Here is a 52,129-nt window from a genome sequence, read left to right as displayed (position 1 = left end):
GTCACTGTGTCTGTCTGTGTGTGACCTGCAGACTTGTTATTGGCTGTCAGACGTTTGGAGTTTCCAGTCTCACCACAACAAATATGCCCACAAAGCCAGCTGTAGCATGAAAAACATTTTACTTCACAAAACGTCACGTTCACTGTTGATGAAAAATAAAATGTTGTAGTTGAGCTCAGTTATGGATAAAGCCTCAGTTAAATACAAACTTTTTAGTTTTAAAACAAATGAATCATTGTCTTAATAACGTGAACAATCAAAGATTTTTATGCATTTTTTTCTAACAAATTCTTAAAAGTGAAGTGACAGAGCAAATGCAGTTTCAATGGCGCTTTGGATGCATTTCTTTGAGTAGAGCTCCCTCTGGTGTTTTTAAGGGAAACTGCTTGGCTGACGTTCACTCTGTCTCAGCTACATCTGGAATTGTGGAATTGACTGTTAATCATATACAGCTAGAGAAAATGTACTGACCATTAGCAAGGGGCACAGAAATTAAGAGGTCATCCTGATAGATCTCTAAGATGTAGCATCTTATAACCTCAACACTATGTGAATAAAAATTGTCAGTGCCAAAGACTTCCATTGTTTCCTGTAAGATCCTAAAGTCTTAAACATTGTTGGAGGTAATGCGTTGCTACAATCATATCACACTTGCTACCATGTGCGGTCACTTAATCCATATGTTCTCCATTGATCTGTACAACAGGAACAAAAACCCAATAAAATCTTTTCAGCAACAATCATTTGAAGCACATTACTTGAAATTCATTGTGTGTATCTGTTCTTTTAATGAGCGCAGGGATTAGTGCTGATATTTGAATATAAGGAAGTTCTAACTTTAATGTGAAGTAAAATTCATGTAAAGAACAACAAAAAGGTTTCAGCATATATTAGTTGTTCTTCAGTTTTGTTTTGAGCTGACTTGGCAGCTAAAAAATAATGGCAATAATTAAACAGGGTACAAGTACTTGAAAACACTGCTCCAGTATAATAAGCATACTATATGGTTACTTTCTTAGCCTATTTAAACTCCAGATGGTTCAGGTTTGATTTGCATGTTTTGTGCATTTGCGTGTGAGCTATGCATCGATACAGTTTGAGCTTCATAAGACATATGTGTGAACAATTCTTGAGTTCATAGTTCATTCAGTCGGTGTGGCAAACACAAAACTGGAATAAAAATCTTCCTGAATGGATTCTTGATGCAATTAACCAAAAAGGCTCTACATGGTCAAGATGTCTAGTTCATTGGCTCGAACTGCTAAAGTTTGTTATTGAGAACAGTTTTCTGCACCGGGCTGTAAACATACAGCATATTTTACAGTAGAGTTTCACATTTTTATATGGAAGTCTTGTATGGGAGGGTGTAGTTGGTTTCTTTTAATATATCAAAGCTTCTTTGAAAGCAAATTCCTAAAAAAACAGTGTGTCTCTTAATGCTGTGGGAGGTCTCATGACAGAGTCAACTTATAACAACGACTTGATTAACCTCAATCCTGAATTTTATCAAAAGGTTACAAAAAGGGGTTAAGCTTTAAATATTGCTGTCACCACTGAGCTGTAGCTCAGGAGGTAGCGCAGGGCACCTACTGATCGGAAGGTCGGTGGTTCGATCCCTGGCTCCTCCAGTCTGCATTTCAAGTATCCTTGGGCAAGATACTAACCCCAACTTGTTCTCCATCGGAGTATGAATGTGTATGAATGTCGTTAGAAAGCACTAAGTGTAGATTAAGTGCTTGTGAGAATGGGTGTGATTGGGTGAATGAGGCATGTTGTATAGAGCGCTTTGAGTACTCCGTGAGAGTAGAAAAGCGCTATATAAGAATCAGTCCATTTACTATTACCATAAATACTTGAAATGTAATGACAATAAAACTAATTGGAAAATACGAATCTATAACAGCTCTGCTGAAACCTCCCGTTGCTATTCTGTATGCAAAGAAGAATTCTGCATGTATCATGTGAATGCATTCAAGCTAAATTAATTAATGACAACAATAACAGCAAGTTCAGAGATGAGACTAATGAGAAAAGACAAAACCCACGAGCACAGTTTAGAACTGACCATTTATTTAAACTGAATAGCATATGCGTACAAAGTCTCTACAAAGCTAGAAAATATCTAACATACCTTTAGCCATGAGGGGGGAGAAAGTTACAAAGCAAAGATCAGACCCTGTGCAGTACCAATAGACACACATCACTAGCTTTTGGATTTCTCCTAAATGTACTCTCTTCACAAAATAGGATAAACATTAGAATATCAAAGATATACACAACATCTGTAATAAACGTTATTGTCACTTTTATACAAAGCACCTTATCAAAAACCCCTCGGTGCACGACACACGCGTGCTGCACCGGAGCGAAAAAGATTCAAGGCCATTTTGGAATTGATTACAGACAGGATTTCTGCGCCTCACGTGATCCGTAATAGAAGATAATATCCAACTTGCACATACAAGACGACATTAACAACACAGACGACGATGACTGAAAAACTCAGTGCTTCACTGGACTTTGTGACCTTTTGAACGACCTTTTAGACTTCACTGCTTTAGTGTTATTTCATTGTCACCACATATTCTCCAGCTGATTACAGCAAATGGACAGTTAACAGTTAAGCTGTGCAGCTGAGTCCTTGTAATGTTTAACGGACAGTTAGAGCATTTTAATGAGTCACAGTTTAAAGAAGCCTTTTCCTGACAGCCAAGATGGTAAGGGGCGTCCATTTTTGATTTTGTTTTTTTATGTTCATTAAGCGAGCTTTAATAAATCACTTTCCTCTTTACTTTGTGTCACATGACTGTCTTTGGTAAGCAGGTGCTAGATACTGTTTGGACAGAGGGTCATAGCTGCAGCTTTTGTTGGGCTATCACTTGCACGTTACGTGTCCATCCTCCTGCAGAAGGCCTAGTGTTCGGTCTACAAACAACAAATACTGGAGTGTGAGCCACAAGTCTGGGAAAGTCAAGAGCAGGGGAATTTCCTAGCGGGATGATTCACGAGTGTGAGGGGGGAAAGCGTGGTTTGTAATCCCGACAGACACCCACAGGGGTCTTTAGTTTAACAGAGTCAAAACCTAGTGGTTTTGGATAAACACTAATCCATTTCAGCACAAAGGCAGGAGACGTGAATCACGTGTGAGTCATAACTTGTTGAGGCTAAATTTTGAACAGCTGGCCATTTCTGAGCAAAGATGTGTCATTTGAGGTTTGAAGTTCCTACAAGTTACTGGATCTTCTGAACACCGCAAAGCATTTTCGGCCAACATCATTGTATCAAGGTTTTCTTATTAAAACATAAAAATCTCTGGGCCTCATTTATTCACATTGCTTCATTTTTCCGACCTTCTAGTGTTTAAACAGATTCCCACATGTAAACAAAAAAAAAAAAAAGAAATCTTTAAGAGCTGCAATGAGTTACAAATCATGGATTTTAATTCCAAGAGAAAGAAGCTTATCCAGATAAATCGGTAAACCTAGTCAGTGTAGCTTATTATAGCTGCCTTTTCAGTCTAACTTGAAAGAATCAGTTTGGCACTCTAACAAATACATTTCTTGTTCGGTTTGTTGTGTGAAAGCTGCTAATGCCATGAGTTTATCACACCATGAAAACATGTGGAAACAGCAAAGCTAAAAGTGAAACTGCCTACTTCTCAAAAGTATGCTTGGACTGCTGGAACAAGTCTGAGAGCAGGCAGTCTGACTCAGTTTTAATTCATTAATCTATTACTTTTTAAAACTAGCCTTCCAAACACCGGTGGTTGGGAATACGGGCCAAACTTGCAGAAAATCTGCAAAAGCTAATTATGAGTACGCTAAGCTAAGCTAACCAGCTATAGGTATGCGAATATATAACAAGACAAGATGATTTGAGAGCTGGTTGACTTTTAGCATTTCTTCTTATTTTTTAAACTGCCTAACTTGACTATATGCTTTTTTTTTTAAAACATACCAAACAAACACAATATAATATGTGAATTTGCTAGCTTTAGAAGGGATTATGAGCACTGTTTCCACTTGCTTTCATTGCTATGCTAAGCTAAGCTAACCTGCTAGCTGTAGCTGTATCAGACAGAGATATTAAAGTTGTAAAAAGTTAATTGATGGCATCCACTACTTTTAACAGCGTCTATATAAAACAGATAATCAAAATGATTCTACAGCAGGTTTGTAAGAGCAGGTCGTCCAAACAGTGACAAGTCCAAACAATTGCATTTTATGAACGAGGCGCCAGGTAATATCTAGTGCACAAGCTCTGTCTACATGAATCCGTCATACATGTAATAAACAAATGCAAATACATGGAATAAATACTGCCAATAGATACCACATGAACAAGAATTTATCCCAAAGACATCAGAAAAAATTGAAAAATTAATCAGGACTGTCCACAAATTAAATTAAAGAACCACTTTTACATGGAATTTGGATAAACTGATCCCAGGACACAGAAAACAGGGGCATGTGGGACCAAAATGTTCCTGTACAATAAAATGTTTTTGTTTTTTTGTCCCATGCACCACCTACAACATCAAATTATCAGGACTTTTGGGAAACACAATAGAAATGTCTAATGCTGTTTCCAGCCAAAGGCACTTCATGCTGCTGGGCATGACACAGACAAACCACCAGACGACACCTGCTACAGTACACTCCATCGAGAGTTTTTGGTTTTTTAAAATTCATAAATTACTTTTTAAATATTATATAACCAGAAAAACCTGTGTTGTAGTGGTTGAGGGGAACTGTGTCATCTAGAGTTAAAATAACCCTGACACTGAGGTGAGAATGCTTCTGGTCAGGGCTGTCCCATCTAAATATGGATGTAATATTCAGGCTTGCTTGTATGGGCATGGTCATCACACTTACCTAAGATAACATTAAAGGGGACATATTATACTTTTCCTTGTTTTCCATCATATATAAAGTTAAAATGGTGGACACTTGGAATAAACTAGGCCAACATTTTAAATAATATGTCCGGGTATGTATAAGTAATCCCTGTGAACCAAAAGCTCAGGTTTCTGCTTCAGATAGCAAAAAAACAAAACAAAACAAAAAAAACCCTCTGTGTACAAAAGCCCCGCCCACCTGCTGAGCCTTCTGTTTGCAGGAAGTGGCCAATTAGAAGAAGTTGGGTTTAATAATGGGAGGCTGACTCAGACATTGAATGAACTGAAGGGCTACATCAAGGACCAAAATAAGATAAAGGAGGATTATTTTGAACTGTGACGCATGCAAAGCTACTCTAGGAGACTAAAAGAATGAAAATTTGGAAATGAACACAATAGGTCCCCTTTAAGTTGCAAAAGTAATTTACACAATAAAAACAGCAGTAAAACTTTTTTCCCTACGTGTACACCATGAATGGCAATGTATAAGGTTTAAAATTCACAGTGCTTTTCAGTAGACCAGAGTATGCTTCAGATTATAATCCTTAAGATCTGCAAACTCATATTAATAGTTGATCATAGTTTGTAATCACATTTCTATCTGTTAATCACCCCTCTGGTTGACAGCTGTCACGGTTTGGGATGAAGCCTGCAATTCCACGTTGAATCCATTTATGGAATCCAGTTTTAGCATTTCTAATGACGTCTCAGTGACGTCAGTTTCACCGTTTGCCGTTCTCCCACAGAGCTGGCATTTCCTACAGCTGCTGCTTCACAATAAAAGCCCACAAAACAGGATTCTGAAATCTTGAGGATTATAATTTCGTTAGTCTTTTAAGCAAAATAAAGAGTCACCTGTTGCACAAAAAAAGCTACCTGAATTGTTCAATTTCACTTATAGTTTCTTATTATTAACATAAGGTTTAGATAGTGATTGTGGAATTAAAATAGAATCTCTATGCTATTATCAATAAACAACTCCCCAAAGTTTAGAAGATTTTTTTCTTTTCTTTTTTTTGTAAAGAAAACATACAAAAAGGTAAAAATTTGATTTCTTTTTCTTTGGGACAAACCTCTTGTATAAGAATTCAGCTCACACAATTTGCAGTGTCCATCTGTACAAATCCACCTCTATATTCTACTATATGATAATGCAGTAGTGTTATTTCCTCCAGCTTTCTCTGCTTATTGATGATACACAGGGTCTGACCTTCAGCGCCTGTCAGTTTCCTGACAGATAACACACGGGGGGGAAATTATGAGATCTCACTCTCTCTGTTTTTTGTTGTTTTTTTGTTTTGTTTTTCTCCCCCTCTCTTTCTTTCTTCTCCCTGGGTCGACTTTCACCAAAACTCATGACAGAAACACCACTTTCATTTCCATCATCAAGATAGGAAAGAGAAAAAAAAGACAGAAAAGAGAAAAAACTGGGAGAAAGAGAAGAAGGAACCAATTAGTGGAGACGTGACATCCCCTGGTGATATCAGAGTCAGGATGTTCTTGGGGAAATGCACCAGGTCGATTCTGATGTGTTTTTATGGCTGCACTGCCACTGTGCTTTTTTTATTATCATTATAGCTAATGAGCTACCGATCACCAGGTTTGGAGTTAGTGTGGATATGCTCCTGTTGAGGAGGTTTCTGCGGTGTCACATCTGGTGTTAATTAAAAAAAATATTTTTACCCCCGTTATTTTCAGTGAAAATGCAGCCTTTTTCTTTTTTTCACGAATTTGTTTGGCTGAAACTAATTTTTAGAGACATTTTTAGCTCTGATGTCACAAAAAAGGAAAAAAAAAAAACACCAAGCAAAGGCCATACATGTGTTTCAACGTGAGTGTGTATATGTGTGTGTGTTATTCCTTGATGAGTCGATAGATGTGGTGCTGTGCTCCGTGCTCGTTGTTGGACACCTCGAACACACACGCCATACACAGCAACGTTTCCTGAGTGTCTCTGTTGCTCACCACCTGGAAACACACACACGGGAATGAAGAACACACAAGAGGTCAAGGTTAAGCACACTCGTATACATATATCATTCGAGATCAAGAACTGCACAAGTATACTTCTAAACTCTTATCCTCCTTAAGCCAACAACTAATATTTCAACATGTATTCACAGCTGTAGGATATAGAAGACAATATGCTTATACAAAGCACATGAAACAATTACAGCACCTGAACAAAAGCACTTTAAAAGGTCTACCAATGCAGAAAGGTGCCACTGAGAAATTCACATGCACAGTTTTAGTAGCACACTGAAGGTGCTGGTTTATGGAGAAAACCAGAGTTTGGTTAATCCCATTTGTTTTGGGGTTGTGTGATTTTTGCAAAAAAAGTGGATAAAGTAGCAGCGAGAGCTCTGCACAGACGCTGAAGAAGATTCTCATTATCTATTCCCAGTGAATGTAGTGTCACAGAGACCTGGCACCGGCTGGTGTTAAAGGGGACCTACGCTGCTCATTCCCAGTTTCATGTTTTTATTCTTGGACTCCACTAAGGTGGCTTTGCATTAGTTTAAAATCACTCTTGTTTATTTTGTACTGGATCTTGGTGCTGCCCCCAAGTTCATTCCATAGACTGTATATAAAAGTAGGTCAACACAGATGCTGACTAGTGAAATCCTGTTGTGAAGTCTTGAGCTAAGCTTTTTCACTGCTGTCATCTTCCCATTTTAAAGCCAGACATGATGAGGGAGGGGTTGGTCTGCCTGGGAAACTGAGACACACTGAAGCTCATGTTGTAAGAACTGCTCCATCACCTTCCCTGCCTTATCTTCCCGTGTGTTTGATGGGAAGTAGGATCTTAATATACTCCTCTTTGCAACCAGCTTGATGAATCAACCACTTTGATGTTCCATTCCTTTTCCAGACCTAGAATCTGTGTGTGGCGGGGCGTGGTCTGTGGTGCCGTTGCAGGGGAGATGGATGCACGTGCACGACATCGGCAGTCACGCGTCGTCGGCTGGAAGATCTGCACTGGGTCCTGGGTTATTGTTGTTGGTGATGCGTGCGGCTGGCAGCGGGAGAGCTGAGGCCATTCGTGTGTGTTTAACAGCAACCGAGTTAATAAAGAGATGCTGAAAAGCACAAGCCTGTGGTCGGGTCCGTCATTAATGCCATACTGTACATCTTTGATATACAGTCTTTACCTTATCCACTCTCTAAAGCAAGCGGTTTTAGCTCTTCTCCCTTTAAAATCTCCCTCTCTGTAATCCAGCTTTCTACTGATTGGCTGTCAGTGTGAGATGATCATATTAAGGATATTAATAATTAGCTTCTATGACTCTGACATCACAGAGGTCTAAGAGTTTAAAAACTCAGTTTTTAGACAGGATGAAACCGGAGCTTTTATCTCATGGGGATTACCTGTACATATGTTGACCTCATTATTTGAAGCTTCATGTTTAATATAAGCAATCGCCATGATAACAGTAACGATATAACAGAGAATGAGGAAAAGCGGAAGAGACGTCCCAGACTTGGATTAACTGCATTAGTGTAACATTTTCACCCATCGAGAGAAGGAAGGTGGTAAATATATATTTGCATAACATAAACAGTACAGCACACAGAGAGACGCACCAGCAAAATAGTGAAGTTCTCCAGCACGCTGTTCATCATGTATTTCTCCGGCAGGTGTTTGAGCTTGTGGATGAAGTTGATCATGTATTCGCACATCGGCGAACGACTGATTCTGTAGACAAAACGCCCGTTTTCAAACCTCGCGTACTCCGTCTGTGAGAGAGGGGGAAGCAAAGGAAGATGCTTTAGCCAAATAATATTACACAACGCACCAATGAAAGGCACCTCCATCAGTTTTACACATCAAAAGCAGCTTTCTAGCGAAAAGCTCAGCCTTTGAAAATGGTTGTGTAACATTATGTGCAGCTGTGGAAAACTGTCAGGCCTGACATAATCATTTTTGCTAGTGTCATAAGGGATTATTTGATGCCATCGAGGGCTTAAGGTGAAGAAAATGAAGGATGTGGTGGTTTTAAAGCCCACATAGGGAGTTACAGGACATTTTGCAAGTATCAATATTTTTTCAGTCTGAATGCAGAAATCACCTGCTGTGTGAATAAACCCCACATGTTTCTATTTAGCAGTTATCCTCAGTCCTCACCTCAACCTTCTCAACCACCTGCTTGCCAAAGGAGCAGACCTTGGTGGAGCAGGTGATTGTCATGTTCTCCGAGCTCTCGTACTGGCTGGTCACACCGTAGAAGGCTGCGGGGTCGTCCTGCACGTTATAATTCAGGTCCGCCTGGAAACCACAGAGCAAAGACGACAACGCAAACATCAGGTCACAGAAAACAAGCACGTTTAGTCCTGTTGCTTTTCTGAAGCTAAAGTTTTCCGACAGTGCCCTCTGCTGGTACTGCACCATAAAAGGTCTCCAGAGGACGAGCAGATCCATGATTATGATGCTGAAACTGACATGAAAATGCAATGTGCAACCTTATTTTTCAGTACATGAAGTAAAAGAATCATCTCCGAGACTCTTCCTCCATCCATCAGTGCAGAGTGCTGTTTTAATTGGGCACTAAAATGTTCTGAAACCTTGCATATGCATGTTTATCTCCTTAATCACCTCATAAAACAGTTAAAATGCAATTTGTTGTGTAATCTTTAGAAGAAGAAAAAATGTATTGTTGTAAAATGTGGGGATTGACCTTTATAACATCCACATTTGTTTGTTTGTTTTTTTTATTTGAACCAAACCTTTATGCAGGTGTTTTATGAGACAGGAAAGAGGCAGGTACAGGGGGGAAACAGAAGAAAGAAACATTTTCTTATACAACTTTGTGCGACTGAAGTTGAAGCAGAAAAATGTTTAATCAGAGCAGAGAGAACACGCTGCACCTGGACTGCAGGCAGGGAGGAGCGAGGAAGGGTTTGTACTGTTTGTAATGAGTCCTCTGAGGAGCACCGTGCGTCTCGGGGCTCAGAGAACACACAAACACAAACACCATATGCTTACTCGCTTACATTTACATCCATTCACGTGCACACAAACATCAAACCGTGCTCTATTAAAGCTGCAGATTATCAGAAACACACTCCATTGTGGTAGATCTGAGAGCTTTTTAATTAAATTCAAGGGAAGGCTCTCTACATGACACACACACTCTCTCTTTATTTGTTCGCATGCTGCAAGCACACCTCACCACTTCACAAGCCTGCAGGCTCCTGTCCTCTCCTGGATTATTTCTACTGTCCAACAACCTCCTCACCTCACAGTGTTTTTGTCGGTTGACCAGCCCCACCCCAGAACAGGAGTTCTCCAGTCATGGAGCTTAGCAGCTGCAACTAACAGGAAGCCTTGGATTTCTGCTCATGTTGAAGCAGTGCAAGTGTAACACATGCAAAGAGGATGGTGTCGTTTTAGAATTACATTTATGACAATGACGGAAAGAGGAAAAGGTGTCGAGAATAGATCGTCTGCTGTAACATGAGCTCATCTAGCTAGCAAATCAGTGTGACTCCTACTAAGCTAACTTGCTTACGAATTAGGGCTGTGACAACATCTGATATCCAACTCGAAATGCTTGTGGTTAAAAAGAATTACACAATATCCACTTTATTTTACTTCTCCAGGCAAGGATTTTAGCTACTCTGATTAGCGACTAACAATACAATGTAGCCACACGGTCACAGAACATCAACTCAAAGGCCACCACAATGCTACAGCATAATAACTATGACATAGCATCATCAGACTGAAGTACTGTCTGAAAACATGAAGATAAAAGCCAGTATGTTTTTCCACCGTGAGCACTGAAAGCATCCAACAGCTCAGTTTGTCAATCACCAAATCCAATTACTTTAATTGACCCATTCATCTGAGATGATTCTAAGAAAAACTACTTACTACACCTTTACACACATTTAATTCATATTGCAAATGACAATGACGTTTTTATCTATAGATCACATTTCATTACATGTAAACTCAATCCACCTGACGAAGAAGATAGAGACATAAAAACCTGTGTATGTTTGCAATGCCTTAAGGCAGTCAAAGCTGCACAACAAAACAACGCCAACGCCTATTAAGCGAAGATCTGTGTAAATAAAAAGGTTTGGGGTCTGTTGTTGAATGTATGCACACATGTAACTGAGAAGAGAGTAGCTTGTTCCAAAAAACAGCAACACAATAGCTGAAAGCGTCCGCCTATGGCGTTATTTTTGTGCCACTATTCTGAGCGCACGTAAAAAAAGTTTGCAGGTGTAAGTGTTGCATTTTGAGGAGAAATTTATTTTGAGCGAAGAAAAGCTGAATTTGAGTGAACAAAATTCATTCCTGCAACGCCTGTTACCCACCAGCTGACCGGGTGGTCACTCAGGTTAAACATAATATATGAGGCTGAACTGACAAAAAATCACCGACTACACCACCAGGTATTATAGGAAAAACAATAAAGCCTTTGAACTAAAACAAACGCTGTTGTGACAGTGACGTACACTGTCTTGTTGGTATATATGTATGATTTATTTCACCTTCATGTTTCCAAACCGATATGATGAGCAGCAGCTTTTACAGCTGTGGCTCCAGCAAACATCAGCTGATACTAGAAATTAATTTTAAATAAATTCTAACAACAGCTGATCAAGCTTGAACGTGCTGCTGTTGTTGTTTAGCGCAACATCTGCTGGTTTCCTGTTTCTGGCGCAAAGTGGGAGATAAACAAACAAGAGAGACGATCAGCTGATCATTGATCAGTTTCATGATTGAAGTAGCAACAGGAGAGAGAGGGGAGAAGATGAGAGAAGAAGAGGCAGCTCACAGCGTAAAGACAGAATAACTCCAGCTTTGTGTCTTTTTCATTGTAGCTGAAGTCCGGGACTAATCGCGTTCCTTTTCCCCTCAATACGGATGTATTGTAATTGGTCCAGCCCAGAGTTGATCATGACGAATTGGCTAATCCACCACCTTTCATTGTTTATACAGTTACAAAAACAAACAAACATAAAAATGAAAAATCATCATCGGCTCACCGGGGCCGGTTCCAGTCCAGCTATGCGGTCAGCTGGTGGGTAACAGGCATCTCCGAAAACGTTAGAGCACTTATGCAAAAATGTGATGTCTTGATGAATCGAGCAGATATTAGAAGTTTACACAGCTACATTCTCGCATGAAAATATCTTAAAAGTTTATTTTCAGACCCAGAAAGAGCAATATTTCAAACTCCGCCACTCTGTGTTCCTCCGCCACTGCCTCGATTGAGTTTTGGACGAAATGGATTCTGGGATATTGCATTTTGTCATTTCGAGCTGATTGGAGACCACAACAGCCAATCAGATTTTTTTGCATCCAAGTCTGTGATTGGCTGGTTTTGTGGCACAAATATAACGGTGTAGAGAAAGAGTTGAGCGCGCATGGGCAGAAATGTTTAGAGTGCGAGCAACACATTGCGAGCGAGTGCAAATGCAAAAACTGACCGAACTGAGGGGCCGCTATTGTGCGTTTGTATGGATAATAGCAAACACTGAAATACATTTTTTGCACGCAGCAATGAATTTTGTTCACTCAAATTCAGCTTTTCTTCACTCAAAATAAATTTCTCCTCAAAATACAACACTTGCACCTGCAAACTTTTTTTTACGTGCACTCAGAATAGTGGCACAAAAATAACGCCACAGGCGCCCACTTAGATCCAATTATTGTCATCTTACTGGGTTTTTTGTTACTGACTTTTTTTCGTAGAGGCTATAAATTATTAGTTTGAGAGTCGGATTTTTGGAAGTCCTATGGTACAGAGGAGTTCTGAGAAAGGACAGTAAAGTCAGCACACACACACACACACACACAGGTGAAAACAGCTACCTGTGAGTCTGGAGGTGAGCAGGTGTTCAAACAAAGCATCTGCGCTTTCATCAACCCACCACCTCCATATTCCAGGTGGACAGATGGAACTCACACAAGCACACACACACACACACACACACACACACACACACACACACACACACACACACAGTGCTGCGTAGAAAAATAAGGGAACTTTCCCTGGGTGGAGGCAGAGGTGCATGGAATGCGGTTCTTGCTGACCCTACTCGGTGACGTCCAAAGCATTTTCAGGAGGAAAAAACATTAACCTTAGTCCAGAAATATTTTTAAGATATTTGACAGGTACTGGAAAAAAAAACTCAAGTAAACAGGAAACTGATTAAAAGTTTGTCTGCTTACCCAGAATTTGATCAGGTAGAAGGCGTTTTGTGGGCCCTTATCAAACAGCTCCTTCAGACCTCCCTTCTTCTCGGGGAACTTGTCGTAGATTTGCCGGATGTCCACACACTCCAGCAGCGGATCGCTGTAGCTCAGGCTGCTCTGGCTGATGTGCACAAAAAGGTGCTTGTTGTACTGAGAAGAGAGAAACATTTGAATCAGACGGACGCCAGAAATGTGGAGATAAACACACTGGGTACGCCTAAAGTTACTTCAAGGATCCTGCTATAACTTTTCACTGTAATTTTGAACCTAACAGAGAAACAGAAAAATATAAAGTTAGATCAGCAATCTGGTGGATTGTTAAAAGAAAGACTGCACGTCATCACAGCACAACCAAAAGCCAACAAGACCACAGAAGTCATTGAAAGTGCAACGAGTTATCTCCATGGTTTAGAAAAACAACTTATCGACATGAAACACAGTCAAGAACACTCTAAGCATGAATTGAGACGCTCCCGTTCATCGAGGTTGTCAAGTTCTGCAACCAAGAGACAAGCTACTCTCTCCCCCCGAGGACCCAAAAAACCCTCAGAAATGTTTCTATCACTAGCTGTGATCTCAACCCAGCAGATCATGTTGTTCATTACTGAACTAATGGCAGAGAAAACACCCAAACAAGCCGCCACTGAAGGAAGCTGCAGTAAAGGTCTAGCAGAGCATCTCAAGGGAGGAAACACTCGATGGTGTCCATGGGTTCTCCACTTCAGGCAGACTGCAAATGGCTTTCATCCAAGCAGTGAAAAAATCCTCATAATACCTTTGAGCCTCTGAAAACAGGATTGTGTATAAATGGCTGTAATTCCTCAACAGTTAATGCAAATTTAGTGTTAATTCCCCTGAATTAAAGCTGAAAGCACTTCAGTCAGATCTTCGTTGTTTGATTTAAAGTCAAACGCTGCAGTCGCTGCACAGGCAAAGCTGCAAAAACTGTCTTTGTCCAAAAGATTAGGAACCTAAATGTGTGGTTATCATTTAATCGTTAAATTTAAGTCAGGTTTTATCAATTATAACAAACTGAATGCAAGCATAGCTGCTAGAAGTTATGGCTAAAACTACAAAATTAAACTGAGGGATAAACTGCTAATAATTCAACTGTAATCTCAGTATCCATGTAAGCTGCTGATTAATACGCTTATGTTGAAAGCAAACTTCAAATTTCTATTTCTGAGCTCAAATAGAGGCTTTACTGACTTACTCCCACTGACCAGTTTCAGAACAGGACCACGGCAACTTTACTGGGCTGTTCTCTGACCTGCTTTTCTTAGACAGGGTGTGAGTTTGTTTGGCTTTGCAGCACAATAAATCATACAGTTTAATGCAATATTGGCCAGCTATACAGATCACAGAGGGCAAAAAACTTAATAGAAAGATCTGCTAGTCTGGTTGGTTAAAAAAAATACATAATTTTCTGCATTTTTACCCAACTTTGTCTTTGCCTACTGATAAATCTGCATGTTAAATGTGACTTCAGTGGGATGGATCTACATTTAAGGACTCCATTTATTCCCACTAATGTAAATGATGCCGTTTGACAACAGAATCTATTTCACTGTACAACAAAGTCACTGTACAACAGTTTTTTTCCCACTAAGCAAACAAAAAGCAACAAGATGAATGCCAGCTGTCTATGAGCCCAAGGTAGAAAAATGGCAGTGAGTACGCAGCGTGGCAGGATGACAGATAGACTGAGCAGACAGAGAGATAGAGCTTTACAAAGGTTATTCATACTAGGCGACACACAAAGGGCTTTAACGCTGTTCTCTGCTGTGGGGTTATCTGTCATCTCTGTTTATGGGACAATAGGGAGTGCTTATTGTAGTCTGGTGCTGGATATGTGTGCATGTGTGCGGAGTAACTCACTGCCTCCTGGTCCCTCTGTGTCTCCAGGAAAGATGAAAACTCCACCAGTCGTAGTTTGGTGGTGCCGATGGAGCGACCCTGCCATGCCGGCTCTCGGTGCGTTTGGGCTGCACTGGGAGGTTCATAGCCTTGAACACACACACACACACACACACCATTTAATTCCACTTCACCACTGCAACATGTTCAATCGTGCTTTTTAACGGGCTTAGCAGTAATGTAAACGTGTAAAACTTTAAGCCATTACTGGAGGCCTGAGGACAAAAGCCGGCTGAGGTAAAGGCGAGGCACTAAAAAGCGGTTAACAACAGTATATGTAAAGGGGTAACAATGCAGGGGCCACAGCGAGACCCCCGGTTGCTGCCTCAAAACTCACTCGCTCCATTTTCAAAAACCTCGCCACTCTCGTCACTTAGTTTCATGCTATTGTAACTAGCACACCCCATCATCCAATCTGAAGAGAGGAAGCTCAACAGTGCCGGGTGAGCCAAGTGACGCGGCGCCTTCTTAAATTCATGAAACGTAACTTTTGTTGACCTCATCTGTGGTCAGTCATGTGGCTGGCTCAGTTCTGGCTCAGTCTTTTTCTGATTTGTCATGAGTGGATAAAAGATTAGAGATGTTTTGGGGCATTTCCAGTGGCCGTGGTTACCTAATTTTCTGACAAACTGTCAAATTTTAACTTTTTCAAGTCAAGCACGCACTAAGGAACTCGTTAGTTTGGGTGCCCTGTTCCACATTTGAGAGGACAGGCCACGCAGCTGAGGTTGTTTTCCACTCTGAAACAGCAAAGCTAACAAGGTGTGTGCAATCAACAGGTCAGCCAATAAAACTAACTTTTGTCATTTCATTAGTTTTTCATTGTTTGACAGGATCGTAATATAAAAATTAGGTAATATATTTAATAAAAATATTAAAAATGAGACCACCTCCAACTTTCTCAGTTGGTACCATCATGTAGCGATGGTGAACAGAGGCCACGCTAAACCGAAACTTGCTGAAGAAACTGGCTGTGCGCTGCTTGTCTGTCATCTTAACCTCAGTGACGTTGTTCATTCCTCGCCACATATCTCTTGTGGTCGCGTGTGGCCTCCAGCTTCACCCTTACGTGGACTCTCACTCTCCTCTGGGAGTTCACTTCTTCCCTGTCACCTTAAAGTGTTTCTTCTTTATACTAAGCAGTTTTTGTGGATGGCTGCGGCTCAGGAGGTAGAGTGGTTTGTCTACTAATTGGAAAAGTGGTTCGATCCCTGGCTCCTCTGACACCTGTATGTCAAGTATCCTCGGGCGAGATACTGAACCCCGAGTTCTCCTGATGCATCATTTTTTTCAGTTAGGCAAAGAAAAAGCACTTTTGTGAATGTGTGTGTGAATGAGGCTTGGAGTAGAAAAACACCAAGAGCTTAAATTGAATAGAAAACAAGTACAGTCCATTTACCATTTCTTTTAGGTCACTAGGTATCCCAGGCTTGGTCTCAAAGTAGCATACAGGCCTGGCTCGTATCATCACAAAATTGGATCTATTCTTTGATGCAGCCAGTCGAACTAATAATGTCGTCTGATGTAGATTCCAGACTGTAGACTCAAAGCAGCTCCTCTGGATAAAGGTTGTAACAAGAGGAACCAACTTCGGTGTGAGCAGCACTACATTATGGACACGTCACTGGGTATAGTTGTCTTTCTTGCTAACATTATCGGCAGCAAAATCATATCCGAGGGATATTTCTATCTGGATAGCTTGCCAGCTGTTTAATGGCAGATGTATAAGTTGACTTTTTGCAGTAATAGTCAATGTGTGAGCACGAGCTGCACACTAATGTCCTCAACACTGGAGTTCACTCAGCGGCAATGGAGGTCATTATTGATAATGGTTTTCTGAGGTTACACAGAGTTTTTAAGTTGACAGGACCAAATGAACGCTGCTTGCTATCCTGCTACTCCTTGTATTAAAGGGTATATGGCTCCAAGATTAAAATTACTAGCATTTTCAGGCAGTAAACAGACAGGCTCAGCAGCTGCACGCAAGCTGCAAAAGCTATGCCAAGCAATCAAAGTGCAATTTTCCCAGGAATTGCACTTTCCACCTGATATTTTCAAAGCTGCTTCTAGAAAAAGCAACACAAACTTTTAGTACAGATGACGTAAGAAAAGTCAGATCGACACCTTTTCCCTCTCACGACCTCTTCACGATACAAAAGCGGGAGTGCTGGAGACCCAGGTGTTCAGACAGATTCAAAAACCATCCTGTAGTGAGGCAGCGGTCTAAATGGCAGGAGACAGGACTGCGAGTCCGCTTTAAAAAAAAGAAGATAATTGCGCTGTGGTCCGTCTCACCTGAGATCGTGGTGGTCCCTGCTGTCTGCACAGAGTAGGCTTGCTGAGAGAAAGGCTTGATGCTGAGAGAAACAGAGACAGAAGCAGAAAGGAAGCATTGTCACTGTACTTACATTATACAGCGAGGAAGTCTGCTGTGCGTCTTGTATGAACAGTAGTAGAAGCACAGAGATCAAGAGCAGCTCCGAGTTCAGTAAAAGCTATACCAGCCCTATTTCCAACCATTATCATCATCTCACGGGCACGTAAGAGCAGCAGGTGATGAAATGAAAAGGGGGTTTGAACTTGGTGCAGCTAGCCATGTGAACAGAAACTAGGCCAAGAAACCAGCTTAACCATGTTAGAAATCAAATGTACCGTTATTTTCTAAGGAATTGGAAGATTCCACGTGTCACTCCTGCAAACTAATCAGATTTATGACTTCTGAATTGCCACCTTGTTTAAACGTCCATTCATTTATTCTGATTGCATGCATCTGGATGTGTCTGCGAGACTCTTGTTATGATTCTGTGTGCTGCAAAAAATGCATCAATAACTTTAAGCCAAATCCAGACTGACAACACTGAGAAATCTTTGTGTGTTTGAGTTCTGGCTTGTCATATTTCAAAAAGCACTTAGTAGTAAATGGGATGAACCCTCTCTGACATTTCAAAAACATAGCGAGTACTCAGTAATAATGTCTACAGTCAGAGGAGTGAAAAACTCCTGATGTGAGGGTTTACAAGTTCACTTAAATGAAACAAAGTGCATGTTTCACTGTGTTTAGTACAGTTAGTGGTTAGTATGGCCACTGTCGGTGAAAATGGAAATTACAGAGCAGTTTAAGATTTAAAAACTTACAAATTTAGAAGACATCTCATAGATTTTGGGGGGGAAAAATAGGTCTTTTTTTCTCTTGGTCAATGAACTGTATTGTGTTACTTTGCAAAGGTGTAACAACCTCTTCACACCAGTGCTGCTGCCGGTGCTTGACATGTGTTATGCCTCCAGTGGATGAACTAATCAAATTTTAGCCTTCTTGGCAATCGGATTAAGCCATAAAAAATTACCCGTGATTTTAGAATGACCTGTAACCACATTGAGCATACTATCAGAAGCATCCCGGCTTCACGGTGCTGTAAATTGGGCCTATTTAGAAGAAAACAATACGCTGATTTGGGAGAACTGACAGCTTATCAAGTTCCTTGACTTAAAAACGAAAATCTCCCAAGTGTTTGCTTGTGAATTCTTAACTTTATCGACAGATTTTACTTTCAAATCATCGCAATCTTTCCATAAAGTCGTGAATTGATCTCAAGTTATTTCTCAAATCCTATCCCACACCTGCAGACCAGTCGCTGTTATTTCATTTTACTACAAAAGGGCATAATATGCATGATAGTTTGCAGTTGTGCAAGCATGGACAAAAGAGAAAACATGTAAAGTTGGATGAGAACGTGTAAGGTGACTGCGACTCACTCTTCTGCGGTGGAGCTGGACTGTCCTCCAGGAATCATCCCCTGCCACAGCTGGAAAGACACACATGCACATTAATACACTGGACTGAGAATGCAAACCATGCATGCAATGCAATCTCTGCATGTTTTTTGTGCACTGCCACTTCAGATTGCTTTATTTCTATTCATCCCCTACTCCCTGTATTTATTCACAGAGAATAAATACAGCACATCTGTGTATGTATGCATGTATGTATGCACGTGTGTGCGCAAGTATTACCTGTGCATTAGCAGGGAAGCTGGCACGGACTATCCCAGGCAGCAGCTTGCTGTGTATGGCCGTGGCTGAGACGATCTGAGCAGAGGACATGGAGGAGATGCTCTGCAGAGCTTTCTCCTTGGCATTCTGGTCCTGCATGTAAACAAACACCACACACTCATTAACATCGTCATTCCTCTGAACATTGTCATTACCGTGCAGCTTGTGCAGATCAGCAGTGAGTCATAAAAAGCCGGAAAATTCATGAAATTGAGAAGAAGAATCTGAATTGTCTTGAATAATGGAATCTTAAATATTAAAGCTTGAGGGGAAAACACTGTCCCTGTGTGACTGGATGTGATCAGGCTGCCACTTTCCTGCTACTTTTTGATTGCACAAATTAACGTACAGCAATTTAAGTAAACTGCCCAACATGGAGCAGCTCATTTGCCAACAAAACACCGTGTAGCTCCAAGCGAACAATTACAGGAGCTTCTTTTACACCCTTATCAGGGTCAGACTACATTCTTTCGTATCTAAATCTCTTGCTTTGTAAAAAACTGTCCCTGTGACGTTTCAGAGCGATTCAGGGGACAGGGCTTTGTCTTTTTGTGCGTGTCATTTGGGTGTGGTGATGTTGCTTGTGGCCTCGAGGGAAAATCATGGCGACATGAGTGGTGAGCGGCGAGGACAAAGTGTACAGCAGAGCTGAATGTGCTTCAGACGGCGCGGTGAACATTGCTGATCAGAGCTGCTGCCTCGGGGCAAACGATAACATATAGCAGATTTATAAGCTTGATGGTGTGGGCTTATTTATAACGTGAACAAAAAGGCAGCATGAAACTCATGAAACAGCTGAAAGAAATGGAATTAGAGCCACTGCCATAGCTGGAGAATCACTAATTGGCTGCTTCACTCAAGTTAATTGGCACTGAGAGAAATCTCTCCTCCTAGGGGAGGTAATAACATTATAGGAGGCACTGAAATGGGAATCATGCTGGATTTTCATATTAAATACCAGGAGCCATATGGGTATGATAACCACCTTGACCTCATCATTGGTGATTCCTTCAAAATCACCAATGATCCTGTTCCTGTTGAATGAGGAAGTATTGTGAAATCCACACAAAGAGTCGCATACGTAGTTTGATTTTTAATAGATGATCAGAAAATGTATTAAATCTGCGAAGCAGCAAATGTTACTCGGACAGCAGACACACTATCTGATGATCTTGTATCTTGAATGGTCTCATGGTCTGGGATGTGATCTACACTGAGCTCACACTTTCCCCATTCTTCCCACTTTTCTACAATATTTCGGTTTTCTAAATGGTCAAGTGTTACACACAGAGGGTGGCAAAGAGGACAAACTCCACCGAAACTCAGAACAAAAGATCAAGCTCAGCCAGCAGTACCGGTAGCTCAGTCGATCTCAATCCCTGCCCACGTACGCTGACGCCTAAGCTGATAACCATCTTCACAACCAATTGGGAAATCTTGCATGTGTAATGATACCTGCATACAGTTGCTGCCTGCCCTACAAACTACTTTGCAACCCATTTCCTGCCATTTCTGTCCTAATCAATCTCACAGGTGGCTTCTAGGTGCTGTTAAAACCTTCAGGGGCTACAGGTCAATTCATTTTAATGGATTAGTGACGGGCTCTGTGACCTAATCATCTGATCAAGCCTTCATTTTACTCCAAAGACTGTCATACAACCTTTTGGCCATAAGAGCCATCCATATACACAGTTAATCACGTCACACGTTACAGTCACGTAAGAGATGCGTGCAGCTCTTCAAGAAAGCCACGTGGTGACGAAATTAGCACTCACACATACACGTTTGTCTGTTATAAAACGTGTACGGCCCAAGAACTCGCGAGCATCATCAGTGGCGTGATCTCATGTAAGATTGTCTACGGTTAAAGAGGTCTTTCCACCTCCTTTGTTGACAATTACCAACTTATTTGTGGGTTAAAAGGTATAATATTCAAGAACTGAAATGAATGTATAGACACATAAAGAAGTACTTGCTCTCAATCGTCACTTATACCCCACTAGAAGCTTTTTGTCATTAGATGTGTAACCAATTAGAAAATTGTTAAGGGGGGTAAAAAATAAATAAATAAATCAGAAAGCAACACTAGAGACATGCACAATTTTTCCTAAACATATAGTGTATCATCAACAAAAGGATCTATATGAATTTGAATAACCTTTATTATAAACTTCAATTAACCATCTGTTGTTTCTTTTATGAAAGCAAACAATTGTTCTCATTCCGACTGCTCTTCTCGGAAAACAAGCGCTCCCTTGTTGCTTTACATAAAGTTAATTACAACCAACTGTGAGGAAGAAAAGGAAAGAGGGGTGAAGAAGGACAAGATACTAAGGACACGAGATTAGCAGACTCAAAGAGAGAGAGAGTAAGAGGACAAGGACAAAATAATGTATGGATACAAGAGAATGACAGGAAGAGGAGGAAACATGAGAGAGTGAAAAACCTAAACAGACCTAATTATACACCTAGGAAACTGGTGTCAACGTGACAGGCGTCCTCCCAGCTATAGCGTCACATTAACAAGCAAAGAGCAAAGCAGCCAGCTACAGATTCCCACTGCTTCTTCAGGACAGCTTCAGAGACTCCAAATTTTAAAAAGTGATTTTTCTTTCATTCCATTTCTTAATGTTAACGTAGAAAAATCTGTTTGCAGTTGTGTGGATGATGCTGTTTTCACTCTGTTCATCCACTGTAGTCATCACAGCAAATCCTCACTAATCATCTGTGTTTATAGCAAACAAACTGGAAAAGAAGAAACAGCAACACTTCCTGAGCAGCAGAGGATTTTTCTGGAAACGTTTCTGTGCAGTCTCTTACCTTTAGCTTGGACTGAAATTCCCTGGATTTTCTTCGGGCCAATACTTGGATGTGACTGGATACCTGGGGGAGAGGAGACGAGAGGAGAGGACGAAGTGAAGGAGGGGTTGAAGGGTAGGAAGGAGAGGAGGAAGAACCAAACAGTGAGTTGCCATGGTTATGAAAGGACTGTTGCTACACTGGAAGGGTGCACACACACACACGCACACACAGACACACACCTACCTCCCCTGACAACAGTGAATAGACCCATCTATGCACATCTTTTGAGCAAGCAAAATGACACCTGGGAACACGGGCCAAGAGCTCAGATACTAAGATTACACTTCACTGACATGCAATAATTAAAAAATAAATAAAAATCCAGACACCCAGTTAGTGTTTCTCAACAGACGGGTGGTATAATCTATCATTCTCCTGTATTTATATCATTGCTCAACTTGTAACAGTAGCGCAGCTGCTAGGCAGTTAGTCGGACAATACGTTCCTGGTTTCCTTTCTAGTAGCACAGAGAAGATGTCACATTTGGTTGTTGTGACAACAAACACAACACTTTCCAACACAGTTTATTTGACTGGACGACCGTTATGTTAAAATGAAATGAAACTGCAGAATAAACACATTATATATGGCACACAATATGACATAATACACATATACTCCAATTAAAATCCATCAATGGAACATAACCATAGTCAACAATATGAGGTCCAAAATGCACGTGTATATAATATAAAAGGATGGTTGGTCGTCAGTAAAACTACAGTTATACAGTGGGGCAAAAAAGTATTTAGTCAGCCACCGATTGTGCAAGTTCCCCCACCTAAAATGATGACAGAGGTCAGTAATTTGCACCAGAGGTACACTTCAACTGTGAGAGACAGAATGTGAAAAAAAAATCCATGAATCCACATGGTAGGATTTGTAAAGAATTTATTCGTAAATCAGGGTGGAAAATAAGTATTTGGTCAATAACAAAAATACAACTCAATACTTTGTAACATAACCTTTGTTGGCAATAACAGAGGTCAAACGTTTACTATAGGTCTTTAGCAGGTTTGCACACACAGTAGCTGGTATTTTGGCCCATTCCTCCATGCAGATCTTCTCGAGAGCAGTGATGTTTTGGGGCTGTCGCCGAGCAACACGGACTTTCAACTCCCGCCACAGATTTTCTATGGGGTTGAGGTCTGGAGACTGGCTAGGCCACTCCAGGACTTTCAAATGCTTCTTACGGAGCCACTCCTTTGTTGCCCGGGCGGTGTGTTTTGGATCATTGTCGTGTTGGAAGACCCAGCCTCGTTTCATCTTCAAAGTTCTCACTGATGGAAGGAGGTTTTGGCTCAAAATCTCACGATACATGGCCCCATTCATTCTGTCCTTAACACGGATCAGTCGTCCTGTCCCCTTTGCAGAAAAACAGCCCCATAGCATGATGTTTCCACCCCCATGCTTCACAGTAGGTATGGTGTTCTTGGGATGCTACTCTGTATTCTTCTTCCTCCAAACACGACGAGTTGAGTTTATACCAAAAAGTTCTACTTTGGTTTCATCTGACCACATGACATTCTCCCAATCCTCTGCTGTATCATCCATGTGCTCTCTGGCAAACTTCAGACGGGCCTGGACATGCACTGGCTTCAGCAGCGGAACACGTCTGGCACTGCGGGATTTGATTCCCTGCCGTTGTAGTGTGTTACTGATGGTGACCTTTGTTACTTTGGTCCCAGCTCTCTGCAGGTCATTCACCAGGTCCCCCCGTGTGGTTCTGGGATCTTTGCTCACCGTTCTCATGATCATTTTGACCCCACGGGATGAGATCTTGCGTGGAGCCCCAGATCGAGGGAGATTATCAGTGGTCTTGTATGTCTTCCATTTTCTGATGATTGCTCCCACAGTTGATTTTTTTCACACCAAGCTGCTTGCCTGTTGTAGATTCACTCTTCCCAGTCTGGTGCAGGTCTACAATACTTTTCCTGGTGTCCTTCGAAAGCTCTTTGATCTTGGCCATGGCGGAGTTTGGAGTCTGACTGTTTGAGGCTGTGGACAGGTGTCTTTTATACAGATGATGAGTTCAAACAGGTGCCATTCATACAGGTAACGAGTGGGGGACAGAAAAGCTTCTTACAGAAGACGTTACAGGTCTGTGAGAGCCAGAGATTTTCCTTGTTTGAGGTGACCAAATACTTATTTTCCACCCTGATTTACAGATAAATTCTTTACAAATCCTACCATGTGGATTCATGGATTTTTTTTTCACATTCTGTCTCTCACAGTTGAAGTGTACCTCTGGTGCAAATTACTGACCCCTGTCATCATCTTAAGTGGGGGAACTTGCACAATCGGTGGCTGACTAAATACTTTTTTGCCCCACTGTAGTTACATCAGAGGTTAGCTTGCGCATGTTGGCTTACAGCTCCAGCTGCACTATCACACTTACCGGAGCTTTACTAAGCACACGCATCTTTACCTCGAGGTAACAATGATACAAGTAAAATCAGGATCAGTAACCAGCGTGGCCAGTGTTGGGAAGGTTACTTTTAAAATGTATTCCACTACAGATTACAGAGTACATGCCCCAAAATGTATTTTATAACGTATTCCGTTACGTTACCCAATGAGATTAACGTATTCTGAATACTTTGGATTACTTAATATATTATCATGCTTCTTACAACTACATGAATGTGATTTATTACTATTACTGAAGGTTATTCGCCATACCAACACCAACTAGATGTTTAAATCTTAATATAAATGAGTAACAGTAGGTGGACATTAGGTAAGGCTGCACTTTTTGCAGCGATCTCGTATAGAAAACTATTCCTCCCCAACACTGAGTATAGCTGACTGTAGCTGCACCTGAATGGGCTTTTTTTGCACTGCTGAATCAACAGCTAATCGGGGAAACAATATTCTTTAAATCTCTGTGCTTTTTTCCGACAGTTGGAGATCTTTTTTTTTTCCAAGCTACTCTTTGTATAATGGGATACGTGGCGATCCATACTGTAGGCGGCATGACTAGATTTAAAGCGCACTCCCATTATTACCTGTTTCCTTGTTCGCGTCTTCCCCGTTCGGAGTTTGATGTATCTGGCTATCAGCTCGTTTCGACCTGGAGGCACAAGACACAGAACATAGTAATGAAACATTATGCATGCCCACATGCATGTTAAACCCCATTTGACCGGTCTTTCGTTTACGCGGACAATCGCACGCAGAAATCATATGACCCTGACAAACAACTTAGTGGCTGATTTAGAGCTGTTGACCCAGCGGCCTGGTTGACGTGCAGTTTCACATAGAAACGCTGTAATCACCGATACCCCTGTTGAGCCGTCCACACATACACACATGCACATAAAATCACACACGCCACGGCCCTGAATACACATGACCCAACAATACAGGCATTCATGCGGACCGGCCGTCCCCTGATTAAAGGAGCCAGCAGGCCAGCTGTACCCGTGTTTACGCGTGCACACATACACGCACACATAAAGACACACACACACACACGCACGCACGCTTACGATGCTGAATAATTCAACCCATTCAATGGGGAGCACAGCAGACTCAGCATGACCTGGCTAGTATAGATTAGCCAGGGAGAGGGAGGCAGTGAGAAACAAAGCAGAAAAACACAACTTTTACATCCAGAGAAACTGCGAAGGGGAGGGGAGGGGTCGTTTGCACATATTAACTTAGGCCTGCTCCGCCTGGCTATATTACAGCTTTACAGTCCTTAGGAATTAAGGACGACAGACCATTTTACAGATTTCAGGAAATTATGTAATTTGACTGTAATTTTATTTGCTAACAAGCAAATGCGGTTCAGTTTGGTTTGGTTTGGTTTCGCTCCCGATCTGTTCTCTGTTGCAACCAAGTGGAAAACCAAAGTCGGGCCAGCTGGCCAACTGATGGTCAAGATCAGCACAAAGCCAAACCTCTACACACTACCCAAATGGCTTGCAACAATAGCCCTAACTAACTAGCAGATGGTGTGTGTGCATGCGTGTGTGTGTCTGTGTGTGTGTGTACCTTCTGAGCAGTCCCACTCTCACTGAGATATGGAGCTTAGACTGATAAAATCTACAGCTCACCATGCAGGTGTTTTCCTTCGAGCAGTCAAAAGCTGTGACTGACGACAGCACGCAGACGCACACACACACACAGTACACATAGATGTATACGCAAACATGAGTGCGTGCTGTGAACGCGTGCACAGAAACACACACACACTGAGTAGTCCTGGCTGTGGAGGCTGACATCTGACTCCAGAGGGGCCAGCTGGTCTTTCTAGGAGGCTTAACGGTGAATTATCATCCTTCACTAACCCTGCGGCACACATCCCTCACTCTCACCCTCCCTCTCTTTCAAAAACTCTCCAGCACACACACACGCACGCACACACAAACACACTTTCTTCCCTCCCTTCATTCGGCCATCCATCCATCCTGTGTTCTGGCTGTTCCTTTTCCCCCCTCCTCTGTCCCTCTTGTAGTGAATGGGCTTCCCGTCTGCTCCCTCCCTCCCTCTTCCACTCTCTGTCTCCATCTCTCTCTACTTGCCCAGTGAAAGACTTCAAGGCCAAAGTCAGATGGTCATTAACCGTGACGAACAGAAGCAACCCCCGTGCTCCCCCCAGCTCCCTATCTCTAGGCTGAGGCCACCGCGTGCAAGCCGATATTAATGGAGACGACAAACTGGGAAGAAAGAAAAGTAATGAAATTACATGTTTGTTATGTGATTCTGAACCATTTAGAGCTGATTTGAGAACACGAAAAAAGTTCCAGAAAACACAGGAAACAAGAGCCGGGTTGGTGACGTAATGCTACGACGACACAGGGTTACAATACAAAAGTGAATACGAGGTGGTACGAGGCAGAACGAGTGAGAAGGAGAAGCTAAATCAGACGCTTCCTGCAGTTTGTGTGGTTAGAAATGCGCCTTTTCTTTCCTGTCCGCTAGCCGCAGTACATTACTGTTACGCCGTCGCTCTCTTAGTGGGGTGATTAAGAGCTTCAGCTGCTTCATAGAATAGCTCAAAACCCCTTTCAGAATAAGGTCAAGGCCTCGCTGACCGCGCTCGCTAACAAGGCTGGAGTTGAGTGGTGTGTATTGTTGTGTACCCTGGACAGACCTCAGAGACCACAGGGGCCAAACACTGGCCTAGAGCCTGGATTCGCAGCAGCTTTGTGGGAGTTTCTGTTCGTTACATCCAAAAAGCAGTTTTTAAAGTGCTAAACCTTTAGGATTTGCATTTGCACTCATTTGAGGCTCTTCCCTTTGTCCTCCAAGGCACAATCCCTGAAATCCTGGTTGGTGCAGACTGAAGTTAATCTTTCATTTATTACAAACAAGCTGCCAGTTCTTTTAAAGAGTAACCAAATCCTGTTAATCTTTTACTGCCAGGTGATGCCACCTGCAGAGATTTGGTAACATCGACTTACTCTAATGTTGGACGACCGTAATATGTAGCGCATCACGGTATCCGACTTGTTTCAAAGGAACCAAGAAGTGTTGACTGAGTGTTTACAGCACCGTGTAAATATTGTTTTTCAAAGTGCTGATAATAGTATGATATTTGTTGCCGGTGTCAGGGAACGGAATAATGTGATGATTAAAACATGCAACAAGAAGAAGCTGTGAGGATAGAACCAGTAAAAGACTTAAACCCTCAACTCTGACAACAAATAAAGCCTTTAATATTCATTTTCTCCTTTCATTCTGAAACCACTCCAAAATTTCAGTATTAATACCAGTTTATTCCAATTTAGTTACAGTGCACACTGAAATTAAACGTGGACTAAAAATGTTTTTTCCGTATTACAGTGGTCTAAGATGACTCGTTATTTGTGGGGGAATGATCGCAGGACTCGGCGGTTCCTCTTTGCTTTGTTTTTGCGTCTCTTTCTTTTCCTTCGGTCTCATAAATCCTGTTACTCGCAGCAGCACACGTCAGCTTTGACGGCTGAAGTCACGGACTAGCTGGAGAGCATTTAGCAGCTTAAAAAAACAGATATTTCCTTTTAAAAGTGTTTGTGGAGACAGCTAAAAGGAGAGCGAAGGCTACCAGATTTCCATTTGCCAAACAGGGCTTAAATAAATGCTAATGCAGACGCGTGCTCACGCACATGTTCACCATAAGGTGATAAGATCTGGGTGTTGTGCTTAAAGCTTGTCAGCACTGCTGATCACATAGTGAAAACCACACTAATCTGACCAGACACTGGCTTAAGAGTAAATTTGTTTTCTACTGAATTATCCTTTAAAAAGAAATTTCTTTACTTTTATGTGATTTATTAGAAATAAAGACAAATGTAGCTGAAAAAAGCGGCGATTTGAGGAACTTTTCTCTTAATAACGTCACATAAAGTAGGCGGCAGTGAGCCTGAAATTTAGTGAGTCTTATGATTTGTATTTTATTATTACTGGAAAACAAACTTGGGTAGGTTACAGCCCCTAAGAAGGTAAAAAACAATATAGATACATCGGCGGGGTACAGTAACGCACACACAGGAAGAAACATTTAAAAAATACAGTCACGCATCGGGCACGTGAGGATTCAATTCCTCGCCATCTAAAGGATTTCGAAATGAACAGACAAAGGCAGAAGGGTAGCTAGCCCTTTGTCTTAGGGGAAGATGAAGAGTATCTTCAAAATGAGTCATATAAGTCGAGTAACTGGTTTCGCTGAAGTTGATTTTGCAACGTTGTTGGTATGTCAACTGGAAAGAACCAAAACCATTCAGCCCCAATGAAGGATGCAACCTCCAGTTTAAGACGATTACATTTTTACAATGAAGAAAATGTAGGTGTGTATGACACCATGTGACTGGAAAACTTTTGCCAACATGTGTCACAGTCTATACTTCTTCCACTGTTATTCTCGATAAGTAAAGCCCCCTGTGACATAGCTGGTTTGAGCATGCTCGCCGCTGAAGAGACAGATGCCGCTCTGTGTATTAGTCAGTAGATCTATAGGATATGTAGGAGACAAAGACACTGGTCATTATATTGTACTTTTGATGCATCTTTCCCAAGGATAATAGAGCCATTATTCGCCTTTTCATTCCCTGTTATATGCACCCACATTATGATGTTTCTAAGCTTCTCATCCACTAAGTTTATCCCGGCACTTTTTGTACCCGTTTCTTCTTCTTTTACGTTTCACTCCATTTTCCTCCACCCTGTGGGGGGTGTTTCTAGAACCGCAGTAGTCCCCTGCCTATCAGGTATTACTCGTTTCTCCTCTGTACTGTAAGACAACTTACCAGCCACTCAGTGTGCCTTAATGTAATGTCAAAGAAAGCGAATCTACCCTTAAAGATGCTTAAGTTTGCCTTTAATAACTAAGCTTGTATTTTGCTTCTGTGCAAGCAGGAAAAAAAGCAGAAAAATCATTAAAAAACAAAACAAACTCAACAAAGCCTCAAGAGCCCGATTACACACCAGGCATGAAATAAAATAAGAGCCTATTCAATCCTGCAAGCTCCATTAGCTAAAAATTACAATAAACGAGATACTGTTTTATAATTCCGCTTTGCACAGATGTTGTAGGCAATGATTAAAACCCCTGGTCTCTGTGGCCAAATGCTGCTCATCCCTTCTTGCCATTTCGCCTTTCCTGCTCTGCCTCTGAAAACAGACACCATCTAACTCGATTAGGTCACCATGATAAACGTGTCAACAACCTGCACACAGAGTCAACAAGGTAAACAACCGAACATGCCACCAAGGCAGAGAACAGAATGAGTCTGATTGATCGGCAACTGATCGGGAACACAAAGGAGGTCGATCGCGAGGTTTAGCATCAACGCGACAGGAGAGCGCTGCTGCTTCCAATCTGTGCATGTCCGTAGCGTTTAGGGTTTTTTGGGTACACCTCTCTCTGTTTCTGCTCTATTCAGAGAACAGCAGCAGTGCATCCATGAATGACCAGGGGATGTGAAAGAACATGCAGCTGGCTGGCTTTTTTTGCATCACAACTCAGCCAAATAATGCAGCGAGATTATTTTTGTTCCATAGCCCTCCATAACAACACACGTGGCATCAGAAAATGTATTAATTTTATTTTCACCTTTATTTTGGACAGCACAGTAGAACAGCAGAGAGAGAGCAAGGGGAACAACACACAGGAAATGGCCCAGGGCGGACTCGAACCCAGAAGCCTTTTAGCAAATAAGTCACCTGCTCAACCACTGAGTTATACCAGCACACAGAACATTAGTACTGTTGGTTTAAGACATCTAATTATAGTAGATCATGTTCCTCATAGATTATCATAGCATTAATGTTACATAAGTTTGCTTTACAGGCTTAGAAACTCTTCTTATTGTGTCTCTGGGGTTCAAAGAAAAGGACAGCTGAAGCAAAACAACAACATGAAGCTAAAAAAAGAAGACGATTCGCTAAAATTGCAAAAATTCCGAAGGAAACTGTGACGTTGGGACAATTCACAAGTTTTTAAAAGTATAACTTTAAGGTGCTTTAAAGAGTCCTGACCTTAACCTAACCAAACACCCTAGAGACGCACTGGTACACAGACTGTAAGCCAGATCACCCATGAACAGGACCTGACCTCACTAATGGGACAAACAAATATGGCCGCCCTCTTTCGGGGCTCATATTTAGCGTTCTAGTCTGTGTGGGACCTTTAACCTAGATGATAGAGGAAATAACTATCTCATATTTAGGATACTTATTTTGATTTTCTCTCGATTCCCAAAACTCAAGAAGTATTCACTAGAGAGCGATACGACGAAAGAGAGGAAAAAAGAAAAACAACAGGGTGAAAGGGAGGGGGGACGCAGCTGGTGGCAGCCAGAGAACCATCTGTTCATCACTCTATTAGTTCACACACACACACACATATAAGTACTCTCTCTTAGTCCCACGCTCACACACACTGCGCACCTATAGCCTGCTTCTATTTCCTCTCTTTTACGGCTCTTTCCTCCCCCTGCATCTCTGACACTTTGCCCTGCGCGACAAGCCTCCGCCACAGCCGTCTATGTCGTTATTCGCACCGTCTGACACAACAGCGAACATTTCAACAGCTCGGCCAGTCGCTCGGTGCGTTTATATCACATTCTACCACATATACCGTGTGAATTAGTGACGAACTATCAAATTTATTCACACTTATTAAATATGGCCCACGGTTGTAGAACAACACAAAGAAGTGACCTCTGCTTGTTTGCGCCTTCGTGAAGAAACCAAAACAAAGCACACGGGGTGCATCGCACTTTCACAACAGCTCCTGTAATTCGCAGTCCAAAGCAATAGGAACATTTATTAAGCGAGGAGTAAAACTGTTTTTCATTGTTTATCTACACTGATATGAGAAAAAGACCTTTTTCAGTTTTTCAAGTGTCAGTAACTTGTACTGATTTATACCCAGCCCTGATTTCCCATCACTCACCGTACATCTTCCCTTCATCCGACAGTATAATCTTCCTCCTTCCACAGGGCGGATAGATGGCCAGGGCCTCCTGGAAGCTCTGCTCGATGTCCGGGCTCCAAACTCCCTCGGGATCCCCATCCATGGTCTTGTCCCCTCCAGAATCACTCAGTCTGTCCATGTCCTCCCCTGGACTCTCACTGCCACTCCAGCTACTGCGCTCCATACTGGCAGCTAACGGTAACTAGCTGATGTGTACTCAGTGCAAATGCCTTGATGCCAAGTTGATAAAGTAATTAAAAGTCTAGTGATAAACTGAAGCTAAAATGAACTATAATGGTAATAATTAACTCCCAGTAACAACGGCCAGCTGTGGCCAACTAGAAACTGACGGTAGCTCCAAATGGTAACTACCAGTAATAAAAATTTAAGGACTAGTGAACTGTAGAAAAGTGAGTGAGCCGCTCCAAAATCCAACCTCAGAGCTCTACAAGAAAAGAGGAATAACAAAGAAAAGTATCGTATTAGTCATTAATATTCAAACTTGATTCTTCCCATATATGCAAATTAAATTTTACTGCAGCAACACAAGCTCACGTATAAGACAAGACAAAGTGGCACGCTATTGAAAAACCTTTTAATATTGAAACTGCGAATAATTTTACTGTTTGGTACAGTAGGGGTCTGCTTATAACCACTGACTGTAAACGACGGATGCAGCTTTAGGGTCTGGAAACTGAAGCCAACACTGACCAGCAGGGGCCGATTCCTCTGGTTCCAAAAAGACTCCCGATTGTATAGAAGTCTCTGGAAAAACGTCCCTCTGATCCCTTATTCTGTGAAAGCGATCAGGAGAGTGTTCACTGCGATCAAACTCTTGAATAAAACATTGAGTTCTGTTCCACAGACAGATGCACCTCTCGCTTGTCATGTCCGATTCCAAAGCACCAAGACGGCGACAGCAAAAACAAAATCAGCTCGAGGCTTCATAAGGGTGCCTCGCTTTTCCAGCGAGCAGTCTTACTGTGGCTGTGCCTATGTTTTATCAAAAAACTAACACAAAAAAGAGCAAGAAAAGGACAAAAGAAACTAGAGTCAAAGTTTTGATACAATTACACCCCCAAGCCCAGAGGAAAGGATCAACTGATCACCCAGCGACTTGCATCCAATGAGCTTCTCGGTCATGTTCAGGAGACAAATACGGATTTCACTGCTAAATTTTGCTTTTCAGCTTGCATTGTGCAGGTGTGATCACCACATCCCAGAATTTCATTTCAGAAAATGGGACAAACATAATGGAGGGGTGCCATTCTTCTCTCTCTGCAGCCTGCTTTGTGATTCACACTGATATTAAGTCAGATTTTTTTTTTTAAACCAGGAAAATATTTTTTAATGTAGCTTTAAGTTCCGATCAACATGTAGCAAGCCTGTATTCCAGCTGCAAGAGGTAAAGTATTGCTTCCTTTCATGAAGGAAATTGCCTATTTTGTTAAAACCGTTGTGGTACATCAAATCCATGCACGTAAGGAGTGCAAGCGTGTGAGGGGCAGGCTACTACTACACACAGCGACAGACTCAGGGAGGGGAAAAAAGACAAACTGAAGGGGCTTGCCAGCTGCCTACAATTCTTCTAAAATCCCCCATGGTAAACAGCAGGGTTGGCGCAGTACACACCACACTCAAACACCACCACCATATGCACACACACACACACACACACACACACACGCACGCACACACAATTACTGTGCCAGCCCCTTGGGCGAACACATGTCATTTTGTCTGGTCTTCTACTGTTCACACTTCCCATGCACTGTCCCCTTGCCACAGCCCGAACAAGCCTGCAGTGTGAAGTAGATATGTGTGTGTGTGTGTGTGTGTCTATACTTAACACAATTATATTTGACAATAAGCACACATGCAACTGAAGCATGTAAAACAGCAGGCAACATTTTGGACACATTTTAACCCCGTCTGCACACCAGCGTTCAGCTTGAGGCTTTTTAACACCTGGAGGAAAACGCTGCGAATCCACAAGAAAACATCCGCTGGCAGAGAATTACAGACATGTGTAATGAAAGGGATCTGCTGGTTTTACTAGAGTTTGTCCCCAGGTTCTCTCTTCATGCTCATTCTGTTCACCCTCGTTTCCGTTTCCTCTCCAACTTCCCATCGTGGCTTTCTTCCCCGCCTCTTCCCGCCCATCCCTCTCCAGCAGTTTTCCCCATTCAAACAAAGATTCATTCATCCAGCAGCCCGCACCAATGAGCAGCAGCAGCTGGATTTCTTACAAGTTTCGGTGTCTCTGGGAGACTTTTCGTGCTGAAGTCAGAATACAGACGCTGTGATCGTCTAGTTTCACGTTACAGTCATTTCACTGATACGTCAATGGCAACATTCTTTAAATAAGTCAGTTCTTGTTAATTTGTTGTCAACCTTCAACCTTTACGCTTAAATATGTTGCTTCTATATGGTAGCTAACAGAAGGTGATAGCACAATATTACACTAGACTCATTTTTGTTTGTAAAGTGCTTTTTAAAGCCCATCAGAGTCAGTCACTGACATTGGCAGCCTATTAAAATCAAGGTCTAAAGCATCACTGAGCAATATTTTATAATAAATAGAAGATAAAATGACTAGTTTTGATTTCTACTACTGATTAAGGTCAATTCCAGCTGCATCTCACAGCTGTTTAGAGACAATGAACCCACAGCACAGCACAAAACCAGCATGAACTTTGTTGACTTTTCTTACTTTTCGTCATAATTTTCATCAGTGACTCTTTGTTTCCTCACAAAAACAACATAATAGCCAAGTTAAAAAACTATGATGACTTTTTGTCGATAAATAAAAACGAGATGGAAATATTCTGGAGAGACGAGATCCAATCAGAACTGATTACGCTACAAAATGTCAACGATTTGAAGGAAGAGAAGAGAGTAAACATGTGGACACATTCTGCATTTAAAGTCAAGGGAAGTAAGACATTTTATAAACTGTGTGGAGCAACTCTCACCATTAAAAACATTTTGTATTTTAATCAATTGAAAGACTTCAAATTTTTAAACTTCATAAGTTTAGACAACTTAAATTTGACTGAAACTAAAGAGCATTTTAGTCAAAAGACTACAAAAACGCAAATCAAAATGTACTGTCAAAATGAACACAGCGGAAATATACAGTCCGAAAAATACTTCTTAGAAGAGTAACCAGTGGACGTGCATTTTAAATTTTAATGCTACATTTTCAGCTAAAATTACTTTATCTTTAAAACTAAAGAACTAATAAAAACATGTATAAATCAACTGACCTTTGAGGAGCTGTTAGCATTTTCCATCCATCTTGCTCATCTTACCCAATTCAGGACAAGACGAGAGGATTTTCTTAACAAGAATTCTGTTCTGTGCAGGATTTAAGTAATGAAGCACATTTGGCTGAGTCTCTTATATGGATTCATTTAGTAGATTTTATAAGTTTAAAAAGCGTTATTTGTGCCATTGCAAAGAAAAAGGAAACACAAAATTAAAGACAAAAGACAAAATTAACTTTCTTATTTAAGATGAAACCTGGATTCACTTATTTGTGTTCTTTTATAGTTCTTACAAGAAAGGACCGTAAAGGGGCTTAGAAAAAGGAAGAGACAAGCAGCAACGTGGTGACCAGAGATTGTGGAATCTCAGTGAAGTTTAGCACAGTCGAAATAACCATTAGCGATGCAAAATGAGTATCAGGTGAAATTTACAAACACCAACAGGAGGTGAAGACAACAGCTGATGTATGACACGGCGCCTTAGTGGGTCGCCTAAGCACTCATACACTCAACAAAAATACTATAATAATAATAATAATAATAATAATAATAAACGCAACACCTTTGTTACTGCTCCCATTCCCCATGGGATGGACGTAGAGACCTAAAATTCATTCCAGATACACAATATAACCATCCCTCCCAAACAGTGGTCACAAATCAGTCCAAATGTGTGGTAGTGGGCACATCTGCTATATTGAGATAATCCATCCCACCTCACAGGTGTGCCACATCAGAATGCTGATCTGACATCATGAGTAGTGCACAGGTGTACCTCAGACTGCCCACAACAAAAGGCCACCCTGGAATGTGCAGTTTTTTGCGCTATTGGGGGTCTGGGGACCCAGAACCGGTCAGTATCTGGTGTGACCACCATTTGCCTCATGCAGTGCAACACATCGTCGCATGGAGTCTATCAGATTGTCAATTGTGGCCTGTGGAATGTTGGTCCACTCCACTTCAATGGCTGTGCGAGGTTGTTGGATATTCGTGGGAACTGGTACACGCTGTCGTATACGCCGGTCAAGCACATCCCGAACATGCTCAATGGGTGACATGTCCGGTGAGTATGCTGGCCATGCAAGAACTGGGACATTCTCAGCTGCCATCTGCCCTGAACAATGTGAACCATGATTCATCCGTGAAGCGCACACCTCTCCAACGTGCCAGACGCCATCGAATGTGAGCATTTGCCCACACAAGTCTGTTACGGCGAAGAGCTGGAGTCAGGTCAAGACCCCGATGACGACGACGGGCATGCAGTTGAGCATCCCTGAGACGGTTTCTGACAGTTTGTGCAGAAATTGTTTGGTTGTGCAAACCAATTGTTCCAGCAGCTGTCTGGGTGGCTGGTCTCAGACGATCTTGGAGGTGAACCTGCTGGATGTGGAGGTCCTGGGCTGGTGTGGTTACACGAGGTCTGCGGTTGTGAGGCCGGTTGGATGTGCTGCCATATTCTCTGAAACGCCTGTGGAGACGGCTTATGGTTGAGAAATGAACATTCAATGCACGGGCGACAGATCTGGTTGACATTCCTGCTGTCAGCATGCCAATTGCACGCTCCCTCATTGCTTGTGGCATCTGTGGCATTTTGCTGTGAGACAAAACTGCACATTCCAGGGTGGCCTTTTGTTGTGGGCAGTCTGAGGTACACCTGTGCACTACTCATGATGTCAGATCAGCATCCTGATGTGGCACACCTGTGAGGTGGGATGGATTATCTCAATATAGCAGATGTGCCCACTACCACACATTTGGACTGATTTGTGACCACTGTTTGGGAGTGATGGTTATATTGTGTATCTGGAATGAATTTTAGGTCTCTACGTCCATCCCATGGGGAATGGGAGCAGTAACAAAGGTGTTGCGTTTATATTTTTGTTGAGTGTACGTCCACTAGTGAACCGACCGTGAGCTATGGGGTGTTCACGTGTCTGCCTTTAGTCACACACATAGAAAACTGAACTTTCTGAGATTTGCGGCATGAACAGAGACCTGAAGGACTCCACAGGTGAACTGTTAGCAGAGGATTAACTTCCAATGGTCAAACTGAAATATCTTCTTTACAAAAATAAATAATCAGAAGACCGACCCATTGCTTAGGACAGGAGATCAAAAATAAAATAAAATAAAGGTGCTTCAGAGCTGTCAGTAATCAAATATCATTACAATCTCTAAGCAGCGTATTCAAACTGTTTCGCCCCATTCTGACACCCTAATAAAATGTATCAGCGTCTGCTACCTCCGTGTAGTCACTGAGCTCTTTGTTCCCCATAACCTTGGTTAAAAAGGAAAGTTTAAATAATATTTCAGCATAAAAGCATTCCTGCATTCAAAGATTCACCCAGGAAAAAAAAGACTGGAGATGAAGCTCTCAAACCAGTAGGTTTAAGACGTGTTACAGAAATGTGGAATTTCTTCTTCATCTGAAAATATTTCTGCATTTTTCTGGAGAGCTCTTCAGAAAACATTTGACCTCTTTAAAGACCCTATGCTGAAGTGATGACAATAGACCACCTACGCTTAAATTCAAAGGCGTTTTAATTCTCACAGCTACATTTATAACCTCTATTGCATCTAAACACTCAACACTACCACTTTTATCACTGTGCAACAGGCTTTAAATACCAAGCTCAGCCTGAATAAATACTTGCTATATTTCACTTCTCTGCACATGAGGTCTGTGAACCTCATTCTTGGGGTTCATAGTGTAAATACCCATTCAAGTAAAAATGTACTTAAATTATTGCTAAAAGCTTGTACTCGTCAGCATTACAGGAAGACAGACTGTGGTTCCGATCTCACACGAATTACTCCATTACGGTACACTCATCAGCATAAAGAAACCATGCAAATGTTCTAATGAGAGGAATTTTTGCATAAGGCAAAAAAAACCCAAACTGACAAGATCACGTTTGCATAAACTGGAGCTTCATCCACCAGCTGTTAACTGGTTAAAATGGCATAAAGGCTGAAACGATATGAGATTCTCCAAATTTTTCCATCTTCGCGAGTCCTCGCAAGCCGTTTTTGTACACGGGGCTCAACTGTAGTTTAACAAACCACAATCATAAACAAATGCTTCAGATCATGAGCCACTCCAAGCCTTTTCTAGACTTGTGTCCTCCTGCCATCTTGGTTTCACTGAATCTAATCTGGCCTTCCAGTTCAGGAGACACGTTTGCACTTTGTGATGAATCCTCAGTTTGTGAAGTTTCCTCTTTTTGGTAAACCTGGGTGATGATATGATGTCCTGGATGGATGCATGTTTTACTTTGGTTGATGTTGGGGGGGGGGGGGGGGAAACACTAGTGTGCACTTCAACCACATCATGAGATTGCATCATCTACTGTGGTGGAATACATGAGAAAATTATGCAAAGTATATCCCGGTGTGTAGGGATTACGTGGTATTAAACACGAATACGTAATAGCCGCCAGGTAGAACAACAAAGCTAACATTATACTGCCAACATGCCCAACAGATGCAGCACTGTTCATATCATTTGCAGAATGAAGCAACTGTGTCAAAGTCAGTAAAAATAACTTTATATTTATTTACCGAGATGTGAGATTTACATGATTTTGCACCAGAGAGATCTGCAAATCAGAAAGTCTATTTTCAAAGTTCGGTGTGGGCTTTATGGGTAAGAAGGAGAAGAATGTGCTGTAGGTCAGTAAGTAGACCAAGAATAGCCTCTAAATAAGAATATAAGAAATGTGAGTCTACAGAAGGACAAAGCCAGCCATTAAAAGCCAAACATAGACCGTGCAGTGGTGAATAAGGCCTGTGAGATTTGTAAGTTCCATGTAAGACGGCACAGTGTGTAAGTAACAATGGCACACCCCAACTTTAAGTCTTTTAAAAGTAAAATTCTAAGTATTTGTATTTAGAGGATAATTTAATCTCTACATGAAAGGTTCTCTGGGTTTGGTTCTCGGCTGCAAACTGACCTCGAACTTGGTGTAAAGCTCCGTGAAGAACTTCTGGTTTCATCACTGTGCATCCATTATCTCGGACTAAAATATAAACTTGCTCAGAAATTGCAGAAAGGGAAAAAAATCTTTTTCACTGTAAAAACTTTGTTATATTTGTCACAATAAATAACCCATTTGAGATTCTTAATCTTCCTAAATACAGCCACTGTATCTCAGGGAATCCAGTAGTTTGATATTAACATTGATGTTTGTGTGGACGAAGGTTTTGATGAAGAGGAGAGGTTAAAGAATAAGAACTACAGTTAGGCTCATGTGAGCCATGAAAGGGGCCCAGTAGCAGATGGACGCTGGAGAGAGACATTAGTCACACAACAATCAACTCTGACTACTGGGCGACTCTTCTGCACCCCGGGCACCCCCCCCCTCCCTGCGTGTCTCTCTGTCACCAGGCAGGCCCGGGCCACTCGAGCCAGGACAGCAGGCTTCATAGTGTCAGTGCCAGCCCTCAGGAGAACACACACGGGGCATACAGCCACAATCCTGCAGCTGCCTCGGACTCTCATGTTTTCCCCGTGTGTCGCCTTTCTTCCACTTTCACTTGATTCTCACAGCTCTTCCACAGGCCTGCTACATGCGTGTGTTTGCAAATATGCAACGTTTATGGAGGTTATAATGAAGATGGAAGCTTTTACTGGCGTGCGATTGTCTGCATTATCAGAAGAAACCTGTTTGTGTGTGTAATTGTGCTTGTATGTGTGCATCAGCAGGAGGTCGTGTTGCTATACAAGTTGAATGTTTTATCCCAGCCTAGGCAGTTCCTTTCACTCATTCTTCTGTTGGACCACTCAACGGCATCTGTTTCAACTGCTTCCAACATTTGCACACACACACACACACACACACACACACACACACACACACACACACACACACACACACACACACACCGTTTTTTATAAAAAGAGGATTTTCCCATAATCCTCAAAGCAAACATTGTTCCACTTTATAATGTTTAGCCATGTTTTAATGTTGTAGCCCATATGGCCCAAAGAGAATTATTCACCATCAGGGATGACATTTCTTGTACTCTGCTTATTTTAATATTGCTATTTTACTTCAAGGACCATATGGCACAATATTCATTCTTTACAAGTATGCAAGTGTGACTAAAGCATTCAATATCTAAGCAGACTCGGGGGTGCTTCATTCATCTTCCTATGTTAATAGCCTCCACTACAGAGGTCCCAAGGTAAAAATCATTCAAGTACACCTCATGTTATTCAAGCAGTCAGAATGTATTTAAATGTGTGATTCTGGGCCGAGCTGATGTGCCGTCCGTCCCTGACTTCCACCCTGGTCATCACTATAGGAACAATTCTGAAAAAGAGAAAAATGTAGTTCTATTTTCTCTTACTAATGCATGCACATATCTACTACTCTAGTAAATTAAACCTTTGAATATAAGGACTTTGCAACATCTGAGGTGGGATTTGCTACAACATGGATGTTACAAAGACCGGGGGCTGCAGTACTGAACTTTCCTAGCACTCATCCAACAGATATGCAAATGCCAATGAATATTTCACAATCTGTTCAGACTTTAGGCATTCCTTTACCTGCCTGTCCTCTAATCTGTGTGATGGGGAATTATTGTCCTTGTGTAAAAATCCAGAGCATTACCTGCTAAAGTAGGCTTCATAGACTGTATATAAAGGATGGATGTTACCATTGATACACCCTTTTATTAGTGGACGCTAACGGTTATATATTGGCTGCTACCATGTGATCAGAAGTGACCATAGTTGAGGGTGCATTAGCATTTTGGTGAACGCACATATCCCAAACAACAGGCTAATGGAGGGGTTGTCCCACATGCCAAGCACTTCTGGTCAACAAAAACAAATAACTCCAGTTCAGTGACGTCAGGTCAGGTCGCAGTGGCTACTACTGTTACACGTGAGGAAAATATTTGGAAATGATTCTTCTAAAACTGTTTGTGTGTCAAAGAGGATTTACACAAAGTTTTGTAACTGTTTGTGGTCATGTATGTGCTTAGGTCCATTTAAAACATACCTCATGCTCTGTAAAAATAAACATAAATACTATGTAAAGCACTGCTACAAATAGTTAAATATGAAAATGAGTCCAAAGAATGTTTGGGGGGGGGGGGGGGGGGCGGGGGGGGGGGGTCTGCTTGATTGTTTGTTTTTGTTTGTCTCAGAATCAAGTATTTGAAAAATGTAAGTCATTTGGAGATTTCTTATAAATAAAAGTTAACAGATAGGAACATTGCACCACAGCGCTATAAGTCTTCTTTTTCTAATTATTAAAAAAGAATACTACAATTAAAAATAATCTCAAAATTTAAGTGTTTACTGTGAAAAAAAAAACATCTACATTGTGTGTGCTGCACTACTTTCAAAGCTTGAACTTTAATTTACAGACTCAGTCCCCTAGGAGCAAGCACTGGGTGACAGAGTGGGAAGGAAAAACTATATTTTAACAGGAAGTTCGGGTAGAACCAGGATCAGGGAGGGTCGGCCATCTGCCACAACTGGCTGGGGTGGGGGTGGGTGGGGGCAAGAGGCAAGAGAACAGAAAAAAACAAAGATTTTTTTTTTTTTTTTAAAGGACAAAACACAGAGAGACAAGCATAAAACCATAACTATAGAAGAGAGGGAAGACAGTCACATATTCAAAGGTTTGGTCCAGAACCTTCCAGAATAACAGACTGTGACTGTGTTACAACCGTTAATATATGGCATCTCAAATGTACTGGGAATAGTTCACTATGAGTTTTTTGGTTCCCCCTTCTTTCCTTAACACTGAGCACATGCCATTCATGCAATGAGCACAGAACATTGTGCATTTTATACTTCTAATCAACCAGATTTACTTTGCTTTTCACACATTAGAGTGAAGGTCATCCTAATCTCTACAAGCAGATATCTGCTGCGAACATGCAGACATATGGACATCCAAGGAACGAAAGCAGGCAATGAATAGGAGGCATTGTTTCCACGCAGATAAACAGCCCATGTTAAGAGTTAAAGAACTGAAACCAAGGGTTGAAACCTTTAAAATGTTAAAAAAGAATCGACATTCAAACACAAATACACAGAACAGAAAGTCTTAACTCATACATCTATTATCCAGGGCATCGAAGGTTTAGAGACTGGATGTCTTTAAGGGTCAAAAAGGATAAACTACACATAAAACCTTTCAAGGATGCAAGCCTTTGTCTACTTCTGGCTTGAGCAGCACCTGCTTAAGCAGATACATTCCTACCTTAATGTACTGATGGCATAAAATAATATTAAATGTTACTGCGATATATTGTACACTAGTGCCAAACACTAACAAATCGAGTGAAATAACGTGATCAGCAGTCAACTAACTAAACAGCATGTCTTCGTCTCATCTTCCACCACTCATTCCCAACTAGTTGCATGAGATGGCCATCCCCACTTGAGCCTGGTTCTGCTGGAGGTTTCTTCCTGTTGAATGGGAGTTTTTCCTTCCCACTGTCACCAAAGCGCTTGCTCATAGGGAGTGATCTGATTGTTGTGTCAGCCAACAATTCTCTGTTTTCTCTGTATTATTGCGGCGTCTTTACCTTACAATACAAAGCCCTTAAGCAACTGGGCAACTGTAGTTGTAATTTGGAGCTATATGAATAAAACTGAATTCAACTGAAAAACTTACAGGGAGAAAGGATTTTTTCCAGCACTGATGGACGTCACTGGAACTCCAATCCAAGAACTTGATAATTAAACTGAGTGGATTTGAACTGAATACACATACTGACCACATGAATACAAAACTCTGCTTTTTTCCCTTTTTACACCAACTCTCTTGCAGTTTAGAAAGTATGACCAGCCCACTCTCATTCCAGAGGTTACAATTAACACTGCTGGTGTGCCTTTGTCTACAAAGGCATCCTTTTAGGAGGGGGTTATCCTACCCAAACTAGGATCATTCCATTACTTTGACTAACCCCAACCACGGAGTGTTAGTCAAAGTAAAAAGTGATAAAAAAAAATAAACTGAAAAAATAATCAGCGAGTGGGGGAAAAAAAGTGCAAAAACACAAGAGTCAGATAAGGACACAAACCGCAAACTCATGGTTGATGAACTCCCATCTGCACAGCCTCTTAGTACAGCCTCTGTAGGTCACAAAAGCAGCACCTTTATACATCTATAGAAATACATACACACACAGCTGTAGCTGGTGCATCAAGGAACCGACACCAAAAGAGAGGTGTAATGACATTACTTGCCAGAACTGTATTTTGTAGCACCCAAGGGTGAGAATGCGTTGGTATGACAATATCACAGTATGACTGCTTTGATAGGGATCTTGTCCTTTGTGCTCGTCCACTCCCATAAGACACAAATAAGAAAGTTGTAGTGAATGAAACCCTAATATCAAACGGCTGAAATGACCACGGCGCAGAAGACAGGATATAAAATTTCATCTAAGATATTTGTAAGAACGGCAGCATTAGATACCCTGCATTGAACAGCAATCAACAGAAATCAGTATCGTACTAATTAAATTCATTATACTAACAATATTCAGCAGCGTTTCTCACGTGATCTGAAGCTGGAAAGGTGTTTTGTTTGGTTTCACTAGTGGCTACCTACTTTTATGGATAATCCATATGAGACCCTACAAATGCCTTCCATTCAGACCAAGCCGATTATTCTTGGTTCCATTTCTAATGTAGACTTTAATCAGTTTTCTACTCCGTCACATGTGATTTTTGACTTGGCATTGATGCACGTGTCCGAGTTCAGACTTTTTGATATAATTTGGTCACGATTTCAATTAATCCATTACTGATAAGTTCATTCTGCTGAAGACAGACTGAAAAAAAAAAACCTTTATCCACGTCTCCAGTTCTTCTGATTAGTTCTGACCCGATTTCATTTTGTAAAAAAAACAAAACAAAGACATATTCATCAGGCTGAATAATAAAGCTGCATCAGTGAAAAGAAACCTGCAAAGCATCTTTTATTCTTTCTCGGCACTAATACGCACTTGAGTAAGACAGAGAAAGTTGCATTATGAGTGGTGAAGAGGCTGTGATTCACAGCATGCGCTCCTCATTATTTCACCATCTCTTCTCACGGAGGCATTACCATTTATGCACACACGCAGTAATTGGTCACAGATTGCACACTGATACAGTGAAGTGCTTATTTCCTCCTGAAATATGACGGTAAAAGGTTCAGCTAGCAGCTCTCCTCTCTGCTCGCCGTCCTTACCGTTATTCCTCATCCACCAGCTTTAGGTTGGTTTTTTTGCTGAGTCAGAGTCATTATCCAGTCTCTTCCTTGGGAGGGTGGAGGGAAATTGGAGGATGAGGGGGGTGGGGTCACACGTCACACAGACACACACGCAGGAGACAATATCCTCCACCAGAGGAAAGGGAGGCCTGGGGAGGTTACAGCAATACAACACCGTTTAATAAGTGTGAACACAGGAGCGTTGTGCCGAGGCAGACACCACGTGTGCTGCATGTGCGTGCATCTGTGAGTCTTAACCCACACCTAGTAAAGGAACAGCGTACGGCTGCATGGATGCGAAAAAGAGTACAGTGACCTCCATCTACCCATCTCGTTGCCACGATTACATCCTCTAAAGCCAACACGAGCTCCGCTCTCCTCAAAACACACGTACAAAACAAATTAGCCCCTGAACTGTGTTTTCCATCTGTGGTCCATTAAAACTTGGGTACTGCTTTATTTAGACAGTAGCAGGTAAAGAGGCAGAGATTGTGGCGGCTGCGCACCCCTTATTTAAATATAGTGCTTTGTCAGCACTGTTTCATTTGTTTGTTTGTTTTGGATTCCTCTCTCCTAAGCTGAAACTCCAGCTGGACTTTATCACAGACCACAAAGGATCAGAACAAATGGTCTTTAAGGTGATCCGGGGGACAAATCAACAGCGGAATAATTAAATTTTAAAAAAATGCTGCTTTATGTTGAATCAGCTCAATTGTTTACTCACTGAAAATCTACTATAATGTGCCATTAACTCATATCTCTGAAAGTAAGTATAATCATCAATCATTTTTTAGGGTAACTTTTATTTGAATGATTTTTGTCATTTTATTGTGCTCTCAGAGGGTCGTCTGTCCCTCCCAGAGTTTAACTTTGTAAACAAAAAAACTAGTTAAGGACAACTTGAACGATCTAAAAAATAATTTGTAAAATTTGAGATTCTAGCATTTCAATAGTCTCTGTTGCTCGAACTGAGTTTTAAACTAGTTTTGGTTTTGTGTCGTCTCCCTACGCTTTCCTTTTTCCACCCCACACCAGTCATGGCAGGTGTTTGCCCTTCACTGAGGTTGGGTGTGCCAGAAGTTTCTTTTCTCTTGCCAAGTTCTGCTTACAGGAAATCATCTGATTGTCGTTTCCCCTCTAATACTCCAAGTGTCTTTACTATACAGTATAATGCGCCTTGAGGCAACTGTTATTATGACTTGCTGCTACACTTAATTTCACTATATACAAATATGGGAACATAGCAGCAGCTAAATCTCTAATGTTGAGGCTTCAAAATACAGCCTGGAGAGCTGACATTGTGCGATCAACATTAAGAAAGGCAGAACAAAGCACTGGTTTGAAAGTCTTCATTTGTGACATTTCTGAGCTACTGTAACAAGCTCAGAGCCCATGGTAGGTAAGCTAGCCTTGCGCTGGTAGCTTTATTTATGGATGTTTGTTGTATGTCATTCCCTATCTCTCCTTCCACTTCTATGTAATGCTATACTGAAACTTACATAATAACATAAACTGCACAAAAAGATTAAATTTACATGTAGTCATACTATGACTTCTAAGTGTCCCTTGGAAGTCAGAACTGGGAAATTACTTTATTCCCGAGTTAGCGCGTTCCAGCAGAAATGTCATAAAAGTAAAAAATGGAGTTCGCACCACTCAGGTCTCGCTAACAATACACCGTGAAACTTGTTGTTTTGCACAGAAAAACACAGCTACAGCACGTCAGATAAAGCCTGCGTCACGGAGTATTTAGCGAGTCACAATACATGACAGTGGCTGTACAAACTAAAAGTTTTATAGCTTTACTGAAGTCTAATTCAATGCCGCCATCTTGGACTCTTAACTTGGAGATTCTCCAACTTTCCAAGTAAGGAATTCAAGTCGATGATCATTCCAAATTCAATTTATGATTTGAACGTTAGCATTATCTAGCTTGAGGTTGCGAGCATTAGCTAGGCTAATTGGCTAGGTGCTACATGTCAAGGCTAAAAATAAAAAAATATTGAGACAGTAAAATTAAAAGCCAGGTTTTAATTATAAATTGCTTAGCTTTAAATGTGCAAGAGGAGAAAATATAATTTCATCTTTTAAAAATGAAAAGGCCACAGGATTCTTTTTTGTGCTATTTTCTGCTGCTGTTCACTAATGCTAATAGCAAATCTAAAACACAAACCAGTGTTAGCTGAATTACCATAAAAAGGATATAAGTTCAAAGAAAAAGAGAAATAGACTTCGTACTCTGTGAAAACTTACTTGTTTCCAATTAGGTAATTATATATCATTTTTTAATAATTTATCACACTCTGCACAGAGTGAAAAGAAATTATCAGAACAAACAACAGTGAGTAATCACCATCAGGCCTGCTGAACACAAAAACCGAGGTCGTGAGCACAACAGCAGGGAAACATTTTTCCACTGTGGGAGTTTTCAGAGAGCAGAGCGAGCAGTTGGCCCACTCTGTGGAGTGTTTATCGTGTCAATTCTTCCAGCCGGGAAAATACATAAGTAGTAGTTGAAATCTAGACTTCCTTTTCACTTCCTGCTGAGGTCAGGAAATGTGAGGGTTGATTCAGACTTCCCACAGTGGGATGGTTGGACTCATCCATTCCTCTGTTTGGTGCTCAAAACCCCCGAAAGGCTGAGATCCTGCTTACAGTATTTATTTCTGTTCTTACTTTCGAAATAAAATATGTGAACTTACTGTTCTCGGTGGTATTTTCAGTATAGGTTAAATGTAGCTTTAAAAGTAATGTGCAAAAATTCTATTTTTATTTAGTTATTTATTTCTGTTTTTGCAGAAGAAAAACAAAAACATAAAAGCTTTACAAATAAAATAAGATCACGTGACTCAAAGGGAATATCAAAGACATCAGCGTCTTTATACACGAGCTCCATTCTGCAGTTTATTCACACAATGGCTCAGCTCCCGCGACAAGGATTAAGCCAAGTCACTTTTTTCAGCGGAGATCTTCATTGAGTTTTTTAAGTTAGGGATTAGGGTTAATCCATGCCTGCCTTTGTATGTTCAGTAAAAAAAAATGTACATGGATTATGATCAGTGTACACTGATCAGCCACAGCAATTATGCCCATGACAGGTGAAGTGATTGCACTGCAGAAAATTGCAATGCCAGCAAATCTTGATGTTTTGCTGATGACCACCTAAACAATGTTAGAGAGAAAACACAGGACCCCATAGCAACAACACTCCCCGGTGACTCTTCCCTCCTCTGGAAGGACAGTGTGCCTCATATCGCTTAAAAAACTGCTCAGCTACAAACTCAAGGAAAATAGCACAGAGCCCAAAGGTGTTAATTGACCTCCATGTTTTCAGGATCCACTCAAGCATACACCAGAATGCACAGGACCCAAAATCACGTATCTGTGTCCCGATGTATCACACGATATCGTTGACTAATATCAGCTAATGACATACCATTTACTGATATTGCTGGGAAATATTTAGCTGTTGTGGCACATCAGGTTTGGGATGTGAAATGTTTAGGAATCAAAACAGTGAAATAGTTTTTTTGTTTCATTTAAATGGGGCTATATTAGTTTAGATAGAAAAAATTGATAATTACAAATAATAAAAACTAAATTTAAGTAAAAAGAAAAAAACTGTTATTAGCATCAGAATGTCACAATGAGTGCATCACTAGCTTATTATACTGCAAAAAGTAAAGCCATGTAAAGCTGGTTTCACGTCTTGTGGGTATGAATGTGCTTTTATGGGCTATTTTGTTTTATTTTTGCTTGTTTGCTTCTAATAGAGACATGTTGCCGTATCTTACAACATGTTGCAGAATCACACGTTCGGTAACAGCATTCTTATCATCTTCAAAGTGCAACAACAGTGTTGTTGTGTGACTTAAGTGATTATTGGCACAGATACAAACAACGAAAGAGACACATTTTCAGATACAGTCACATCTGTGTGGATGTGAGAGACACACTGAAAGACGAGGAGCTCGGGCAGTCAGGCAAGCCAGCACAGGCTCCGCCAGCCTCCTGCAGCCACAATCCAGCCACCACCACCACCCCCCATCCGGCTCCCTTGCACACCAGCATCCCCTATTCCACCCTACTCCCCCACCCCACCCAGGAGGATGCCTATTGTTCCCCCATCTCCTAAACAAAGCCTGCACCCTCACAACCTCACCCCCAAAACCACCCTCTCTTTCCCCATCTAACCCCTTTGCCCTCCCTCAGCACACACACTCACACACACACACAGCTTTGCTGCTCTAATAAACCGGCTCAGCTCCCTAAATTTCATTACATACAAGCCCGGACCCCCACCCACCCAGCCACCCCCCCCTTCCCTTCTTTCTTTTACAGTTTTTCCCCTCTTGGCAGAGTTTATCTTTGCGTATCGTGCTGCATGCTAAATATTGGAAATCAGAACAGAATGCACTACAACAACAACAGAAACTGCTCGATGAAAAACCAGGAAGCTGAAAAACTGGACTGCAGTGACACTGGAGGAATTAATTTATCGTGAGAATTAAAAGGAAGATTGTGTCTTTTTTTTTTTTTAAAAAGAGAAATTTAAAAAAAAAAAGAAAAAAGAGCAGAGCAAACATCTTGCAAGCCAGCAGCATCCGTTCATTTGCAGGATTTACTGTATCACCTGTTGATTCAGCCAAAATGACAACTTGCACTGGCAAAAAAAAAAAAAGAACTACAACTACATTTGAAATTATAAACGAAACAAGTGGGACGTCACAAGACATCATTTCATTTGCCACGAAGATTACTCCTCCTAATCCCAGTTCCACAAAAATCTGTGTGCCGGATTTTGTCCTCCTGTTTAGAAATGAGTCGACAGATGAAACAACAAGGAGGACGGCAGCGAGCAGCGCCACTCCAAACTCCACCATATTGCAGCAGCATTGGTGAAGTAGATGAAAACACACACACACACACACACACAAACATGCACACATACACATACATACACAGCGGTTGTGACTAAAGCACACAGAGGCCATATGGTGCGTCCTCATCCACCAACGCCTGTTGCTGCTTCAACAATGGGGCTGCCTGGCCTGGACAGCAAGAGGCAAACACACACATCCACAAATGTGTGTGTACACACACACACACACACACACACCAAATGGTCGTTAGTCAGTCAGTCTGCGTTGCTTAGGCCCCGAACAAACGCCTGGATTTGCATTCTGCACCTCCCTTTATTCTCCTCCTCCCCTCCCTCTCCCCCTCACTCACACACACACCCCTGGTCTCTACAGGTGCACGGAGCACTCAAAACAGATGTCAACGGACTGGAGAAGGAGAGGCACGGGTGAGTGAGGGGGAGAGGGGAGGAAAGTGGAGGCTGTTTGCCCAGAGCGACTGACAAAGCTTTGTACACTTGCGGGCCTAGACACGGCAAAGACAATGACACACACACACACACACACCTTACTCTGTTACACATTCAGGCCGGCCTGATTTGTCACTGTTGGAAACTTTAAAGGGGGGATGAGCGTGAATAGAAAACGCAATTTGCATCCACATTCAGATTCGCCCTCTTAAAGACAGGTTTTAAAAGTAACCTGCTCCACTTGGAGAAATCCACATTTCATTAATGATTCCAATGTTATAATTTGCACATCTGCCAAAACAGAGCCTGAACAAAGTAATGGTTCACACACTTTTAAAAAGGTGGAATGAAATATTTGGAATACCTCTGCAGAAAAACTCTTTTGTTTTCCGGATCATTTTAAAAAACACTTAAATGCATCCCACACTTTTTTTGGCACTGGCTGTTCTGAAACTGGGGCAGTGATGAAATTCACCGCTTGATCGACAATGTCAGGTGTTACTTCATCATTTGGACCATTTTAAAAGGCAGAATATGCAGAATAGTCTTTCCCTCCTTGTTTTTTATATATTTCATGAACAAAACGATACATTCAGTGACGTGGGGAAATAGAGCACCAGACATCTTTAAAAAAACAAAAACAAAAGAGACAAGAATTAGAAAATTACACTGATAATGGAAACAGCTACAAGTTACATTCCTCACTGATTCCATTGTAATTACTGGACTTGTTGCACAACTTCACATTAACAAAACATTCATCTCCAATATCCCCAATTTCATTTAGCCGCATCAACTCTATTCAAAAAGAAGCCCAAACTAATATTCTCTGAAATATAATCCTTTTATCCAACATCGCCCTCCCGACATCTAACAGAAGGATTACTGTAACAGAATTAATGCATCTACTATGTTTCATCCTACAGGCTGTAATTTTCTCCAATAATTACATTGTGGTTTGGCCCTGCTTTGCCACACATCTCCAGCCATAGAGGACAGGAGCAGTCCTTTGATCAATATTAAAAAGGAAGTACAGAACACAACTACATAGGCTCATGTGAGGAGCTGCTGGAGAACAAGGACACTTGTGATTTGTGATGTGTTTAATTTTTGCAGGCAGCTTTTACTCCAAACTGACAGACGCATGGAGTGGAAGGAGTGTCAGCATCACAGATCTCCATTTATATATATATATATATATATATATATATATATATATATAAAGAAGAGCTTTAAAGCTCTTCATAAAAGTCATTTTCTATAAAGGTGGAATAAGAAGTAAATGCGTTAACAGATCTCCCAAACGGGCTGTGTGATGGTGCTGAGAGTGAGCGTGTAATGTGTTCTGTCCACTGGGTAAACACTGGCTGTGTGCATGTTATCAGCCTATGGCCTGTTTCTGTGACTGGGGCCTGCCTGCCTGCCTGCCTGCCTGCCTGTGTAGGAAAAGAGAAAACCCCGCCGATGCAACAAGTCCCCCATTCACTCCCAGCTTTGTTAAGCTGCCTCCCAGCGCTGCTGCGAAAAGCTTTTCATCCACAATCTCTCAATCTCCCGTGGACACATTCCCGTTTTTAAAAACAGAAAACACGTGATTTTTAGCTTACGACAGAAAGAAGTGTTAGGAAACAAGGTTTGTTTTCTGGTGTCGGAAGGAAGGGGAATAAAACTGTAGTGAAAGCGACATCCCTCGCTTTGAAGCTCAACACGGCGCAGTATTAATAAGCTTGTTAGACTTGTTCAGCGTGTAGAATAGGTGTATTTGTGGCGATTTGTATTCCAGTGTCGCCGAAACTGTTTTAATTTGAGCTTCAGTGACCACTTCAGGATTTTAGAAACAAGCGAAACGTCCGGGGGCTTTCAGGCTACAGGCTGAAGAGAGCGAAGGGAGGGAGGGGGGGACTCCTCCTAGGGAACTTACCTCGATTCATACGCCTCTTTATGGATTAATTCCCACACTTTTCACCGGATCGGAGTCGCTACAGCAGCGGGAAGCCCTCCGCCAACTCCAGAGTCTCCTCTCGGTTTTGGTTTGAGGAAGGATCGGGCGCGCTGAGTGCGTAAAATACGCAGCGTCTCTCCAAGGATGCGAAATATGCGCGGAATGGGAGCAGGAATGAAATGAACGCAGCGGACTGAGTTGAACGGGGCGGGGTGAGAGGGACTGGCGTCACCCTGGATGGATGAAATAGAGTGAGTGAGAGATGGGAGGATGGGTGGAGAGAGAGAAAAAAAAGAAAGAGAAAGAGAGCGAGGGGGAAGGGGAAGGGGCCGGACTGTACAGGCTGCGTTCAACAACAAAAGAGTGGAGCGCCCAAACTCTATTCAGGAAGAGGAGGAGGAGGGTCGAGATAAAACACAGTCTGCTGTGCGGGGCTGACAACTAATCAGATAAGGTGACGCTAAAAGAAAGAGAAAAACACTTTGGATGGGAGCTTTGTGGCAGGAATTCAGAGACTCAAAAAGTTAGTCAACCACAACCTAGAAATATTTTTTAAATCTGATTTATAATCAATAAAAACGTGACGTGTGTAACTTTCGTCTGCTGTTATGCAAGCCTAGGTTTGAGTATTCGTGTTTAATGGTCTGCAGTTAAGTTTAAACGCAATATTTCACCTAACAGACTGAGTACTCACACAACTACAAAAGTCTGCGTCCACAGTAAATAAAAGATGGATGTAGCCATCACGCAAGTAGTGTTTTTGGACATGTTTGAACCAAAGAATTTTGAAAAGTTATAACTTAGGGCCATCCTTAAAATCCACGTACAGCTATAATGCACAAATACCCATAATTGCTAATCAATGCTAAGTAAAATTCTAATAAAAACACTATAAATCAAGACGCACAGCTCTTGCACCACAGAGCAGAGACTGACACATATATTTGTAAGATGATTAACAACCTTTTCCCACTTAGTCATTTACAAATGAGGTGTCCACATATAATAA

The 52,129-nt window shown here is 41.5% G+C and overlaps 1 protein-coding gene across 2 annotated transcripts; it reads right to left on the bottom strand.

Moving 5' to 3' along the window:
- Nucleotides 1–2,049: 2,049 nt before the first annotated feature.
- Nucleotides 2,050–51,635, bottom strand: tead1a (TEA domain family member 1a). Of its 2 annotated transcripts, XM_082538586.1 has the most exons (12): nt 51,100–51,633; nt 31,330–31,795; nt 24,953–25,017; nt 21,903–21,965; nt 19,044–19,175; nt 18,786–18,835; nt 17,328–17,389; nt 14,994–15,121; nt 13,092–13,265; nt 9,024–9,164; nt 8,483–8,635; nt 2,050–6,865 (listed from the first exon to the last, which is right to left on the bottom strand). In XM_082538586.1, the coding sequence occupies exons 2-12, from the start codon at nt 31,532–31,534 to the stop codon at nt 6,752–6,754; spliced, it is 1,287 nt and encodes a 428-aa protein (XP_082394712.1). In that variant the 5' UTR covers nt 31,535–31,795; nt 51,100–51,633; the 3' UTR covers nt 2,050–6,751. The 2 variants fall into 2 exon arrangements, with proteins under 2 accessions (XP_082394712.1, XP_082394713.1); XM_082538587.1 differs by lacking the exon at nt 31,330–31,795 and having other exon boundaries at nt 51,100–51,635.
- Nucleotides 51,636–52,129: the final 494 nt, after the last annotated feature.

The sequence above is a fragment of the Aulonocara stuartgranti genome, assembly GCF_965226115.1.
Source record: "Aulonocara stuartgranti genome assembly, chromosome: 7".
Classification (NCBI taxonomy): Eukaryota; Metazoa; Chordata; class Actinopteri; order Cichliformes; family Cichlidae; genus Aulonocara; species Aulonocara stuartgranti.
This window is presented reverse-complemented; position numbering and strand designations above follow the sequence as displayed.

Excerpts from the sequence above, each read along its gene's own strand:
- tead1a (XM_082538586.1), bottom strand. The coding sequence starts at position 31,534 with ATGGAGCGCAGTAGCTGGAGTGGCAGTGAGAGTCCAGGGGAGGACATG. Across the intron at positions 21,966-24,952 it reads AGACGCGAACAAGGAAACAG|GTATCCAGTCACATCCAAGT; the intron begins GTAATAATGGGA and ends CCTCTCCCCCAG. Across the intron at positions 6,866-8,482 it reads AGAACTTCACTATTTTGCTG|GTGGTGAGCAACAGAGACAC; the intron begins GTGCGTCTCTCT and ends GTGTGTTTCCAG.